Consider the following 71,922-nt stretch of genomic DNA (forward strand, 5'->3'; position numbering starts at 1 on the left):
AGGAGCAACATCATTCAACACCACATAAGCTAAATATCCCTAGCAACCTTTTGATAATAACTGTTTTGCTCTCACAGCGGAAATAACGCCATGCCTCACCCAACTCTGCTTACCCACAAAGTAACCATAGGTAATCCAGGACGATGGAAAGTAACTGTTTTCCCGTAGCAATCTATATTGGCACGATTATAATGCAACCAATATGTGCCCAAAATCACATCAAAATCAACAATATTTAACGGGATAAGGTTAGCTTGCATAACTATATCCTCCACCATCACTGGACATCTTGGATATATACAATCAACATAACATCTCTCCCCTCTAGGCATAGCAAACTCTAAATCAAACCCTAGAGATGTAGGATGAGATTGCGTCACTTGAGCAAATGTATGAGAAATGACAGAATGTGTAGCACCACAATCAATTAAAACTCTAGCAAAGTGACCAAGAATTTTTAACGTACCCATGATCAAGTCTAGATGATTCTACGCATCCTGCAAAGAGATATTGTTAACACGTCCCTGGGCTTGTTGTCGTCCCCCTTGACCTCTACTAGCTTGATCATTTCACCCCTGTACACCACTGCCCTAACTTGGCTGACCAGGTTGCCTCAAAGATCATGCATTACTGGAAACAATCTCTCATTAATGGGGTTGTCCTCCCTGATACCACTGACATCCACTAGCTGAAATGGGAGGATACGGCGTATAACCTCTAGAATATTTAAGATACCCAGTCTGATAATAAGGATCCTGGGAATACTGATACTGTCCTGAAGCATAAGGAACGGTGTCACCCTAATAATGGTAAGCACCACCACGACCCATCTGACCATAACTACCAGACCTTGTAACTTGCTGGATCGGCGCTGGTGGTGGCAAGGAAGGCTGCTGGGGCCTTTGTTGATTCTGAGGACAATTTATAGCTCTATGTCCCATCTGCTCACAAGTAAAACATCCACTGCTACCTCACCTACACTCTCCAAAATGTCTATTGTTACATCTGCGGCACAACGGAGCCCTTCTTTACTACCATATCTCTGTCTTTGGAATCTATGACCCCCATAAAATTTACCACTTCTTCCCTGACCAATGGCACTAAAACCCCCGCTGGAAGAACTGGAACTAGCTCCATTTCGCTTAAAGCTCTGAGTCTTTCGAGGTCCTTGAGATGATTGACCTTTACCTTTATCATCTTTCTTCTGATTGCCGTCATTTTCTTTTTCCTCACTCTCACTAGGCATATTTTCTTAATCCTCAATCCTCAACAAAATCTCATAGAACTCCTGGTAAGAAGCACAAGGAGTAGTGGTCACCATAGAACGCCACTTATTCTTAGTACCCAATCTGAAATGACGGAGTATCTCAACCGGATTAGCAGCAACATCCGGATGATAACGAGACAAGTCAGTGAATCTCCTATAATACTCATTCGCCGTCATCTTCCCCTGTCTCAATTGAGTAAATTCTTGCTTCTTGCGATCAATATACTCAGGGGGAATAAACCTTTTCTGAAACAACAGTTTAAACACTTCCCGGTCAATAATTTCCTCTGGGGTCAGATGATAAGCCTCATGTTCCCACCAAGATGCTGATTCTTGACCTAAGAACCATGTAGTCATCTTGGCCTACCTTTCAGAAAGAATATTCCTTTGGCTTTGCATCACTTAAAAAGTCTTTTCAAGATGCTCGAGCCACCGCTCTGCCCCTTCATGTTCTTCATGACCCTCAAACTTATCCAACTTTAAGTTATACATAGTCTCTAAGGGAGTCCTCTGAGGCGGGCGAAGCGAAGGCTGAATAGCATGAGCTATAGCTTCCCCCAACTTAGCTATATCAGGGAAACTAGGCTTAGCTGAACTACGTGGCTCTCTACGAGGCGGTATAGTTCTGATAGAAGACACCAAAATAATTAGAATATTCACCAAATATGCAGGACTACCAAACCTAGGCTCTAATACCAAACTAACACACCCCAACCGAAATCAAGGCGTGCTGGTCGTCAAGTGAAGGTGACGTAGCCATGTGCACGGTGTGGAAGCAATACTAATATAAGAAATGCGAATAATTAAAATCCAAACTAACTAAAGCACTAGATAAGTTAAGGTGCAAGATGAAATAAGTGTGAATTCATAATCAGAGCATAAGTAGCCTAAGTGCAGTCCAATAGGACGAATACTAATTATACAACACCAAAGGTAATTCTACAATGGTGATAATCTGTCAGAGCTGCCGTATATTCCTCGCAAGTCACCAAAAGCACTCCTAACTAGAACATAGAGGGCAAAACAAAAAGTGTGAGAGGGCAAAAACAAAGTTTTTCAAAACCATTTCATTTATCAAAGATTGTATAATTTATCAGAAAATAGAATGCATATATATACCACAACCATGCTCAGAATAGCAAAATTCACCATGTCGAATATCTCAACAATAAAATATGTAAGTCAGGTGATATAAATCAATGCAAATGATCTGTAAGCCGGAGTCACCTAACGCGACCTATACGGTTGAATCTAAAGCTCATCCATCTAGCTGGAGTCATCTAACGTGACCTGTACGGCTCAAATCCACATCTCAACAAATATACCTGCACATGAATCGAAACTACCTAAAGTGGTTTGTACGACAGGACTGGGTGTAAATAAATACGCTCAAGTGCTACAATCACGTGAAGACTGTGCGAATAATCGCGGGTCACCTACGAGTCGGAACCACCTATAGTGGTCTGTACGATAGGACTGTTCACCTAACTTGGATCCAAGGTAAGCGTATGGTGTGGGAGGTGAACATCACATGAAAGACTGTGCCTTAACTCTGGGCGGAGCATTAACACCAGGGTGCAGGTTTATGAGCTCTCAACACATCTCACATAATCATCAATTCACATAAAATCTACAACTCACCTGGTACTTAACTGAGCGTCCATCGTGTCAAATCACAATATGCACATATCATACAAATTTATAGTCTAAGCATAAATCAATAGGCATGGCATTTCAATTATAATTTCAGTTAAATCGATTTTCTGGGAAAAATCTCAACTATGTAGGTATATACGGAAAACCAAAAGCCCACTCACTAGTATGTGGAAGGGTCGTAGCCCCCAAGCCTCGATTGATTGCACTCGTCCTGAGGATAGGTCTCACCTATATGTGGAACAACTATATAAACGTTAATTTAAAGCACATAAACGAAACTAGCTAATAACTTCTTATACAATGCTCAAATGGGGTGTTTGAATATACCACTATGATCTACACAACCTCAGGAACATCTCTATAATTTTAGAAAAAAATTTCAATCACCCATGCGCCGGCCAAGGCACGGCTAGAAGCTTTCCCACTCGCGGCCATGTATGTGGCACACCTAATGGAAAAGTTAACGCCGTAAGGAATATTATGTTAAAACTAACTTGACGCCGTTAGCTGCCGTTAGGAATATTTCGTCAACTTTGACGGAATATTCTCTTTTCTTCTCCGGTGAACCACCGACCGCCGTTGCCGTCGTCGGAAACTGGAAAAATATTCAAAGCTTCATATCTCACTCGATTTTCAACCAACATTCATGAAATTTTCACCAAAATGAAGCTTAGAATGAGAAGAACACATTCTTACCAATTTCAAGCCCTAAAATCCCCGGAAACTCGCAGGAGAACCCTCGATAATCTGGCCAAAATTTCAAACTCGCCAACTCGACTTCCTGACGTCCAAAGCACCTAGTTTTTCTTCTTTGAGCTTCGTGAGAGTGTTCTAAAGCTTCCTATGAGCTTAGAATCTTCCAAAAACTTCACATTTACATGTGCATGAACAATACCTCAAATCGAAGGTTATGGTTCTTGGGTTTTCCGACGGCTTCACGTCCTAAAAATGGTCTAGATGAGATCGTATGGTTACAAAGAATACGAATATGACATCGAAAACCTCGATTCGTGAAGAAAAATGGCTGATTTAGGTGATGTATGTACGACTTGTAAGGAAATGCAGAAAAATCCAAGAGGGAGGAGAGAGAGTCGACGGGAGTGAAAGAGAGGGTGTGAGTGTGTGGTCCAAATTTGGGCATCCAATCACAACAACACAAAACGTCCAAGGGCAATGTCGTCTTTTCACACCTGCGATAAAAATAATTTGAGACGGGCTATCACATCCTATGTTATTAAATTGGGTGAAGTGCTGATTTAATCACTGAACTATCACCTCAGTGAAAATTAGGTCCCTGAATTATTTTTTCGGTAAAATAAGTCTCTACATCATTAAAAATTGCTAATTTCATCCCTATTATTATTTTCAAAGCTCTATTATCCAATTTTTCGTCAACTTAAGTCACTTGACACACTTTAGAGTATAATATTGTCATTTTTCGTGTATAAGCCTTTAACATTTCATATAAGTTACGAATCTAATGTCTAATTTACCCTCCAAACACTATTTTTTATGAAAAATTACCAATCTACCCTCCAATGTGTGTCACATGCATTTTCTAAAAGACGCTAGGCGCTAGTCGGGCGGTGGGCTAGGGCCTAACGCCTAGGCTGAGTCTAGGCAGACAAGGACGTTTAAGGTAATTTATTATATATAAAATAAATAAGTGCACACTTATAATTAGAAAATAATATATTTCGTATAAGAGTGAGGTTATATCATTATACTAAAAACCATATATAACTCATCTAAGAAATATAGAACTAAAAAGAATATATGTTACATATATTTAATTATAGTACGTACTAAATATTATGAGTTTTTGAATAATTTTTATTAACAGTTTTGTTTTATGTGGATTTTGTGGTATTAGGATTATAGGAATAATTTTATTTTTTTAATTTTTTCTTGTAATTATAAAATAATAGGATTCTAGGAATTAGGGAATGCCACATAAACACCAAACATGCTTATCGTTTGGTGTTTTTCCCCAAACACGCTTCACTTTACTAACTACCCAAACGACGTCGTCTCTTAGAAAAAAAAGGAAGGAGTTCAGAGGCTTCTTCTTCCTCGCGAAGGTCTGCAACTCAGCCCGTTGGCGGTGGTTTAGCTTTGATTTTTCTAGTGTTGCGAAATTTAAACTAACTGAAATTAGTCCAACTTAGTTCCAAATGTTATGCTTGCAAGCGTACCAATCATTCGATAGTATAGAAAGCAAGCACTTAATATCGTCCCACAAAAATTAATCTAATTCTAAACAACTAACTTAAATCCAATTACAACGTAGTGAAATTTAACAAAGATTAATAAATAATGATGGTTTTGAGAGTTGATACTAAAAGTAAAACAAAACAAATGAAAACAAGAACGTGTGATCACAATGTAAAAAGTGGTAGCCAAGAAAACAAGTTGTAATTCAATCAAGTAAAACACTAGAGCGTCTGGCTCAACATAACCAATCCTGCAAATTATTAACAAGTACTCAATCTCATTGATAGTCAAATTTTCCTAATTCATGTAATATCTATGGCATCTAGACTATTACGTATATTCCACTATGCAACCATCCATGGCATCTGGATTAGTTTAACATAGTGAAACTCATTACGATCAATGGAAATTTATATAAAGACTACACAAATCCTAGAGTATGGCATCTACTACTAGGTAATTTATGGTATCTATTTGCAAGAAGCTATCACTCAAGTTGAAAACATGGCATCTACACAACTTGCATCACATTTACTAAGTAAAAGTCAAGATGGTAGCTAATCACCAAGACTAAAACCAAGCATATAAGCACAGCAAACGATACTCAATGAAAATTGAAAACTTGAAAATAATTCAATTCAGAATTTAAGCATTCATAGTCATGGCTACATCGTAGCCCTAGCTAAGGAAAATTAGTTTAGAAACATAATTGAAAATATTATTGAATTCATAAAATTAAAAGAAAACTAAGTTTTTTATTTTTTATTTTTTTTATTTCCTATTGGAAACAATTGAAAATACTATAAGTGAATTCAAGGTTGATTATCTTTACTGCAGTTGAGGAAGATTAGACTTGTAGTTATTGGTGTTGGAAAACAATATTATACTAGTTTTACTTTTGCATACATTTTTTTTAGTTTTGCAGGAGGTGGAATGTAATATGGTGGTCTGGGGATTGGAGGAGGTGCAGCAGGTGCTTGAACTTCACCTACGTCTTTAATCTCTAACATTTTTGGCCTTCCAGGTTACTTCTTGTACAGAGGGGGCTAATTGCAGGCAAACCATTCTTCTTCCACTGATCCATGGATGGAATTGGATGAACAATTGGATCATATGATTTCAAGTAAGTCTCCTGCTTATAGCAATCATGGCATAGTAATACACATTTTCATCCATGTAAAAAATGCAGGAAATAATGTGGGCGCATAGGATTCAAGGTCCAACTTGATGTTTCCAATGCCTAGCTTCATTTTTCTAATAGTCATCCTTAGCATGACATACACCATAAATCCAAAATAAACTATGCTTTAAACCATGGAATAAATTCTGCTCCAATTTTTTGGAGGCCTTCTCTGAACCCATTCCCAAGCTTTTTTATTTTATTATTTCATCTTTTCCAAAATAAACTCTGCTTCAAACCATGAAATACTAGTGGATGTAGCTAAGGCTCACAGTGTATTCTTTAATGCAAGTCCCGAGTGTGTGATGCCTTAAAGTTGTTGTATAAATGTCTCCAACACATTCTATGCTCAGTTGTTGGAAAGACACTCTGAATGGCAGGAATTCGTCCTTTATGTGTGTCACTGAATGGCATGAAGGTTGATTAGTGTAGTCGCCAAAGAGAAATCTGATGGATGTGTTTGTTTTCCTATTGAGAAAGTTCAATTTTATTCTTCTTTGTGTTGTACGAAATGCTTATCTATGTTGTGTATGAGTTGTTGAAGAATTGAAATTTTCTACTCTAAAATTATGTACCTTAATGTTGCTTTTTGACTAGGTATTGCTATTGCATTGGTCTTACAATTCCTAAAGACTAGCTCATCTTTTGTGAAACTTGAACCTATAACAGTCCTCCTACCTCTGTCATTCTAGTATACAAACTCTTTCCATATGTTTTATTGATTATTCATCCTCAATTGAATATGTTTTCACTATCTTCCTACCTTTGTCATTGTAGTATACATACTCTCTCCATATGGTTTATTGATCATTCATCCTCGATTGAATATCTTTTCACTATCTTTCTTCCACTTATCCATCACTTGATGCATGAGATGTTTCAAAACCAAATTGGACAGCTATTTAACTAACTTTTCTTTTGTATGTCATGTACGACTTGTGCAAAAGAAGAATGGAGAGTTGAGAGCTCAGTAGGTTTGCAAAAGGAGAATGAAGATGTTATCCACAATTGAAGGTTTTTTAGCTGCAAGTCAGGGGTAGACAAAATGCACAAGGTAGACTTTTTGGTTAGCCCCGCAATATATCTAGAGGTGTCCAATTGCTGTTAAGTTGAGATGAGACACCATAAGGGTATTCGACTTGTTAGCGTCTGTGATGTTTATGTTATTTTTTAGACTTCACTTGGTGTATGTATTCAACTTATAAGATTAAATTCTTGATTAATGAAATTGTGATTAACTGAAGTATTACATTACATTTTGTTATGAATTCTAATTCCAAATTATGAACAAGGATTATGTGGTAGTTGGTTCATCACATACTAGAAGCAAATAGGTATTGGATTTTGACATATGTGATGCACGCTACACCACATATCAAAGGAATAAGTGACGATTTCAGCATCACTCACATATATGATATGTGACGAATTTATAGGTCACTGAATTTAGTGTTTTGTGATGCTTACTTCGTCACATATCTCTTTGAACCTGGTACTCTAATCAATTATAGGTGGCGAAGGCAACGTTACATATGCATAAAATATGTGACAAGTGTAAAATTTGTCACATATGCTTTCGATGACGCCTCATAGGTGACGCTGGTAGTGACGCTGGAAATTCGTCACATATTATCAAATGTAACACATTTTCACTTTATGTGACGAACTTTTGTCGTCACATAAGCCATGTTTTCTTGTAGTGAAAAGCTTGAGAACTTCATGAACAACTTCCTTCATAAGCGGGTTGAGTCTCCTTTAAGCCTCAATGGTAGGCTTGCTGTTTTCTTCAAGCAAAATTCTATGCATGCAAATTGTTGGGCTGATTCCCTTTATATCAGCTATAGTCCATCCCAGTGCCATTTTATACTCTCTGAGTACCCGAAGTAATTTTTCCTCTCCAATTTGACTTAAACTTATAGCAATTATGACAGGTAGGGTCTCGGCAACTCCTAAATAAGCATACTTCAGATTTTCTGGCAATTGCTTCAACTTTAACTTGGGTGCAACTTCAATAGATGGTTGAATTTTCTTTGGAGCTAGTCCCAAAGCCTCAAAAAACTGTCTCCAATGCTGATTGTGTGCAGGGGCAGAATTCAAAATCGCTAAAATAGCAACTACATCTTTATTCGTTCCACCACTCAATTCAAAATGTACCAAGCATACCTTCAAATGATTATCCGGATGTTGCTCTATATATTTCAGATTCACTAGCTCTTCCAATGCTTCGACTCGAAAGCATCTTTCAAAATCACTTGGATATTTCATAGCCTCAAAGACCTTGAACACCACTTCCTTGCCTTGAACTCTCAAAGTGAGAAGACCGTTTTGGACGTCGATAAGAGTTCCAGCGGTAGCCATAAATGGACGGCCCAAAATGATTGGAATTTTTCGATCTTCCTCCATGTCAAGTACTGGATATGTAACCGAACAATCAGTGAGTTGTAACGATACTGAAGTTGACTTCATTTCACCAAGACCAAGCTATTTAAAAATAGTAAATGGCATCAAATTAACACTGGCTCCTAAATCAAACAAAGCTTTTTCAAAAGGAAAATTTACCAATTGTACAAGGAATAGTAAAACTCCCTGGATCGTTTAACTTCAGGGGCAACTTTTGCTGCAAAACAGCACTACACTCTTTTGACAACATCACTTTTTCGTGTTCCACAAACCTTTTCTTCTTGGTGCATATGTCCTTCAAGAATTTTGCATAACTCAGAATTTGTTTCACTGCATCAAGTAAAGGAATGTTAATATGTACCTTTTTAAATAAATCTAAAATTTCATATAAGTTCTTGTCTTTCTAAGCCATTTGCGAACACTAAGGATATGGAACTAGTGGCGAATAAATCTTTTCTTGTGCTAGCTTCTCATTTGGCAATGTGAGTGAATCATTCTCAGGTTTTTCAGGCTTCTTTTCTTTCTTTGCACCCTCGGTTTCTACAGTCTTGCCACTTCTTAATATGATAGCCTTGATGTGCTCTTGGTTCTTCGAATTCACTTCCAGCTGGCTTGGAAATTTTTCGATCTTTCTTTCATTCAATGCACTAGCAATCTGACCAACTTGAACTTCTAGCTAGCCAATGGAAGCTTGCAGATTTTGGAGTGTTGTCTGCGTTGCTTGAATGAAGTTATTTGTGTTTATAGCAAGTTGAGTTATCAAGTCTTCCACTGGTGTCTTCTTTTCTTGTGGCTAGAAATTCATAGGAGGCGGCCTAGCTAGAGGATTCATAACATTCATTTTGTTATTCCATTGAAGATTTGGATGAAAACGCCAACCTGAATTGTAAGTGTTCGAATATGGGTTATTCCGCTGACAAGAAAAATTGTTCACTTTATTTGCTTGCTCTTGTATATACTCTGGAAATGAACCAATGTTAGGGCACTCAATACTTGCATGTATACCTGCACATATGTCACAAACCACATCAAAAGACTTCACAGATTTAATGGTCATCAAATTATCAAACTTTTTGTTTAAGTTAGAAATTTGTGTAGCCATGGTGTCAATGGATGGTCCTCTTTCCACTCCCCACTGTTGAGAATGAGTAGTTAATGTCTTGAAGAGTGCGGATGCCTCGGCAACTGTCTTTGTCATTAGAGCTCCTCCACTAGCGGCATTAATCATTCTCTTGTTTTCGGGAGTCAATCCTTGATAAAATGATTGTAGCTGCAACCATTTTAGTAAGCCATGATGAGGACACTTCATCAATAATTCTTGGAACCTCTCCCAACTGTCATAAAAAGCTTCATAATCAAATTGGGCAAAAGTCATGATTTCATTCCACAACTTAGAAGTCTTCGAAGGAGGAAAGAATCTTTGAAGGAATTGATTTGCCAACTCATCCCAAGTTGTTATAGAATTTAGCAAGCAGAGAGTTAAACCAAGACTCTCCCTTGTCCTTGAGTGAAAACGGAAACAACCGCAATCTGATAGCATCGTTAGTTGCCTCATAGATCTTTAAAGTTTCACATATCACCACAAAGTCACTAATATGTAAATTTGGATCTTCAGTAGTAATACCATAAAATGATGGCAACATCTGAATGAACGACGACTTCAACTTAAATTGATTAGCCGTAATTTCTAGGTGCACAATACAAGACAATGTGGCTCCAATAGTAGCAGCCGAATAATCCATAAGGGCACGATTTTCATTTGGGTCTTGAAGTGCCATTCTTTCAATTGGTTCTTGCTTCTTTTGCTTCCTTAATAGGTGTCGAAACATTCAATCAATTTCGGGCTTGTATGGCACAACCTCAAGACTTCGAGAACGACAACCATGCATGAACTTCACAAGAACACTCGAAAACGAAAGAAAACAAAAATTAAAATAAAACAAAAACACGTAGCAATCAACATAAGAAAGAGATAGAAATAAATTTCAATCCTAGGTTGCAGCGCCAAAAACTTGTTGTGAAATTTAAACTAACCGAAATTAGTCCAACTTAGTTCCAAATTCTATGCTCACGAGTTTACAAATCGTTCGATAGTTAGAAAGCAAGCACTTAATATCGTCCCACAAAAATTAATCTAATTCTAAACAACTAACTTAAATGCAATTGCAACGTAGTGAAATTTAACAAAGATTAATAAATAATGATGGTTTTGAGAGTTGATACTAAAAGTAAAACAAACAAATGAAAACAAGAACGTGTGATCACAATGTAAAAAGTGGCAGCCAAGAAAACAAGTTGTAATTCAATCGAGTAAAACACTAGAGCGTCCAACTCACCATAACCAATCCTAGTTATTTCCTGCAACGAATTATTAACAAGTACTCAATCTCATTGATAGTCAAATTTCCCTAATTCATGTAATATCTATGGCATCTAGACTATTACGTATATTCCACTATGCAACCATCCATGGCATCTGGATTAGTTTAACATAGTGAAACTCATTATGATCAATGGAAATTTATATAAAAACTACATAAATCCTAGAGTATGGCATCTGCTACTAGGTAATTTATGGTATCTATTTGCAAGAAGCTATCACTCAAGTTGAAAACATGGCATCTGCACAACTTGCATCACATTTACTAAGTAAAAGTCAAGATATTAGCTAATCACCAAGACTAAAACAAGCATATAAGCACAACAAACGATACTCAATGAAAATTGAAAACTTGAAAATAATTCAATTCAGAATTTAAGCATTCATAGTCATGGCTACATCGTAGCCCTAGCTGAGGAAAATTAGTTCCAAAACATAATAAAAAATATTATTGAACTCATAAAATTAAAAGAAAACTAAGGTTTGAAAAAATCTCTTTCTTTTCCGCTGCCTTCTTTCATCTGTCTCTGCTTCCAGAAAATTGATCAGTTCTCTTTTGTTTTGTTTTTGCTCTTCTGTTTTCATTTCCCTTTTTAGTAACCAACGATGGCTTAAAAGCCCATTTATTGAAAACATTAGAAGATAAGAAACGGAAGAAACTTTTTAACTCCTTGCCAGACACTTCGTGCGTTTAGACACCCTTATCAAAGCTTGAAAGAATGGAACGCCTAAATCACACTCATGTTGATCTACTTGCTGCAACGAGGCCTCCGTATTGTCCTTTTCTACCCTGCTAGATTCCAACTAGAAATTTCATCTCCAAAGTGATATATCAACCAAATTTGAAAGTACCCAAATATCCATTGCAATTGATGAAAATTAAGATAAAAAATGCCTAATTCATGCTTCCAATGTAAACCAACAAACTGGAGAGTGGAATAGAAATATGGATTTTCATCCCTCTTCAATTTTGATAAGCTGTGCGCCCGCTTGCTCCTAGAAATTGGAGGAGAGAAGCAATCCTTTCTTTTATGTCGATGCAAATATAAGGATAAGGGCATCCTTTGTTTTGTTGAAGCGGTCACGTGATGGTCATCCCTTTAGTGTGCAATAGGGAACCTGCATAAAAATTAATATAGGAAATGAGTTTACACGGGGACCCAACTGGGATCAAGTCAAAGTTGACAAACAAATGGTAAATACAAATAGTCGTCTACACACCATTTTCCCAAACATAATTACACACCACCAGACTAATATGAAAACCACAGAAAAATAGCATAATTTTCCATATCATTAATCTACTCTTAAAAACAACAAAACATGTCATTTCTTTCATTTAAGTCCAAAATTGCATCTAAGAAATTGTAGTTTTCGGAGTACAATAAGTGATAAAATATGCGCTCATCATCTACTTTTGGTTGATTTTGACTTTCATTAAGCTTGAAATCTGACCCTATCAGTCGATATCTAAACCACTGGTGTACATCATTTCGAGACTTACAGTAAGCAAAGCAAGCCGTTGCAGGTTGTTCGATGGCAAGTTGATGCTTCTGCTAAATGTCTACGCTGTTCACACTGCCCAAACTGCCGCCTAGAGCCACTTGAAGTCGCCTAAAGCGCCTAGCAACCGCCTAAATCCTCCTCAATTTTCTGAATGTTTTGGCCTAAATCGGATCGGAACAGCACCGCCGAGCGCCTAGGTCAGTTTTTGGAAAATTGATCACATGCAAGTGACGTGACTTAAATTGACGGAAAATTGAATATTGTAGCTTTGAATCTAATATTTGGGATGTAATTGGCAGATTTTTATGATTCAAGGACTGATTTTTCTGAAAAAAATAGTTTATAGACCTAATTTTCACTCAGATGATAATTCAGGGACTAAATTAGCACTTCACCATAATAAATAAGCTGGATATTGGGGTAGGACTTGCACACCTTCATCTTTTCCCTCATCACTATGTCTTGTCATTGTCTAAAATTTGTCGTTTCAATTTAAGTTTACAATGAATTCCAACTTTGGATCCTCTTCATATTCCAACTGGGCGTCTTCATCCAATTATGAATTGTGAGAAATGTTGTAGAAATGGCTTAGGTATTTATAGGAAAAAAATTAGAATTTTTTTTAAAATTTTGTCTTTAAAAAAAAAATCCAATGGCTAATGACGTCATGTTATCATTGATGTGCCGGCTGGGCCCAACTGAACGAGCTGGCTGGCTGGCTATGCTTGCCCAACCCGCTAGCCATATGGCTAGATTTTGGCAGGTGGGTCCCCAGGCTTTTTGGCCCAGAACTCCATTAGAGATGCATTTTGTGTCAAAAAAGGCTATCCTTTAGCTTATGGCCTTATGGCTGGCTCGGTTGGAGATGGTCTTAGTGCGCTAAGGTCATCTCCAACCGAAGGGGCTATGTTTAGCCCTTGTTCAGATTATAACCTTGCAAGAAATTATTTTTAAATAAACAGTGTGGGCCATATTTATGTACCATCTCCAACCGAATGGGGCTATTTTTTAGCCCCCTTAATAATTTATTATTTTAAGTTTGTTCTTTAATTTCGTTAGTTAATTGAATTAAATTACCATTTTAAAATAAAGTTTCTGGACATATTTTGAGAGCCACTTGAAGATGTGGCCATTTGAAAATTATTAAAAAAAAAATTAAAGGAAAGATTGTTGGAAGAGGTAAGAGAGAGATTTGTATGAAAAAAGTGTATAAGGTGAATAGAATGTGAAGAATTGAAATAAAATAAGGAAATGTGAAAATGATGTGAGAAATGATGTAGAAATGTCTTAGGTATTTATAGGAAAAAAATTAAAATTTTTAATTTTTTTTTTAATTTCATCTTAGAAAAAAAAATTCCAACTGGGCCCACTAAACGGGCTGGCCATAGGCTAGATTTTGGCCCGGTGGTTCCCAAATTTTTTTTGGCCCAACCCTCCATTGGAGATGGGTTTTGTGTCAAAAATGACCATGTTTTGGCCTATAGCCTTTTGGCTGGCCTGGTTGGATATGGCCTAAATAGTTAGTTGTTAGTGGGGAGAAGTATGTATGGATCGAACCCATACTAGGGAAGTACATAGACATAATTACTTTCCCACTGCTGTAAAGTGTCATCTGCTCTTCTCTATAATCTTTAGATCATATCCGAAAGTGAGTGACTGTTTATTATTTGGTTAGAAAACATTTATAAATGGCATGAGCCGGAAGATGAAAGTATCCCATAAGAAATATAAAGTGGGAAGAAATGTGATCATTTCTATTCATGTATCTATACCTAAAAATAAAGAGATCTACTTAAAACCTTTTTCAACTCTTGGGTTAAAATCTAAATTTTTTAAAAAATAGAAAATTTAGGTTTTAACCCAGAAACAAATTTTATCCTCCAACCCTTTTGGGTTAAATTTTTAGCCCAAGATTATGAAAGAATGAATTTAGATATTTTTTTTTTCTTAAAGTAACTTAAAAAAAAAAAAATATATATATATATATATATGTAGACTATCCCAATTTAATTTTATGAACATTTTATCCTAAAAATATTTAGATTCCAATAAATATTGAAAAATCACTAAACGACACTATGAAACTCATGAAACACTACAAAAGAATATGAAACACATAAAAGAATTTTTTTAATTACTTTAGCTGTTGGATTTAAATTTGAACTATTAAATCTTTCTTTTTTTTTTTTACCGTTGGATCTGATTATATTAAATTTTAACCGTTGAATTCAATGAATTTATAAATATAAAACTAAAATGATACACATATATGTGGGCCAACCCCATTAACCCAGGGGGAATTTTGGCCTAAATTTGCTCGAGAAATGAGTTTTGGGTTAAAACTCATATTTGTCTCAAGGATTGGAACTAGTTGGGGTAAGTTTATAAAGTAAAATTTGAGTTTTACTCCGAGGGTTGGAGTAGGTCTAATAGAGAAGGTTGTTTATTTCGTACTTGTTCGTGTATTTGTACACATAAAAAATATTTAAACAAGAATTAGTAGCTCATCTTTTGAATTTTCTATGAAAATACGTTAGCTAAATGTAATAGTTATAATAATAATCTAGACTTAACTTGTACATATTCGATTATGCAAGACGTTACTTCATTAGAAAACGCAAAGACTATTATTTTTCTCCTTTTTCCCGCTGAGATACGTAAGGTAGCATATACAAAACAAGACGCTACGTAATCAGAATACATCTTTGTTTGTCCCATTTACCAAGTCAGCCAAAAACCCTAACGCTTATAGGCCCACCAATACTTGTAGTGTTTTCCCTTTCTTTTTAGGTTTTTTGTCTTTAAAATTGGCATAATTCTTTCAGTTGATTTCTTTGAAATCAACATAAATGGTCACTAAAATTGTTCACCGTTAATCATTTTGATCATTCTATGAAAAATTTCCGTTCAAATTGAAGAGACCTTCAAGTGGAAGGGCTGATTTGACAATAATACCCTCAATTTAACAGAAATTTTTTACAGAATGACTAAAATTAGATGGACAATCCCAGAACCACTTTTATTGAATTTAAATCACAGAGAATAAAGTGAGGAGTTACGCTAATTTCAAAAACTATTTTAGTTAAAAAAATCTTCTTTTTGTTTATTGCTTTAAAGTTTGCTTCAATGAAATCATATTTGAAAGAAATTTTAGGGAAATACTATGCAAGGTCTTGAATGTCCTTAACAAAGAGTTTATAATCTCCGAGGACTTGGTAGTTTCACTTTAGTTACCTCTATACTGCACAATAGGAGATAAATAAATAAATAAATAAATAAATATATATATATTTATATATTTATCTCCTATATTACGTAATAAAAATACTAAATTGAAATACAAAATAAAAAAAATCTCGGATAACTATAAATTTTATACAAAAACATTTTAATGGAAAAAAATCTTCATTTGTCGACTTTTCATACTATATTGCTAGTTTTTTTAGATGAAAATAAAAGATTACAAGGAAAAGCTCCTAGGGCAATTAAGAGTAACAAAGTACTATATCGATAATGATCTTGCCTCTTTTGGTTGGAAACAATACCAAACGACAGTAACACCGGGAAAATGACCCTTAATAGCATTTATGAGGATTGTGACATTCCTTTATGGTATGTTTGAGTGTGGAACTTTAAAATTCCAAGACATTAAGGCAAAATTGAAAACGAAATGGATCACATAAAGTTAGATAAGTTGTTAAACTAACCATTGAGAGAGAGATAGAGTGGCTGGCTAAAGAGGAGAGAAAGAAAGAAGGGCGGGAGGAATTATGTATGTAATTTCTCATGCCTAGTGTCTTTATTTATACTAATTATGATGAGTTTTACTTGTCCTACAAGTAATACAAAATGTACAAGAAAAAATCTTTTTAATGCTATAGAATTCGATCTTTTTAATGCTGTTGAATTCATACTTCTAGCTTACACAATCACACAAGTTACCAACCACTATTTACAACAAAATAAGAGGAATTGAAAAATACATCCTATGATTATTACAAGGTTATGTAATAGCGATTTATAAATGACTCATTCCAAGTAGTCATTTGTAAATCTCTCTATCATGTTATTTGTACTTTTATCAACCTTTTTGTGATCAATTGTTCACCACCGAAAGAGTAATGCTATTTACACCAACATTTTAGACCAAATTTACAAATCATGTTATCAATACTTAAATGATAATCTAATTATCAGCAACTATACCATATTTTTATTACAAAATGCAGATACGAGAAAAATGGGAAAAAATAGCACTCGAAAAAGAAACAAAAATAAAAATGTTTTGAAATGGGAATTAGCAAAAGCTTATCTGCTATTTCTATTGGCTTTAAAGAAAGGGAACTTTAACAACAAAAAAAACTCTTGGTACTGTTTATTTTAACAAAAAATTACATTTTTACACTGAAAAATCAATCATAGTACTATTCACTTTACCTTTTATTTTGTTATTATCGTTAAAACTTAAAATTTTTCAAACCTATTCATTAAAGAAAAGAAAGAGGGCTTTAAATAGGAAATACCCGCTGAAACGAGCCAAAACCACCGTCATTTTTCAGTAGACCCATCAGATAGGAATAGTAGGGGGCCAATCCATATCCCTCTTTCTCTTTCCACCCCCGAAGAGAATCTAGGGTTTGTCTGCAACAGTGAATCTTTTCCTTTCCCGTCTGCTGGTATATCTGGTAAGGGAATCTCTAACGTTTCACTCAAAACTTTCCTGTCACAGAGAAAGTCCACCTAGGGTTTTCAAAACTCTCTCTCTCTCTCTCTCTTCCTACTGAAGTCTCCAATTCTCTGGTATTGTTTTCTGACCATTTTTCTGAATTTGAATGCTTGGATTCTACTGGGTTTTTTCTACTCTTCCGTTTCTCTGTGTTTGAATGGTTGCTGCTGTAAAGTTTGTGTTTTTATGGTTTTGGCTGGGTAATTTGCTGCTGGGACTTTGATCTTTGGATGATATTAATAGGAGTTTTGCTTTTGATCATGTATGTTTTGTTTTGGATTAGTATGATAAGTAATTGACTTTTGCTTTTGGTTGGATAGAAATTTGGGGGAAAATAAGAGAGTTTTGAGTTTTGTGATATAGGTTGTTTTGCGTTCTTCTGAAAACTTAGGAACTTCATTAGTTGGTTGAGTTCAAATCTTTGTTTTGAGGTTTCAAAATTGACTCTTTTTGCTTTTCGTAACTTTTCATTGGCAAAGGGTTGAACTTTCATGTTATCTACTGGTCTAAGCACTCACTTGCAATGAAGTTTCAGAATTATTATTGTTTAGCTGATAATTGGAAGTGAAAAATAAAAAATATAAAGGGTGTACTACTTTTGAGCATATAGTCTATTTGTCTAGCACAATTTGAGCAAAGGTGGATATAAAGACCAATGAGCCGTTGATACTATTGAGAATTTGTTAGCACCTCTGCTTCTGTAGGACAACATATTTTCTTGGGCATTTTAGTTCACGTATTCCAGAAATAGTTATTAGTTTATAAAAGAGTAATTTCCTTGCTGGCATGAAGTTATTAACTATTTAAGGAGGTAAATAATAAATATTAGTGATTTCTTTTTCACTAAACATATGCTGATCAAGGACTAGGGTCTCCTTGTCACATTTATAGTTCTTTCCATTGGGGATTTGTATCGTCTATTGCAATATTCCCCCATATTCTGACTTAAGTGCCATTATATCTTGGTTTTCCAGAGGAGAATGTGAGGTTGCTTATACTATCATATTACAGAGGGGCTTATATTTTCTGATAGCATGGCGACTGAAAGTCCAATAAGAATGTCAGAAACTAGTGGAAAATGGGCTCCTCGCAAGAAGACTGCAAAACTTGCACCTTCATCTGCTAATATGGCAGCAGAGGAGTTGAAATTGCTTCTTAGGGGCCATAAGTTTCAAAGCAGCGGACAAGATGTTTCCCCCAATCGAAGTGGGAGTGCACCCCCAAGTATGGAGGGTTCGTTTTTGGCCATCGATAACCTGTTATCCCAGCAGGAATCTAGCATGAATGGAAGCTTGGCGACTCTAGGTAGTGTTATTGAAAGGTGTGAGACTGAGGAACAATTACGGGCTGATCCAGCTTATTTGTCATATTACTGTGCCAATGTCAATTTGAATCCTAGACTTCCTCGTCCACTCATTTCATGGGAGAATCGACGTCTGGCACACAATATTGGTAGTTTCAGCCAGAGTCGGGGACATGTAGATGGGAGTGGCAATTTTCTGTTGCATATGTCTCAAGGATCACTTCCTACACACAAGGAAGAATCTGAGGATGATCAGTCTTCCCAACTCTTTTCTAATGATTGGGTAGATCAGACAAGTGAAGCTTGGTTGGGAGAGGGTGCTGCGTCCTTGGTAGGCCAACACCAAAATGTGGGTGATTTAATACAGGTTCATACTCGATACCTTGACATTTTACTCAACAAGGTGTATATATTCCTGTCTATGATACCTTTGGAATTTCATTCTTGTTTATTTGTCGTTGGGTTTTAATGTTTGAAATTTCTCTCTTAAAATAGCTTCTATTGGTCAAATGAAATTATTTTTTTTTACCGATATTTTGAATCCCACAAAAAATTACTGTTGGAAAAACTCAGGAGGAGTCGCCGATAAAGTAGTCACCAGTTGTTTTTAGCTTTTGCTTTCCTTACAATATCGTAGTTGTAAATGTAAATCATCTTTTTATTTCCAGGAAGATTTTGGTGGCTCTTCGCCACCTGTCCCTAATCACTCTCATACATTAGGCAAGGAAGTACCTGAGGAATTCAATGATCACAGTACTGATTCCAGTTCCATTCATGGTCCTGCTATTAATGTGACAACTACCATTAAGCCCAGTGTGGATGCAGAAACTGCTGATGCTCCAGCGCTTTCACTAAATGACGAATCCTTGCCCGCCTCTGAAATTTCCAGGAGCACAACTGTTAATGATGCAAGTGTTGCAGTCATTGAATCTGAAATGAAGGCTCTTAACATATCGGACTTGATAGAGAATCAAAAGAAACAAGAACAATGGGAGCGCAGTTGCCAGAATCATTTCTTGCAGCAGCATCAGCAACAAAACAATTTTTTTCAAGTTCAAAGTGGCAAGTCACAAATAACCTCTCAAGGAACTGACAGTACATATGTTAGCATGGATCAGTATCTTCATAATACATCCAAGTATGCAGCGGATGTACAACCAGTTCATCAGACATCTGGGTTCACACCTCCACTATATGCAACTGCAGCCTACATGAATTCAGCTAATCCATATTACTCAAATATTCAAGGACCAGGCTTTCTCCCTCCACCATATCTTAGTGGATATACTTTGAATCCCACTGCTTTTTCTCCATATATTGGTGGATACCATCCTCCGGGTGCTGTTCCTGTGGTTGTTGATGGAACTGTGGGTCCAAGCTTTAATGCTCGAACATCTGGGGTTGCAACTGGGGGCATCCTCTCACCTGGTGCTGATATGCAACATTCAAGCAAGTTCTATGGTCAACTTGGATATCCGCTGCAAACTTCTTTTTCTGAACCTATGTACATGCAATACCAACAGCAGCCTTTTGTGGACTTGTATGGTGTTCCAAGACAATTTGATCCATTGGCATCAAGAGGTGGTGTTGACTCAAAGAAAGTGTCCAGTCATGGTTCTTATTTGGATGAACAAAAAAGCCAACATCAGAGAATTGGAAACATGGGGAATTTGAACCCACAAAGAGGAGGGTCAATGACTCCTAACTATCTTGGAAGTGCACCAAATGTTGGTATTTTGATGCAGTATCCAACCCCTCCCCTTACTAGTCCAGTTTCTCCAGTACCCCTCATAGGTTCAGGTATAAATACTGGCTTGTATCCTGCATGGCCAAGGCACAGGGGTTTTGAGAGTTATGACGACCCCAAGATTTATAATTTCCTTGAAGAGTTGAAATCTGGCAAAGGCCGCAGATTTGAGCTATCTGATATCACAGGACATATTGTTGAATTCAGGTACTTTCTTTGTGCTCAGTTGGTTATTTCGTTATTAATTGTTAGCAATGAGTAAGTCATCATGAATTTTTCAACTCCAGTGCTGATCAACATGGGAGTCGATTTATTCAGCAGAAGTTGGAAAACTGTAGTGTTGAAGAGAAGGCTTCTGTATTCAAAGAAGTTCTCTCACATGCTTCTAAACTAATGACTGATGTTTTTGGTAACTATGTGATTCAGAAGGTATGTTTCTAAGTTTTTTCTTTTCTCTCTATATACATCCTTCTAAAGAAATGTCAGGGTTCATGCCATTTTATTAATTTCCACTTCCTTTGTTATTTCAGTTTTTTGAGTATGGAACCCATCAGCAGAGAAAGGAACTTGCCAATCAACTTTCAGGTCAAATTTTGCCTTTAAGTTTGCAGATGTATGGCTGTCGTGTAATCCAAAAGGTATGAAAGTGTGATAAGTTGTTGCTGAATTGTGTGCTAATCAACTTCATGTGGCACATTCATGTTTGATGATTTGCAATTTTATAATACAACTCATCTTTTCCTTTATTTATTTTAGTGGGTTCAGGCAGTCTAGAACAGTTTTAAAAGTGTCTAAATGGATTGAATTGACTGGTAGCTTATCTTGACTTGTCTGGAAGTTATGCTAAATTTTAGCTCCATATTGTTGAGTTGTTTCCCTTATTCATATAGACGTATTTGAAGGTGCTGAATAGGTTTTTGATATCAAGTGCTATTACCAGTGGTGATTAAAATTACAAAACTGGTTGCAGATATTTGGGGGTGTAATTGCTTATCTTTCTGATATTTTTAGTTTATGTTGTTTTTTTATCTTTTCCAACATCAAATATTTATTTATCAATATTGCTATTTTGCAACTGCAGTATTATGGCATTTGCCTTCATTGTATTGTATTGTGTTTTATAGGAACTTTTTATTGTAATTATTGGCGCATGAGAGAGTTGCTGCACTTTGTTCTTGTCTCTGACTTGTAATTCTTTCTCCTTGCATCTTTTTTAATTTTTCTGAGATGGGGTTGAGGACTGTAGATGCTTTTATTCTTTTTAGAATTGTTTACCCATTGACCAGCTGCTAACAATATATTCATAATGAAATGGTCTGTATCTTTTTCTTTTCTTTTTTTTTTTTTTTTCTCGTTTAAAAGCAATTGGTATTGGCCGAACAAAAATGTGTAATTGCAACTGGAAGCAGTGTGTAGTACATAATTGCCCCAGCGTAGTGTTCTTTGGTCCAATAATGTTATGCCTATGTCATTTATTGTTTATGGCCGGTGCAGGCACTTGAGGTTATTGAACTTGAACAGAAAGTGCAGCTTGTACATGAGCTGGATGGGCATGTTATGAGATGTGTTCGTGATCAAAATGGAAACCATGTCATACAAAAGTGCATTGAGAGCATTCCAACAGAAAAAATTAGGTTTATAATCTCTGCTTTCCGTGGTCAAGTTACAACACTTTCTATCCATCCTTATGGCTGTCGTGTTATACAGGTATCAATAAACTTATGGGGTTGGAACACTTTTCTTCCCTCTTTGCCACTCTTCCTTCGGTTATCATACAAAGAATTCACCTGTTTCCTTGTTTTTGGTTTGTTGTAGAGAGTTCTGGAACATTGTACAGATGAGCTGCAATGCCAGTTCATAGTTGATGAGATCTTGGAGTCTGTTGCTGGTCTTGCCCAGGACCAGTATGGCAACTATGTCACACAGGTTTGTATTGGACTCTGTAGTTTAAGTATTAATTACTATCTATTATGACAGTTGGTCTCACATTGAAGAACTAATATGCCTCGCTAAAGATTTAATTAATGCATAATGGAAAGTCAATCGATGTCTTAGTGGTTATACTTAGTACAGAGGTATCACGTATAGGGAGCACAGGAACATGTCTTTCATGATAATATTTGCCCTCCTATAGGAAGAGGATGGCCATAGGTTACTAGCACTTCAAGTTCTCTTCGGTGTTTGGCTCAAGCAGTAAACGGTGTGGCTAATTGATGACGGAAATTTCTTTGACAGAGGTGGAGAAACAGGCATCCAGTAGTGAGAATAACTCATATGGCATAATTTTTTTTAGAAGGGCATGACTCCAGAAGTTGACTAGCTAGTGTTTTGTAACAGAAGAGGGCTTGTAGTTCAGTGTGTCACTGTGTCTACACCAGAAATTGCCTTCCACACACATACTTACACTGTTTGACGCACACATGTTTCACGGTAGAATGACACGAGAAAGGTGTTTTAAAAACCCCCTCTCTGATGCCTATTTGGTTCTCCTACCCTCATGATTCTGTAGGTCTACAATGTACATGTTTAGCTTTTTTTCCTTCTTAATAGTTGAAAGCTGACATGTATATTCCGTGTTCTATATGTGCAACACTTTTTGCCAACTAAATTTCTGGATGTACTTTATGCTTCCTAGTTACAACTACATGTTTCATCGTCTGTATACTACATGTGATTGATCTGCATCATTTGTTTTGCTAATGAATTTTGATGCTTGACAGCATGTATTGGAGAGGGGAAAACCTAATGAAAGAAGGAAAATTATTAACAAGTTGTCGGGTCATTTCGTACCTCTGAGCCAGCACAAGTTTGCTTCAAATGTTGTTGAGAAATGTTTGGAATATGGTGGTGCTGCAGAACAAGAACTATTAATTAGGGAGATCGTTGGGCATAATGAAGGAAATGATAATTTGTTGGTATGGAGAATTCTTCATTGGCCCTCTAGTCCTAGTGGAAAAATACATTACTTGTGTTCTTTATGTTTATATGCACACACGTACACGAACACACACATATGCCAATTTTTATTTTACAAAGCAGTACAAGAGCATTTGAAGCTCGTATTTGTCTTGCTTAATCTCCGTTTTTTTTTTTTTTTTTTGTCTTAGGTAATGATGAAGGACCAATATGCAAATTATGTGGTGCAGAAGACCCTTGAAATCTGTAATGATAGTCAACGGGTGTTATTAATTAATCGTATAAGGGCTCATACAAACGCATTGAAGAAGTACACTTATGGGAAGCACATCGTATCACGGTTTGAGCAGCTATTTGGAGAAGGTGTACTCTTAAACTTTGTATCACTCTTGGTATACCGTATAATGTTTACTGCTTCATCGATTAAATGTGGAGTATGCATGCTGAACCTCATATTAACACGGAGAGGTGGAAATGACCAAAATGTGGTTGAAGTAGCCTCTACTTCATTTGAAATCTCGCTTTTATGTTCTAATTCGTTATAAAATGGAAAATTCGTTTGGCGCCCTTGGTCCATTGCAAATTGAGAAGGGTATTTTATGAAGTACTGGGTTTTTGAACTGTTTAATTGATCATGTGGTAAAGAAATGGATAATCGGAAGAGGAAATGACAGGGTAATACATTTTTAGTGCCTCCTAGTGGCATACAGTTTCGAACATTGCAAAGACAATCTCACAAGTATATTCGTCATTTGACCATACTCTTTGTTTTTCTTTGGCCTGCAGAAAATCTATCAGGTTCGTGATGGGAACGAAGGCAAAATATCGAAGAAAGTACCTTCAGTGAATCTGTGGTTTATCAATGCATACAGGGAATGTGTATCCCATGGAAATTGAAGAGAATAGCATGAGATTGGTTTACTGTGGCACCCTGTTCATGGGAGCTGTGGCTTGGCCGTGCAGCCAGGTTGTCATGTGGCTTCATGTGCAATTCGACCATCAGTAAGAGAGGGTTGATGTTTCGTTGGTAGGTAAGTCGGTCCGGTTGGTAGTTGCTAGTAAATATATGTTTTATGGTGAAGAAGTATATACTTACGTACTCATAGGACGATTTGATTGCCGTACAATTCAGTGATTGTAGTTATTGGTAGGAAAAACCTTGATGCTGTAAATCTATTTAGCACATTATTTGTTGCAAATGTGTTGGTTTTTGTGATAAATTGTAGGCGTGTGTGTGTGTTTTTTTTTTTTTTTTTTTTTTTACGACTGTAGAAAAATTGCAACACGGTCCCCTCTAAATAAACGTCTCGCTGGTTCAAACTACATGTTTAAGGCTCAATCTGCCGAGCCTTGTAGCATGAGTTTGTAAATAAGCAGGTATTAAAGTGGTAGGTTGTATGGAGATGTAACTCGAGGTAGGGGTGGGCATAAAAACCGCCAAACCGCAAAACCGCATCGAACCGTAAGAAAAAAAACCGAAAAAAACCGTGTTGACCGGAAAAGTCAACTTTGAGTGAAAAACCGAACCGAACCGTTCAAACCGGTTCCGGTTCCGGTTTCGAATGACCAAGAACCGGCCGAATCGAACCGAACCGTTTTATTAATAATAAATAAATAAATTATATATACACACACATGTCATGGTATAATAGGTTGAAAAATTGTGTACAGGAGCTGCTGCTTCTTGCTTGCTCTTTGAAGTCTGAAAACTTGCAATTTGTTTCATCATTTTTTTGTTTGTTGACTGATTGACCAGTGCATATGTATTGTAGTTGTCTCTTTTTGTTGACTTGGTACCACTACCAAAGACATTTGCATTAAAAAAGATGTGTTGTATGCAACTTTATGTAATCAGTTTTAGAAGATGTATTTGAATGCATAATGATTTGGTGTTCAAATAATTTATTATTAGGAACCGTAAACCGGCAAGAACCGAATCGGAACCGGTGTAGACCGAACCGTAAGGTTCTAGTCATAAATTTAAGTGGAACCGCACCGAATCGAACCGTTAATATATTTCGGTTCCGGTTCCAATTTAGGGGTGGAACCGCACCGAACCGCACCATGCCCACCCCTAACTCGAGGAGGAGAAATTCTTTATCACCTTATGCCGAGGTCACATTAAGCACGCCCCTAGTCTTTGGGTTAGTAGGGCGTATGCTCACCTCTCTCCCTCTTGAGCTAACTCGATGTCTGATGGCTTTCAAATGTGAGGTTTTAAGATGATATTCATGCCTAGTTGTGAAGGCTAATGTTAAGGAGATTAAATTTCTAAATTAAATTTTATTAGCCGAATGATGTAGATGTTGATGATTGGATTATTACGAAGTGTTGATTAACTTGCTTATTTTCTGTTGGTAACATCATTTGATTTGTCAATTTGGTTTAAAGTTTTGGTGTTCCTAGCGTTATCCAATTGTGAATATGTGACACCGCGGGTTTGAGGGGTCTATGCTTGCCATCCAAAGGCGAAAGTAATAATCTTATGCCACCTTGAAATGTGATACTAGATTTACTTAAGCCTTTAAGTAGGATGTAGTTAATCCAATCTTATGTTTGGACTCAAAATTAAAGGATTGATAAGAGAACTGACACACTCTGCCCGGGTGGCCTCCCAGCTAAGGGTGGAAATGTGCTGATCAACACTAAATTGACAATAAAACCCCATTGTAAAGGCGACAAAATACTATCAACCTAATAACGAAGTTATAACTAAGGAAATTGATAGTATTTCGTCACCTTTACGATGGGGTTTTATTGTCAATTTACCCTTAGTTGGAAGGTTATTTCGGTCATGGTGTGTCATTTTAAAGCTTATTAGATACTGGTCATGTGCATTTTTATGAGAAATAATCCTTAAAAAGAGGGATAGTTTTTCTTTCTAATATAATGATTATTTGCACTAATGGGCAGACAATTTGGGTTTAAGCCACACAAGGTGTCAGGGGTGGATCCATTCATGGATGCGGAAGAGTCCTCCAAGGACCGCTTAACAATTTGGGCAGGTGGTGGAAGAGAGATCACCATAGCTGTGCAGATGTTGTGCAACAGAAGTTTTGAACCAAGAAGAAATATTTAATTTCAAACGAAAAGGAACATAGGGAAGACCATTATGATTATGTTATTCTTAGACCTTGATTCCAACGAGAAGAAAGACTTTCTCTCTTCATTTTCCATGTAACCAACCTCTTTTTTTTTTTTTTTTTTTTTTTTTTTTTTTTCATTTTAATTGTTGGCCAATTATTTTGTCACTTGGCATTTTAATTAAAAAAGTATAGTGTATTACTTAACAAATACTATTTAGAATATATGTTTGACATTGTCATTTTTTTTTTCAAATTCACTATAAATTCATACGATCCCTGAAAAATATTTTGTAAAGTACTAAAAACATGTAATCACTTGAACCTTCATCTCATATCATCAAATCCACTAAAATACTAAAGCAAAAATTATGATATTTTTGTATGTTATTGTATATGTTAAATAATAAACCTATTTGAAATAATAAACCCAACTTCTTAATAGAAGTATAGTTTTTTTTTTTTTTTCAAGAGTAAATAGATACTTATTTATATAATATATAATGAATTTACTTAACTTAAACCCGCCTAGTTCACCTAGGCCTGGTCTATGCACATAGGTGCTAGATCCCAACTCACCATCCGACTAGCACTTAGCATACCATGGTTAGGATCACCAATATTAAAATTCTGCATTCGCCATTGCGAGATGCCATCAATAATTTGCGCTAAACTTGCCTTTCTCAGAAGTCAAACCTAAACCCGCCTAGAAAGTTTGGAGTATAGAATGAGATTTTTGGAGTGTCAATAACAATTCCCTTTTATTTTTGTTGTCAAATGATAGATTGCGTAACGAGTTGGGGAGAGAGACGTAAGAGCAGAGCAGCATGTGAGATTCTCATCCACCTTGTCGCTCAGTACGTAAACCGAAGATGGGCTTAACAGTTGGCACCATTAGAGACGTAAACCGAAGCCCATGGAGCCCAAAACTTGTAAAACCCACGAAGGAAAACCTGCGGGTGCTAGGGTTTAAGCTCTCCTCTCTCTCTCTCTCTCTCTCTCTCTCTCTCTCTCTTGGCTTTCATCTCTCCCCCTGTCGCTCCTGCATTTCGTTGGGTTCTCGCTTGACGCACAAGAGAAAAACAACCATGTCTCGGCCGGAGCTGCAAGCTCCACCTGAGATTTTCTACAATGAAGACGAAGCTCGCAAGTACACCCGCAATTCCCGAAGCATGGAAATTCAGTCGGAGCTCTCCCACCGAGCCCTCGAGCTTCTCGCTCTCCCCGACGATGGTCTCCCCAGGCTGCTCCTCGACATTGGTAATATTTCAAAACCCAACTCCCCCATCTTTCAATTCAATTTTTCGTAAAAAATCCCAAAGGGGTTTGATTTTATTCACCGAAATGGTGAAACAGCTGAGTGAGTGATTGAGGTTTTCACTGCAGGTTGTGGGTCGGGGCTCAGTGGAGACACATTGTCGGAGAGTGGGCATCAGTGGATTGGTTTGGATATTTCCCAGTCGATGCTTGGTAGGTGTTTTTATTTTTGGGGTTTTGTGTATCGTTTTCGATTTGGTTTTCAGCTTCTTGATTGCTTCCATGGTTTGTTCTAAATCGGAATTTCATTTCTTTGATGATTGGAGATGTGGCATTGGAGAATGAGGTTGAGGGTGACCTTCTGCTCGGGGACATGGGTCAGGTATCACTCTTAATGCCTCATGGTTCAGTTTTTTGGCACGTCCCTTGTTATTTTTCTATCTTATTTGCGATTCTTCATTGTCAGCCAAAAGACAAAGAAAGGAGAAAAAATATGTATACAAATATGATATTGTTCAACCTGAAATTGTTTTTATTATCAGCGTATCTAATCATTGGATTTTGTTTCAGGGCTTAGGACTTCGTTCAGGAGTTATTGATGGAGCGATAAGCATCTCAGCCGTTCAGGTTTACTTTTGTTTTCACTCACTAATACTTGCAATGATGGATAATGGACATAGCTGGATTTTTTTTTGCCTATCTTAGCTTGTGTCCCTTGTTTTGTCAGTTTTTTTGTTTTTTTGTTTTGTATTTATACCCCAATAGTGAAGAGCTCAAAATTCAATTATTTCCGCTCTATCTCATATCTTTTCTGAAATAATTACCATGTTGTAACTGATTTGTTCCTTTATTTTCATAACCCCTGAGATTACTTCACGTGTGCATTCCTTATGTTTTTTATACGGTTTACTAAATGAATCTTACTCCTGTTTTACTTTACTGTGTTTTAAATGCAGTGGTTGTGCAATGCTGATAAGTCCTTACATAATCCACGATTACGATTGAAGTATGTTGTGTTTCTTGGTGGTTTTTATTTTCTCATCATAATTTTGTCAGTATATGCTTGAAACGCAGTGATATATGTGCCATGATCTTCTTATTCGTGGTCTTTTTATGACATTAAGCATAGGATGAGCCTGCAATCCCTTTTTAATTGCAGTATGAATGTGTTGTCTTAAATCCTTTGCAGGGCTTTCTTTGGATCATTGTACAGATGCTTAGCAAGGGGTGCAAGAGCAGCGTTTCAACTTTATCCTGAAAACCTGGACCAGCGCGAGTTGATTTTGAGTTCTGCTATGCGTGCTGGATTTGCAGGGGGTGTTGTTGTTGATTATCCCAACAGGTATGCAAGAAACCAATTATGCAATCTTGTGTCATAGGCTGTTAGCTCTCTCTTTTATGGTACAATGCTTTATACATTTTCTTGTTTACGTGCATCATTTTATCTTTCAGTAAACCTTTTTTTCTCCCTTTCAATCTAACATTTTCTTCACATGAATGAGTGCGGAAAAAAATGGAATGTGTTGGTGTAACTTACCCAACATATCAAACTGTTGTGGTAGGGTCAGGGAAATAGAACGAAATATAGGGCAAAATGTCAGATTCCGACTTCACAGAGTTTTTAATATCCAAATTCTTCAAGTAGTATGTTCCTCTAACTTAAGGAATAATCTTGTTACAGTTCCAAGAAACGAAAAGAATACCTTGTCCTCACTTGTGGTCCACCATCTATTAGCACTTCTACTCCCAAGGGAAAAGGTGAAGATGGCGAGGGTTCCTCTAACGATGAGAGTAGTGAAGATGAAGAAAATCAGACAGTAAGTCTTCACGGATGCATTTACCATTACTATATTCTTGTTTTTCTTGATCAACTACCATTGCCTTTTTTGTTCAACCTTTCTACTATTCTATTTTGTTATATTTTTTCTAAAAAAAACGATATTATCCAAACTAAGGGGGTGGGGGAGTGTGCTAAGCCTCACAATGGGCCAGACATAATAATATGGTTCAAATTCGCTTTTGGCGAGAATCGAACCTAAGGTCTCTCACTTATAAGTGAGGGGAATACCACTAGACTGTAGTACTAAGTGGCTGATTTGTTATATTTTATTTGTGGGAAGCAGGTTTCAAACTCAGACAGGCACAGGCCGAGGAAAAAGCAGAAGACAAATAAGAAAGGCAAGGGAAGAGAATGGATACTAAAGAAGAAGGAACAAATGAGAAAAAAAGGAAATGTTGTTCCCCCAGACACAAAATACACAGCTCGGAAACGGAAGGCTCGATTTTGATCTTGCACGAGGCCTATATTATGTCATTTATGAGTGATGGCCTTAATGTTTTCTTTACACAGTTTATACAGGCGTCTACGAAGGCATTACATTCCCTTTAGTGCTCGAAAATACTGGCTTTTAAAGCAGTTTTTATACAGATCTCGCCGGGCAACGGATTGATATCTCATTCACTCTTGTAACCTTAACTAGTTTGAGAAAAGAGACTTTATTCTGTTCTAAGAGGTATTTGTTTATTTGTTTGTCCGCTGAACTTGTAAGGATTAGTCAATTTCTCCTCGTAATTTTAATTCTGGCCAATTTCCCTCCTCAAACTCTCAAGATTAGTCAATTTCCGCCTTGTTGGATTTTCAGACTTTTCATCCAATCTTCCGTTTAGTATGCCATCCACATGATCACCCTTCAAGGGCAAAAATGTTTCTTAATTAAAAACTGCTAATTTCATCCCTTCTCTTAGATTGAATGCTATTTCAAAATCAATCATTAGTCGATTGAAGTCATATATGACTCCAATGATAAACAAATTTAAGTCATATGACTTGTTGGGTACTTCAGGATCAAGAGTTGTGGTCTCATTTAGTCCATAGTATTCGTCAGTGACTTCACGACGTTTCGTGCCCCATCCTTCGCAGCATGTTTTCACATTCATGCAAACTTACGACCGCCACCAAACAATATGTAAGCCACGGCCAACGGGGAAAAAGTTTAGTGGATTGATTCGAAGAAAACCTGTCTTTAAGAACGACAGAACGTCCTCCGAGGAAGGTAAAAATAAATCGAAAAATGCAGAAACAAAGCCAAACAGAGGATACGACTTTCAACATAACCACAAACCATTTAAAGAGTGCATAACAAAAATTTCTTCAGCTCACATAATTTCTCATCCAAACAATTCACAAACATCCAACCCTACATGCAATTTAAAAAAGAAAAGAAAAGAGAAACTGGTAAAGATTACGAGATAATATATGACTCGGTAACAAGTGAGTTATGACTAGATTAATCAAAAAGAGAGAATCCCATGTCATCGTCGCTCTCCTCCTTCTCTTCCTTCTTCTCCTCAGCCGGGGGAGCCTCTGCAGCAGCCGCTGCACCACCTCCAGGAGCAGCAGCAGCAGCTCCACCTCCAATGAAGGCACCACCGCCACCGCCACCACCACCACCAATGATCACCTGAACCGAATAAGTTTAAACATAGGAATTCAGCACCCCAACGCTTGGTTTTCAACGTTTTCTCAACATAAGGTACCACGGAAAACAAATTATATCTTCCAAAGGGGTTTGACGTTGTAACTGACCTTACAGGAAAATAAAAAGGCTACAGATGCGTCGATGAACAATTGAGCAATAACACAATTCTGACTATCCATATTTTACATGTGAAACAAGTCCTACAAATCCGCATAGTAACAAATGCATCCCCAAACAATTTGAGCCAACACAATGCTGACTAATTTGAAACAAAAAACCAAACACTAGGGTTCTGGTTCTGGAGCCTATTTTCCACTAATAACCTGCATTTTCTTCAATCATTATTTTTTTATTTTTTCCAACATTCGATTGAAATTCAAGGAAAGCATAATAAAACCAATTAAAAGATAAAGATCAACAAACAATACATAACAAACCAAATCAAATCTCGGATTTCAATTTTCCATCTCAAATGGAAACCCTAAGAAAAAAAACAGACTGAAGAATCAAAGGCAAAGGAGCAATAAGGGACAGAGAGGGACCTGGAAAACGGCAGAGGTGGGAGTGACAGGTGAGTACGAGGTCTGGACACCGCCGGAGGACTCGGAAGATAGAGCGGACTGGACGAGCTTCCTCTGGAGCTCGAATGTGGAGGGAGCGGAGGCCTCAAGGTCTCCATTCTGCTGTTTGGCGGACCACTCTCCCCCGGAGGTCCTCAACACGAAGGTGAACACTCCCATGGCGAATCGAAAACCCTAACACCAATGCAGCTTTCTGTATACAAGAGTTTGGCGCTTTGAGACCGCACTTTATGCTGCGTTTTTCCTCTATATGTAGAATACGATGCCAAAACCCTAGCAGCCGCTTAATAATTTACAAAGACAAGTTTGCCCCTGTCATCTTCCACAATTCCATTTCTTTTTTTTTTTTTTTTTCCTTCTTTTCTTTAAGACAAAGGATATCGAAACTCAGGTTTCAAGTTTTGTATTAGGGCTCAAACATATTGAAAAACAGTATTGGCATCCCCGTCGATAAGACTCTTAACACAAAGTGTCGTAGATGTTAAGAGGGTTAGGGGTGGAATTATAGCAATCAAGGTTGTGATTGGACAAGAACTTATTAATGTGATTAGCGCATAAGAATTGCAAAATTATACTGGGAGAGAGCTTGGCTAACCAACATCAACTGTTGGGATGGACGTACATATCAAAAGAGATAAAAGGATGATCAAGACCTTGAAGTGTTCAAGAACTAGATGGTGGAATCTAAAAGAAGAAATAGCAAGTCACCTTCAAAGAGAAACTACTAGCTGAATGCGTTTGAGATATAGAGGAGAACGCATGTATTGAACAATCAAAGCATTCTTCAATGATCAAAATATTACCAGACAATTGAAAAACAAATTCCGAAGTTCTCAATTGCTCATTGTCAAACAATGATCCCTAGGACAACCTACTACACATATCAACCTGCCTTAAAGCTTTAAAACCCGAGTCAAGGAAAAAAAAAAGTTCAAACCTTCCGGAGCAATGGCCATGGTTTATAGCTTGGGTCTTGAAAACCAGCATAGTTATCTTTCTCCGAGCAAGAGTTACATACCAAATTTGAAGTCACCGATGTCTCGTCTCATGTTCTGCATTTCTAAAGTCTTCAGGAGAAAGAAAACATTTTCATTTTCGATGTCAACATTCTCTTCGCTGAAGCCAATCCCACAATTCTCTCGAGCTCAAATGCAATAAGCGAAAAATAAAAATACACACGCATATCAAGTTTTTCAGTATTCATTGGTCCGATAATCAAACAAACAAACAAAATACAGAATCTAATTCATATTCGCGACATCAGGCTGTGTAAAACGACAACAGGAGATTCACACAATTCTGATGTTAGGCAGTTTCTTTATTCAATTGATGAGAACCGTGCCAGTTTCTAATATAAAGGATCCTAAGTTGTTAAACATTCAAAACTTCTAGCAAAGTTAACAACTACCCTATCTCATCCTCGTAATCAAAGAACAATCTAGCACACTTATAAGAGAACAAAACATTACCCGAAGGAGATCAAATTGAGAAAAGAGCACTGTGCATGCCATGTCATTGGACCCATCAAGCATATTAGCAATCTGCAATTAAATAAAAAGAGCGTTTTGGTTTACAAAAAGAAGAATATGACTGTATCTCAAAATGAATTATATAAAGTATCAAAGACAAGACACTTCCATTATTATTATTTTTAAATTTGGTAGCTCTTCAATTGCTTCTTAAAGAGAATGACAATTTGTATCGAGCTCACCTCAGGGTAAAATTCCTTTCTCTCAGGCAGAGAATATATGATTAAATTCTGAACGCCACGGATCTACTCACCACAAAATAATCGTATGTCAACAAAGAGGCTCAAAATACTGATTTTAAACCTCCACAAAATAATTTCCAAATTAAGCAAACAATATCCAAAATGGAAAGGCACAAAATACATCAGCATTTGGACAAGAAAAGCATGCTCAAAGCAGTCTAAAGAACCTTATATCTGTGGTGAAAGTGTGATTTCTCAGTATAAAGCATTATCTTCCGCTTTCCTTCAAAGAACCGAACCCATGCACGAGAAATATCACTTTGTCCTGCATATCTGAGGAAAGACAAAATATCTGAGAATTTTCCACTCAGTAAATTTATGACCACACAAACATAACAACATAAATAGGACAGGTTCTTACTCATGAAGTAAACAGAAGGATGCACTCTGTGACTTCAAAAAATTCCGAACTCGAACATATTCAAAGTAAGAACTGATAAATATCATAATCCCGCCCTGAACAAAAGTTTCCAAGTAAAGATATCATGAAAAATTCCAAGGATCATTCAAGGACACTTTAAACAAAAATTTATTAATAATTGCAATTTTAAAAATATTAGGCTTCAAATAATTACCTCAACAGAATCTTTTATCTTTGGGAAGATCTGAAAACAGAAAAAACACTAAACATCTCAAAATGTGAGTAAAAAGATGAAAAAAAAAAAATCAAGCTAAACTAAAACGGTCAAGAACAGAGTGTGTATTTCAAATTCTTAAAACGCAGCAAGTTCAATGACATGAGTAGGGTTTGGGTTAAGATTGGAATATTTTTTCTTTCGAAAAAACTGAATTTATATCAGCAACTTTTCATATTCTCTTCCAACTTCAAGTGCAAGTTGTTTTAGCTAGTACAAACATTGCCCCAATCTTCCTAAAAGTTTTGGCACAAAAGTATTTGTTTCCATAGATTTGAAAACAAAAACTTCAGGAACTATAACTTCAAAATTAAAACTTATGTTTCAAAAAAAATATTAAGGGGTTGTTTGCCATCCTTCTTCGAACTTTTTGTTATCGATACTAATGGTGTTAACTAATTTAGCTACATTCATCATTTTTTAAAACAAAAAATTGGATCCAAGAAGGATACCAAACAGGCCCTAAAGAATTCTTCTTCAAGATGGCTCTATCAAATTAATAACAAAGTATCTAGCCACAATTTATAGAGACCTTCTTTAATAAGTTGAACTATAGCAATTCAGAAATCAAATTATAATTGTTTAATAACAACCAACTATAAAGTCTCTTGCAATTAAGGATACTCCTTGGAAACAGAACAAACCTTTGTAGTAAAATATTCAAAACGAGCATCCTCAAAATGTTCTATTGAGTCTGCATCAAACCGCTGATAAATCTGGAAGGTTGAAAAGTAAAAAAGTGAATTAGCTGATGAAGTTATTTCCAGATCTGAAACATAATTAAGGAATCAATCTAATTCCTTACACTTTAAGAAGAAACTGAGTACAGTGATACATATATTATTATTTTTTTCTAGGTAGCCACTTATTCATAATAAATATTCAAATCACACCAGGAAACAAAAAGAACAATTCAGAGTCTCAAAGTTGTGTGACCCATATTCCCGACAGGTTCTCAATCAATGAAGTCAAAACATAAATCAATAAAGACCATATCCACTGATTTCATGTTTTCATTTCAAATCCACCTTAACCGCACAAAAAGGCCAATTATCAGCAACAAGAATCAAGGAGCAGGACAGAAATTGATATATTATTTAGACAGTACATTTCGCATCCTAATTATCTGAAGAAAGGGAAATAAAGGATGACAAATGCCTCTAAGAAAATTAGAAGATAGACAATTAAGACCTCCAAACCAGACAAACTAAAAGGTTTAACAAGCAAATAAACTCAACTTGAAAGAGAACTGTTTTTAGTTTTGACGGTGTTGTCAAATGAGTCAAAGAATAACTAACACAAACATGGGAGATAAAATAATCAGAAAAAAACCCATTGGATATCAGTCACATGAGAGATAAAAGGTATACAATGAAGAGCAATTGAAGGATGACATTCCAAATAAATGTGTGGGATGCTCACAGGACCATATGCAGCTATTCTCCGTTTACATTGCTTTATAATCCAAGTACAATCCACTTTGATCCATACTTTTTCACTGTAACAGTTATATATTATTTTAATGTTTTAATGCAACATAAATTACTAGAAACATCAGCACATCTCAGTAGGAGAAAAATATCACAAAACCATCGACAAATCAACACAAAATAAAGCTTCATGAGGCATACCTGGCGGACTTGAAGAACCCCTTTAGGAAGAAGTCCTTTATGTTCATGTACCAGCTTCACCTATAGTTATCACAAACTCAGTATTTAAGAATTTTTGCATTTTGTGAACTATAAAATAAGCATTGCCAATCTGAATATTTGAAGGAAAACAGAAATTGAAGTTTTCCTTTTGCATTGTGTTGGCAAACAGCCATTTTATATTAATTTATAGTTTTTTCATTAATTTGATATTTTCTATTGATATCATTTAATCCATTCTACGATCAGTGGACAGTAGAGCCCAAAAGTATAGGTGAAGATATAAAGCTATAAAAGATATTTTATAGTCCAAAAATATGCGCAAACTGAACAAATAATCATGCTCTAAATGTTAATTTTTTATACATACCTTCCCATGGTAATTACTGCAGTGCTTGTTGAACAAATTGTTTATAGCTGTAGTGAAAAGCATCGGGTTAAAGGCTGATCAAGAACTGGAATGCATACCTTGTTGATTTTCTTATAATTTTGAATTTTCTCACGAGTGAACATCAATATAAATGAAAGCAAAAACAATTCACAGTTGCCATCAAAGAAAAGGAGAAATCTTACCCGGATTTGAATAATAACTCGAAAGTATTGTTTGCCTATAGAAAGGTGCATATCCATCTAGGTACCTGACCATGAAAAACATTGTTGAGTTGGTCTTCATGACATGATATAGATCAGTAGCTTCACAATCAAATTTCCAATCGGGATAAGTGTTCTACTTCTTGAGATGTTCATAACAATTTCGGTTGTATAGGAAGCACTTTGTTACTACTAGTGTGAGGGAGGAAATTATAAGGATAAATTGCCATGCCTGACACAAAACAATGTTAATACTTGAAAAGATGGACAACAAATCATACCACGGTCTTATCTGCATGACATCAGTTCCATGCTGCTTAGATGGTATGTGGTCCAATTGTTCAACAACAGACTTAAAAAAGTCGCAGTTCTAGATATTTTATCAGAAAAGAGAAGATATAAATTTTGCAAGCACCATATATTTCAAGTAGATAATTGATCACACTATTACCCGCATCGTTATAACATCTGCATGATCAATAACTAGAACCTGCCACATCAAAACATATATCTCCATCAATGGAAGGGAACCATTAAAGCATAGGAAAAAGCCCAATACTAAGCATACAAGTGTACTTCCAAACACTGACAGGTTGGTAAGATATATTACCTCTATGGAAGAAAGATAGTCATCTTTTTCTTTATTTAATTTAGCCTCATCAAATTTCTGTAAAAATAAAGGTCCAGACTCATTATAATAGATATAAAGGAAGTGTTAGCCAATCACAAACGTAAACAAATGACCAACCTCCAACCTTAGAATATATAAAGAATGTCCACACTCTTATATTTAGAAAAAAAGTATTTCATTTTAAGATGATTCTTGCAAAGGAGTTGGTGGCTTCAATAGGAAAGTTGGTTATACAATTACAAACTAGAGACAATTATATAATTATCTATTTTTTTTAGTTTCTTTCCCGGGAACCTTCAGTTTTCTAGTTGTTATTTAGAGGCGAGAAGGCCAAATGAGTCATTGTAACAAATTTTAACTACTTTGATATAAAAGAAAGCAACTTTTGAGAAAACCAGCATGCCCGCATATATTCAAATAATTATGAGAAATTAGATAACCAACTGTAATATAAACATCCAAGTAATACGTCTGTTCCAAGCATGCTAAGACTAAAAGAAGTCATAGCTAGTTCTTGTGTCCCTTAAATACAGAATTCAAAACCTTATGTACTTATTTTGCCTCTTAACAATTATTATCACTGTACTGCATCTATTTAAATCACTAAGTGCAATAATTTCCTCATCTAAATCTGCATTCATCTACAAACAGTAAGTTGACCAAAGGTGGTCATGTAAGCCTTTACACTAAGCATTGATAGGCACTTTTTCCTTACCAATTAACTACATTGAAAGTAACAAAGAAAAAAAAAACAAAAAGGCAATGCCTCAAAGAAATACAATGGAAGATGTAACAAATATGGACTTCTAAGATTATATTAATCATGGAAATTTTTTTCGGCCTCTGTGTATAGCAGTAGTTTCATAACAGGTCACCAGTGGAAAAAATCAGACTAGAAACTGAAAATAAAGTTGATCACTTACTTTCAACAAACCAACTGAAGAAGCAACTATAATATCTGTGGTATAGAAATCACTGTACAACTTTATGCTCCTCCAACAAAGCAAAGATTAAAAACTGAGTTGGAATCTCAATCTATATCGTCTCTGTTAAATGTCCACCAATAAATTTTTTAACTAGAAAAAAAAGCATAAAATTGTAAAACAAAAGTGAATATAACTTTTAGCACTCTTTGATCACATTACATTCAAAATAATAAGTTAGAACATCATAAGCGGATGACTTCATAAAATTCCGATATGATCCTTCATTACTCTAACAAACAATTCAGAATTAAAAACTGATTAAAAAGACCTTTGTTGCCATGAAAGGATCATATGTAGCTGGTGTTGACATGGGGCCAAAAGATCTAAAACCTCAAAATTCCAATTACAGTTTTGCAAGATACAATGAAGCCATCCACACCATTAATAGACAAATTGGTGCCAACTGTATCACAATAGCTCGGCACACACAGAAGAATGCTTCTAAATGAATCATTAAAATATTCAAGTTATGGGAAAAGCCATGTGCTTTGCTGGCCGCTAATGTCGCACTAACTTAAGAAGTACCCATACTATATTAGAGTCAGACACATATGACTTCTTGAATGGTTCATGTTGCATAACCAATGTTCAGTATTAAGTCTCCAAATTATAAATAGTTAGATTTTTTATATTGAATAAGGTCATTCCTTTCTTTTAATTCCTTTCTTTCATTGAAGCCTAGTGTTAAATTGAATTTTGATTGGTCCTTCCATTAGGTACATTATTTTGAAATATGTACATATGTGAGAAATTGTAGATCTTATAATAAAATACATCATGATGTAAATATACGTTATGTACAATATACCTGCAAACATAAATTACGTACAGCTTTGCGCTTGTATATATTTTAAGAACAATGTACCTAATCACCAATCACTAACTCTTCTAAAACCCACCTCCAGGACCAAACATCAACTGTTTGACGCTCACATTGTCTACCTACGTTAAGGCTGAAAACTTACATGTTCTACCAAAGATATACTATCTACTTAAATGGCCACAAGATACTTGTAAGTCAAATCTCACATATAATATGTTTTCTTTAACTTTTCATGTTGCCTAAAAGATTACATAACACCCTTAGTAAAGCAACAATAAGAGCAACTATTTACCAGATGGTCTAACCATATAAGTCTCAAATAGGTAATCATCATTATAAGTTTGAGTAACTTACTTAGTGAACTTGATGCCAACCATGAAGTCATCCTTGCTATTTCCTCCAAAAAGTCCTTGAAAATCACTAGGCTTTGAAGACTTATGAGGTTTTAGAATTTCCTGGCCAAGTGGTGTTATTTCTTTTTTATCCTCGTTGTCATCAGTTCCGAACTCTCTAGATCCATGTGCTCCACATTAACCTGAGAAAGAAAACATATGGTATTAAAGACAAGGTAAATCTGTCTACTATTCACGTCAATTTCGCAAACTCATTCACGGACTTGAATTTGAAACTGGTTCTCTGCCCACAAACTTTGGGAGTTTCCTATCAAATATTCGATAGCTACCTTGAGGAATCGAACCCCAGACCATGTGGGACCAAACCACCGGCTTGATGGTTCGACTAAACCCTCATTATAAAGTTTGGAATCTTCTTTAACAACTAAGATATGGTGTACAAAGATTACCAAGATGAATGCTTGATAATTGAGCTTTTTTTTTTTGAGAAGAAATGATAACAGTTTAATAAAATAAAAACAAGAATTACAAAATAGTGGATAAGAAATCCACCATGTAGCAAAGCTAGCTAAGACCTCTCAAACAGATCTGATCACAAGTAACATAACCTCAACCATAATCATATTACGGCTGCTAACATATCCCACACTATATGAGAAAGAGAATAATCCTTGAACTCATTCGAAACTGATGCCCAGAGGGCTGCCCAGTATTTTACTCTACCCCATAGTTCTGCTACCCCCACTCCATTATAATCCTCAAAAACTCTTTTGTTACGCTCCAACCAAATGTTCCAAAAAACTGCCAACACCAAACAGCCCCACAAAACTTTAGTTTTCCTCCCCTTTCCTAAAGCCTCAAAATTGGTGCTTAGAAGCTCGAAACAACACTTTGGAATGACCCTGAACCAATTTCCACCACAACTGTATTGAGTAAGAACAATGGAGAAAAATATGATTAACACTCCTCCTCAGATTTACACAAACTGCACCAATGGGGAGCAATACAAATAAAAGGCCTTCGCCTTTGAACTTGATCACAAGTGTTGACCTTCCCAATAGCCACTAATCACACAAGAACTTTGACCTTTGGAGGAGCTTTTGATTTCCAAATCTGAGAAAAGGGTGGAAAATGTTGCACAATTCCATTGTTGCTCAAGAAAGAGCTATAGGATTTTCAAGTGAACTAATGCAGTTCACGTAGAAGTTGCAGAGAATAGGAAGGGAATAACAATACGCAAGCAAAAAAACAGAAAAAAAAAAAAGAGAAGCTATAGGAAGCTAGTTCAATAGAGATAAAATTATATTCCAACTTGGTCTCCCCGCATCCAAATCACAACCTATTTATATAACAAAAAGAACTTAATTAGACTATTACATGAAATAAATAAGGAAGCTCAATAGGTAATGCCGTTCCCAACATTATTAATCTCCTTGGTCATGGAATCTGATGGGTTTAGTGATCATCCCCCTAGGACATTCCTTGAAAATAGAATATCGCACATCAGGCTTTAATTCTCTTAGCGACTCTTCAGATGGTCCCCCCATCAGTCCCTCCGGGTTGAAAATGACTTGTCATCGAGTCAAAGTTTTGCTCCGGGACGTCCTCAAAGTATGGTTGCAAGTCAGCCACATTGAATATTGTTAACACCACCATATCCGCAGGAAGTTCATCTGGTATCACAACAGAAAACTCTTGCAGCAAGGATTCGTTCGAGTACGGAAGAGAGACCCCAACATTCTCCTCTTTGATCCCCAAAGCACATACAGATGCGCCTTCTTCAATTTCTTACATGAATTCTGCCATGGCAAGGCAGATTGTCCCATCTTCTTTTCAGACTTTACTATATCTTGTTCTTTTGAAGGGCCCAAAATTACCTTCACTCCGTCTTTCACAAAGGTGTACGTGTTTTTGAACCCATCATGAAGAACTTTTCGGTCATATTGCCAAGGTCTTCCTAACAAAAGATGGCAAGCATCCAGCGGTACGACATTGCACCATACTTCATCATGATATGCTTTCGCAATAGAAAATGAGACTAGACTTCACTTATCAACATCCACCTCGTTTCCTTTTTGAAGCCATCCGAGCTTGTAAGGAATATGACACTTCTCTGTCTTTAGTTTAAGCTTGTCGACCATCTCTTGAGATACAACATTCTCACAACTCCCACCATCAATTATCATATTGCAGATCTTCCCATTGGTGGTGCACTTAGTGCGAAAAATGTTATGACATAACCAGTCATCGTCTTCGACACGTGCAGTAGTCATGCTTCGTTGTACAACCAAAGCTTCTCCATGGTCACTCCATGTGATGTCTTCATCATCTTCTTTACATTCATCATAGACAGGGGGTGTCTCATCCTCTTTGAAATCTCCCAAAAATAATTGCTCTTCAACAAGATTGACAAAACTTTGATTTGGACAATTTGCTTGCTTGTGTCCAAAACCAGAGCATTTGTAGCATTTCAAGGGTTGGTATTTTGGAGCAAACGGTCGACTCGAACTTGAACCCGCTTCAACTCTGCTGCTACTTTCCTTGACTGAAACTTTGGGATTGAAGCTTCCTTTTCCACCTGAGTCAAACGTCTTCTCCCTTGGACTTGGATTGCAATTGTTGACTCGAGTTGGTGCTTGAGTATTTTGTTGTTTCAATTGCTTTTCTACCTTGACTGCCAGTTTGTAGATATCGTCATACGACCAATATGGCTGCAACACAACTGCATCATGAATCTCCCTGCGCAGCCCACCAAGGTAATGCGCAATCGTCTGCTCCTCAGGCTCATCTATGCCGCAATGGACCATGAGCAAATCAAATTCCTCAGTATACTCATCTACTAACATGCTTCCTTGGCGAAAATTATACATCTTGAAATACCACTCCTGAAGATAATTATCGGGCAGGAATTTTTTTCTTTATTCTCTCTTGATCTTGTCCCATGAGGTGATTTTTGATTTTCCCATTCGTTCCCTTCGCACCATTAATTGTTCCCACCAAGCGGATGCATACTTGGTTAGTTTAATGGCAACAATCTTCACCTTTCAATGATCTGGAACTTCTTTGTAGTTGAAGAACCTCTCAACGGTATTCAGCCAATCAATGAACTCATCTGGCCTGATCCTCCCTTCGAATTCCTGGATGTCCACCTTCATATTGATATCGTTGAATCTGTCATTGAACTGACCACCGTGTCTACTTCTGCCATCTTCACCCGACTCTTCATCCGGAGCGCGAAAGTGAAAGGGATTGTCATCTTCATCAGAGGTTTGGCCATCGCCGTGGTGGTTCCGGGTTTCCAGCCGTTCCAAACGCTCTGGCAATTGCTGCAATTGCCTCCTTAATTCCTCATTCTTGGCATCGCGAGGATCATGGTGGTGATGACCACGACCACGCCCACCCCCACGTCGACCTCGAACCATCGAGTTTCAAAGTGACTGGCGGAAACGAGATCCCAAGGACTCTTGGCTCTGATGCCAATTGATGCAGTTCACATAGAAGCTGCAGAGAATAGGAAGGGAATAACAATACGCAAGCAAAAAAAAAAAAAAAAAAGAGAAGCTATAGGAAGCTAACTCAATAGACATAAAATTATATTCCAACTTGGTCTCCCTGCATCCAAATCACAACCTACTTATATAACAAAAGGAACTTAATTAGACTAGTACATGAAATAAAAGGAAGCTCAATAGGTAATGCCGTTCCCAACGTTATTAATCTCCTTGGTCATGGAATCTGATTTAGTGATCATCCCCCCAGGACATTCCTTGAAAATAGAATATCGCACATCGGACTTTAATTCTCATAGCGACTCTTCAGATGGTCCCCCATCATGAACAATCCTGATAAGTCTAGTTTCCACCTTCTGTTATCCGCTCTTGATTGAATCAAACGAACATTTTCCACCTTCTGTGATAACCTAGCCGCCTCTTCTATCTCCAATCATTCAAATTTCTTCTAAAATCAAAATTCCAGCTCAAAGAATGAAGAGAAAAATCCACAAAACTTGAAATGCTCTGGTTGTGCATTCTCGATAACAAGAATAATCTAGGATATTGCTCTTTCAATGGTCCACCTTCCAACCAATCATCCTCCCAAAACCTCACTCTCTCCCGGTTGCCCACCTCAAACTTGCAGCACTCGAGGAACGATTGAAGACCAGACGAAATATCTTTCCAAGGGCTATGACTTGAAACACACAGCGAAGGATTTGCATCCCACCCATTATCCTGCAACCCGTACTTGCTTCTTATCACCTTGTGCCAGAGAGAATTTGATTCCTTTGGGAATCTCCACAACCACTTAGCCAGTAACGCTTCATTCCATTTCCTCAAATTCCCCACACCTAAACCCCCTTCCTCCTTACTTTTAATAACTACCTCCCATTTCACCAAGTGGTTTTTCTTTCCTTCCTCTACCCCTTCCCAAGGAAACCCTTTCAGTAGTTTTTCCAGCCGTCCAATCACCCCGCAAGGAATTTTGAACAAAGACATGTAATAAATTGGCAAACTTCCCAAAACAGATTGAATCAAAGTTAATCTACCACCTCTAGATAAGAAAGCCTTATTCCAACTTTGAAGTCTTTTTTCCATCTTTTCTACAACTGGATCCCAAAATGTTACAATATAGCTTCCACTAAGAACAATCTCAACAATCCTAAACATATCAACATCTAAGGAATTAAAGTGTGCCCTTGGAAGTCATGTGTCATCAGATAATAACAGACTAATAATCGTATCCTTCGCATTCTTCTACACAATCAAGGATCTGTTTAAATGTGTGTGGGTAGAGGAACTGCATATTAGATATGTTGGACAACACACATTCATGTAGAATGAAACATTGGCTCCGTGTATGCTCAAGGGGACAACCCCCCCCAACACACGGTGAAAGGCACTCAAAATACTCAAAGCTATACTAACGGGACTCATACATTACTAAATTCTGAGGTTCTATGTCCATAGGGTAACTGATCCACGTAGTTTTCTAGTGATTGCATGTTGTATAACTCCTAAATCAAAGCTATCAGAGACGCCATAAATTAAATAAATAAATGAATAAAATTGAATATTTCTATAAGAAAATTTGAACAAGGGTAGGAAGAGAAGCAATGTGCAGGGAGCAAGGTAAAAATAGTCCATGAAACGGTGGGCACAATTCTCGTCAAAACATACTAAAGGATTAAATCTGACCTACCTCACAAAGTACCCTCGAGAGTGTGGAGAATCATCGACAGTGCATAGCTTGTACAAGAAAAGAAGAAAAATGAAAAGAAATACCTTGTGAGCTGAAGGAGTAAGTTGTGTTAGCCTCTTAACAACTCGCAGTGCAATGCTTGCCATTGGCAATAGGATCAAAACCTGGTAAAGAAATAAAGAAAATCCTCTTCACTATGAATGCAAATTACAATATCTCATTTGAAGATTTATGTTCTTTTCTCCACACTAGAGATATGAATTTTGTTTCAAGAGATAACTTTACAAGCAACATAATGATGATAAGATCTACAAGTATAGCAATGTAATAAAAGGCGGGGGTGTGGCCAAGGCGTCCAATGGATAGCCTAGCCTAGGCATGAGGCGAAGCCTCACGAAACCTAAAATTTTAATATATATATTATAAAATATAATACTTTGTAAAAACAAATATAATTATAACTACATCAAAGATAATATCGTCTTCTTTATTACTAAGTCTTGTTGTACTTGGAAACTATCTCATATAGTCTTAAACTGTTGTTATATTTTATTGTAAACCATTATAGAAAACTTCAAGGAAAATTAGGATGAGTGGTCACAATTATAGGAAAATTGCAAGCGAAATAAAGCCTGAATGTTGCAGTTATAAGTAATTTAAAAAGAAATAAAGGCTGAGTGGAGTAGTTATAGGGTATTTAAAATGATATAAAGCAATAATTATGGGAATTTAAAGGAAAATAAAGGGTTGAGTAGAGTGTTTATAGGGTAATTAAAATGAAATAAATGAGGAAAATAAAGGGTTAGTGGAGTATTTATAGGGTATTTAAAATGAAATAAAGGTTGATTGGAGTAATTATTATGGAAATTTATGGGATTTGGAGAGAGAAAGTCTCTCCTGCTTCATTGAAACTAGAACGGCATAAACATTTCAGAAAACCTGGATTTTGAAGAAAAAAACGCCCAGATGAACGCCTTGAGGGGTGCCTCCGTCCACTCTCACGAAATTGAGGCAGCAACCCTCACGCCCAGCCTCGAAGGCTAGGCGCGCCCGAGGCTAGTTTTTTAAAACATTGAAGTATAGCCATACAACGTCCACAAAATCAAATTGCAACAACTACAATAAACAGATAGTAGTTCACAGTCCCCGAACCAAGTGTGCCTAAATTTAAAATACAGTGCCCAGATAGGACCACAAACAAGATATACTACACTGCTTGTACAAAAAAAAGGATATGCACTATTATATGAATGACGTTATAAAAACGACATACACTGTAATAAGGAATCCAAATCCAGAATATTTATAACAAGAACATCACACTTGAATACCTTAGGACGCGTAAATCCATGGTCAAGGAAACCATCATCAGTAGGAATTTCATTATTAGCAGTTTCTCGAAGCTTGGAAACTTTTGCATCATTCTTCGTTACAAGATCTCTAGTTTTGAAGACATGATTCAGCTGCATAATAATTAATTATTATAAGATGACAAAATTCTAAAATAGAACATAAAGATATTGATATTTTTCAAGGAATAGGGACAAGCACATACACACTGCATAACGTATGCATCCATGACATTTGAGTCTTCTGTAGACCCTCTGTGATAAAAGGGTTTTTTGTTGCAATGCAATATATCCCAATAGCTGTTGACCGAGGAACATGTAGATATCAACATAAACACAAAATATCCAAAATGAGTCAACCCATACTACAATTGCAAACTTAAGAAACTCATGATTACAAAAGTTTAGGATAAAGAGAAAAAAAAGTAAATAAAGAAAAAAAGAAGACAAAATCTGGATACAGTATATATAAAAAAAGAAGATAATCTGGATAAGCTACAAACCAGCGAACCTAACAGATGTCACTTTGCTAAAATCTATACGTTTTCCCCTTTGTTTTGATATCGGGATAAGGGAAAAAGATAAAAGACAAACCATAGGTAAGGTTACAAAAAATGACAAAACAATACAAATTGTAAGAAGCTTTCTCCTCATACCACTCAAGAAATGAATGTCTATGTATAGAATTACACTTTCATACAAAAAAGAATCACCAAGTATTTAGAAATAAGATATATTTAATGCTAGTATATCATACCCACTTCTTCCCGTATATCCCTTACTGTACATATGACATTTTTTTATGGTCGGGATCAGGATCAATAAAGCCTCATGGAAGCTGAAGTTCCACTAATGATGAATAAGAATGAATCATAACTTGCACTTTCAACTCAAAAGACAAGCCTAACCCTATAAGGTAAGAACAGTCTATTTCAATTTAACCTTAGTACAGATTACTTTTCTTGCTCACAAGCTCCAAAAAAAAAAAATGTCAGATAAAATCATGTCAAGTTTATAAGGATATATTTAGCATTAAAATTCCACAGTTGCATAATTATCGAGTTGTGTTTTTGGAACAAAGTTGGAAGATTGAACCACACCAGCTCCAAAAAAAAAAAAAAAAAAAAAAAAAAATCACATCAACTATTTAAGATAATGGGAATTGACTGGGAACATGTAGAACTTAATGATCAAGCCATTACACTGTCAAATTGGGGACTCACACAGGGAGAAGAATAATCTTTCTCTAGATGAATCAAAATCATTGCCTCCAGATATGCTAAACATCTAACCAATGCTTATACAACTTTTGCTTCAGACCATAACAAGAATTGGGGTCGTCATCCTGAAAAAATAATACTCAAAAACAAAAAATTAAGGGACATATCATGAATATAATTGTGCAAACTGCAGAACAAGAACAAATTTAATTAAAACAGCTCAAGGACTATAATGTATACAAACTATCCTTAGCATGCAAAGGTACAACATGGGTCATGTATTTAAAAAAATTACAAAACATTAAAATTTATTGACAAGGAAAAAGTAAAACCCTGAAGGTGAAACACAAGGGATCCATCTCTGCCTTAATAACACTTCAGAAAGTATGAGAGGACCATGAGAATGAATTCATAACTACCCCACACTTTAGATGAATTAAAATAAAGAGAATACCCCAAAAACTCTGTCATTTAAGAACAAAAACACACCACAATCTGCTACTTTCCCACTGAAAGTTGATGAGAGTTTTTTTTTTTTAAGAGAAAGGAGTGGTGAGAAGATGAGGATCATAAAATTCGTTAGTACATTCTGCAAAACCTAAAAACAATACGAAAAAGGGTCGGCCAAAGGGAACTTGCTAATAAGAGTAGTGCATTCTTAGGTTTAAGGTTGTGGAGATTTGGATCAAATGTGTTTGTCAGTAAGAGTCAGTATGATTTGTTCTAAAGAGGTGGTTCTTCCAAAGTGTGAAGAGAGCAACTCGGATCATTACTAAAGGGAATGAAAAGTAAGTACTAATTCAATGATTAATAGAAATTTAGTCTTTTCTTTTTTAAAAGAGCAACTCCCACTATCAAAAAAAAAAAAAAGGAATGTAGTGCAAAACCAATGCAACAGAGATCAATTCAAGAGAGATCAATGGACAAAACCAATGCAACAGAGATCAATTCAAGAGCTTTTACACAGATCAATTCAACAGAGATCAATTCAAGAGCTTTTACACAGACATAAAACGAATGTAGTGCAAGTCATAAATGGGTAACATACTTTTGTAAAACACTCTCCTGTTCCTGCCCAGTTCCCCTTTGTCATCCCAACAGCAGGCACCTCCCACTCGTATGTCCACTTCTTTTTTGACAGATTTTCAACTTCAGCTTTTGTTAATTTGTGCCCCAAGTGTATATCAAAGGAACTGCACAATACAAAATATAATAGGGGAATGAAGTGTACATAATCATACAATCTGATTTAAAAAAGATGCCAAAATGGGAAGACATAAAAACATAAAAGCTAGTGGTGATTAACATCAAGCTTAACACGGCATACAGAAATAATGTTAATGTATAATAAAAATGCAAAAGCCAAATGAACAAGATATTTCATGTAAATGCACCTCAAGCACATTGATGGTTCAACGGCAGATTGAGAACCAGTTCCCAGGTCCTGTTCTGCATCCGAATCATGAGTCCCTTGGTCATCCGAGTCAGAGGGCTCCTGGTCATCCTCATTTTCAGAATCTTCACTATGCTCCTCAATTCCCGCCATTTCAGGGTCTTCATCATCAACTCCTATGCAAGTATAGAGCATGAATTAAAAAATATAAAGTGCAGAAAGATCAATTTGACTCTGCTTATGAAGAATTAAGACTACATCTTAATCCAATATCACATAGGAGATAAAAACAAAAGTAAGCATTCATGTCACTACAGTAGTGTATGCCTTCCATAACAATATTGATATATGACCATACGAACCTCAACCCAGGAGGCCAGTATCGTTACGATGGAAAATGCACAAGTATTGTCTGGAAAACAATTAGGAGGGCAGCGACAACAAAATTGTTTTCTAATATTTGAATATAAAACATAAATGCTCTACCTTCTTCATCATCATCCGCATCCTCTGAGTCATGCTAATTCAGTTCATGGGCAGGGAACCAAACAAAAACTTACCTAGGTTTTTGCCTGATTGTTTTCCCATGTTGAGAAGAAAAAGAACACTGGAAATTTCGCGCCAGAAGCAAATGCACAGACTTCGTTTCGGTTAAAGCTACCGGAGGAGGATGAGAGCTTGTTGGAGTTGAAGCCTGAGGTCGTTTGATTTATAGTCAAACAGAATGCCAAAGCATGAGGCAGAACATAGCAAACAAATTTTAATTCTATAAAAACGAAAAAGAAATCAAGTTTTTTCCTATCAGCTACAACTTTGCACCATCAGTCTCTGATCAAATTAAGTTTTGACAAATTTATAGAATTCTTGTTCCATGACCAAATTCAAATCAGAAAAGGGAAAATTCGGAGTTTGGGAGCTTACGGTGTGCCTCGCGGTGGTTGAAACTATGCTCGCGATGGTGAAGGCGGGCTCGTGCAACCGCGTTGGGAGGAGACCTGCGGGCTTAACGTGAAAGTGAGGGGAAATCGAGGTTTTTGGGGTTTAAGGATTTTTAGGGTTTAGGGTTTAAGATGAGCAGAGGTGTGAAATTAGTTATTGGGTTGTTAATGGATCCCATTAAGACCCATTTAGTTTGATTTCAGATTAAATGGGTCTTAGCGTGTACCCATTAACAGTCTGATTTGTCACCTTTAAAGGTTTGTACATACATTTGTATTTCACGTTTACAGTTTGTACATGCATGTGCGCTTGATGTTTAAATTTCTTATATATTATGATTAGTGATGTTGACCTATCAGAATTGCTCACTGTTTTTACAAGAGTTGGGCACGCAATTTAAGGCAGTATATGTCGATGACATGAAGGTATTTGGAACTGCTAAAGAGCTCAACAAAATTACTGAATACCTGAAAAGCTAATTTGCAATGGAAGGCCTTGGAAACACAAAATAGTGTCTTAACTTGCAGATCGAGCACTGTGCTAGTGGGATTTTGGTCCATCAATTAGTTTACACTGAAAAAGTCTCAAAGCGCTTTGGCATGGATAAAGCTTATCCACTCAGCACGTCAATGGTCATTCAGTCTCTTGACATTAAGAAATATCTATTTCGTCCAAAAGAAGATGATGTAATAGGCATCCAAGGAGGAGTGTTGTAATTATAGATGTCATGTGAGTCTTCGCTATTTATTGAAGATTGTTGTAATTATGAATGTCATGTGAGTCTTCGCCTATTTATTAAAGATTGTTGCATAGGGTAAATAGTTCTCACCATTTAGCTACAGAATTTTCGCTCATGTCTATGCAAGGTTGTATATGTTTAGTCGGTGAACTTTCCGATATAAATGTCAACTTTGAGACCCCAAACGCCGATTGAGAACTTAGCTTCGGTTCCCTCTTGTGAACAACAAAAGCGCAAACAATAATGAAAGAAATTATGAGTCTCCTTCACCTTTTTTTTCTTTTTTATTCATCTCCTATATCGAAAACAAATAAAGATAACAAGACAGTGTGATACGTTCCACTTCAACCTGTAGCAAAGGTTTTCCTCTCTTTCGTATCCATCTCCCATATCAAAAACAAATAAAGATACAATGTGATACTCTGATCTCGTTTCACTTTAACCTCTAGCAAAGGTTCCCCCCTCTGTTTCGCCTATTTATAACAACTTCAACTGTTAAAATATCCGGTCCAAATTTTTGTAATAAAATAACCGGTCCACCATTGACACTGGACTAATTTCCATGCAATGCAACATTAAGGACGAGTCGGGTCTTAACAGCTTGCAATAATTATACGACTTGAAACAATTTCTTCTTTCGACTCTTGGTACAATCATACAAGTCAATATTTTGGAAAGATGATTCAACACAACGGAACGAGGAAGTGGTGCGCGTGATGCTGCTTATGATTCGGCCGGGGGGAGCAACTTTAGAGAAAATACTACATCTGCTACTGAAGCACTTGCTTTACGTGAGACGTTTGCAAAAGTTAAAGGTTTTAAAAATTTCAATGTCGAAGGTGACTCCAAGTTCATTATTGATTCTGTTTTCAACAAGTGCAGAACACCTTAGCGATTGAAGACTATTCTCGAGAATATTAGATTACTTGCAAAATCCTTTTCTTCTATATTTTGGACTCATATTTTTTAAAGAGGCGAATTTTCCAGCTAATGTCATTACTAGCAGAGCACACTTAATTCATGATACTTAAATATGGGAAAGGTCCTTACCCGCTATTGCTAGAAGTGCTTTACTCTGATTGTACTGAAAATAATTGTACTTGAGGTTTCTCTCTTTGAATAAATTTCTTTTCAATCAATAAAAAATTCTTACAAATCACAAACTTCAAATCTACAGAGAAAGAAACGAAATAAATTCTGCAGAATACTAAGCTGGGGATGGTAGAGATCATTGGTTTCAATGACAACCGGCGTTCCTTTGTCATGGCAGTAGTTGCTGCCACTTGAATGCCGCGCCTTTGTCGTGGCAGTAGTTGCTCACTTGTGCCGCGGCATTCGTTTGTCAGTTTGAGGGTTACATAAGTCTCATTGATTGTTTTGAGCATGAGTTGATCTGAGACTTTACGAACAGAACATTACTTATTTCACTTATTTAATTTCTTAAAGGTGATTACAGAGAGGTAAAACAAAAAGCTGAATGCCGAAATTGTTCAAACAGATGCTTTTGAGAATTTTCGGGATCCAAATATTTATAAACGCTACTAAACTTTCAACCCCGAATGAATAGCAACTACACCTCCAACAAGGTTCTCATATTCAACCTGCTGGAATCCTGCATCCGCAATCATCGAAGCAAACTTCTCCTGCGTACATAAGATGAATTGCAAGGGAATATAAGAAAATTTACAAGAAAGAACTACGCGCAGGACAAATCAAAATGCTGATAATACTAAAATAGAGTATTCAAGTATGGAATCTGAAAACAAAACCTGCGGGGGGAAACGACGAATACTCTCCACCAAGTACTGGTAAGATTTTCTATCCCCTGCGACGAGCTCTCCCAGGGCTGGAATGACTGAGAATGAGTAAAAATCATAGCTGCACAAGGAAATGAGGAAACCTTAATTACATGACTAAAAGAAATACACATGAAAGAAAGCAATCCATCCAATGGCAACATAGTAAAACATTTATAAGTAATCTAGTGTGTGGGTGACACAGTCACGTTGCTTTGTGCTAAAATTCAAATGTGGCGCTGTGTGATTGCCCCACATGCACCGTTGCCCGCCATAACAATCTTTGCCAATGACTCAAATCTCTATAGTAAAAGATTTTCCTCTAAGCTGGAGTGCACAGTAACACTTGTGTGCATGTCATTTGATACTACACGCTCATGCCAGTGTGCACCTAGAAGCGGTATGGTGCTTATGACAGCAGAAAAATCCAATTAAAGTCAAATTCAATGGAGCATTTGTCTTTCGTTGTTTTTTTCCTGGGATAAGGAACTTCAACATAACATTTGGAGCAAGCAGCAGGATTAACGTTAAACTTTCGTAACAAAAGGACAAGATACAAAAATAAATTTTAAAAAATTGTACAACAAATATCTATGCCGCAGACCATGAATCTATAATATTGCACGTACAAACATGATGATGTCCGTGATAACTCAAAAGAGTTTCCCTCGTAGGTTAGAAATTGCAAATTTAACCAACTAAAAGTGTCAAATACTTACAATTCTTTGAAAACAGGAATGTCTACATGGCTCAGTTCAAGGCACAGGAACCTTCCTCCACGCTTTAGCACTCTATAAACAAAATCATAAAGAGCAAACATGACGAGTGTAACAATTTGACAAACTACTTTAATGCCTCTTCCCGCAAAAATACACAACAGCCTATTAATAATCAAAATGACCAGCATAACTTAACATTGGCACAAAAGCTTATATCATGAATGCAGATAAGTTTTTAGATGGATTGAGCTGTAGAAATGCCCTTGAAGAACATTGTTTCACACGTTTTCCTACATGTATTAGTGGCATCAGTAGAAGTCACTTATATAGTGTCATTTTGGTCAAGTTATATACTGACAGTTTCATCTTACTGTTAATCCCCTAAGTCAGATATCACCTTTTTAGGTTCAAAGTTGGTTCTTTAGAATTGCATGTGCACATAAATAGCATTATCTGTCACGAGCTTCGGCCCCACACTAATAAAAAATTATTCAGGTTTTCATCTGGTTCATTCTACCTACTGCAGCTCTGGATATTGGTTCATCGTGTGTGTAGTTTTAGCGCATCCACATAATTGTTTAGAAGGGAACACATCCATATACAAAAGGTAATGGAAACAATTCACATATTTCTATTATTCTTTATGGAAAAGCAGGGAATAGAGTCGGAAAAATGTTTGCAAGTGTGCCTTGTTGCCTATAACATCCAACAGAGACAGTAAGGAGGAAATTGGTTATGTCTCACAATCCTCTCCTCCGCCTTAAAAGCTTCCGCATGAGACTGACTAATTTGAGAAAACCAAAATAGACAATTTAACTACTCAAGCTGTATTCTAGCGCTATCAACGCAAAAACAAAAATGAAAAATACTACAGGTGAAGTGCTTAAAACTAATTGAAATAAGTTACTTATTCAACAGTTGACACACGGAGTGATAGCCATTGAATTCTTCATATTTATAGCCTATTTGGAGAGATCATTTACCAATTTTCCATCATGATAATTTTCCCTGCATTATTATTAACTGTTAGTATTTGTTAATCAGTACAGAGGTTTGACCACCTTACCGATAGGCTTCAGACAGCACTTTCTCTATGTGTGTAACATTCCTAATTCCAAATGCAATTGTGTAACCATCCATTGTATTATCTCCAAAAGACAAGGCTTCTGCATCTCCCTCCACCCATAGAAGGGATTTGTCTTCTCCAATACCTGTAAATTTCAATACACGATTGTATATTTATAAACAAAAGTAGAATTTGTTTGTCCAATAACTAAGGAGAATGCCTAATGCAACCTAAGTCAAAGTCACAGCATTATCTGACCTCTCTCCAACGCCCGCTTTTTACCAACATTCAACATGTTAGGGTTTATGTCACATACATAAATCTTAGTTTCTTCCTGTAAATCATCTTCAAGAACATCTTGCATAGCTCTACGTCTGATGCTGTTTACTGAGTCTAGTATTCTGAAGGCAACATCACCTGACAACATAAAATTACCAGTAAGATTGACATACACAATTAGAAGAATTGATTTCTGTATGGTTTCAGACAAGGAAACAAACTGTCCTATGAAATTATGTTATTTTATTTTATTTTTCCATCTGGCAGATTCACTCCAACATGAGCAGGTAACATACCTGCAAGATCACCTTCCACTCCATAATATATGATGGGAATCATGGGATGGTGTCATTTGCACCCAACGGCAATTTTAGTCCATTTTCGCCTTTGGAAATTTTGCCTAACTTCTTATTCTCAAATTACAAAAATAATTCTTGTGCATAATGATTCTCCTTTTTATTTTGTTGGCTAACTTCTTGCTAGCCACTCCATATGGGGATTTCAGGTCTCTTCCTAACCCAAACTGGATCTCATACTTTATGATAGGCATGTACCTTTCTATTAAAATGCCCAATGCTGAGTCCAGGTAACCAACAGTATACAAAAGTTGATGGTATAAAAATTCAAACTGGGTTACCTACTTGGACCTCCTCCTTTCGCAAGGAGATAAGTGCACATATCAGCCTAAATCGGGGTTTCTCTAAAACAATTTGGCAACAACTTACACTTGAAATGATTTGAATCCAGATAAGATGGGTAATATTGATACCACTTGTTACTTCTTAAAAAAATACCACTTATTATTATCTCATGTGACAATAAATCTACGAGGTATATACATGTGTCCTAAAGTCTTATGGTCCACATATTTGACAAATTTACTGCAGTAAATGCATGTCACGAGCTTTACCTGTCCCACCAGCCACATCAAGATGCTTCATTCCAGGGAAAGGATTCAGTTTGGAAACTAATCTGAAAAGAGATCGGGCATTATATAGAGCAGTGAAAAAAGTCAAGGTGCTAACAATACGCTCGTCTATAAAAGAAAATAAACAGAGGGAAAAAAATAACGCATTAAAGTAAACCTTCAATAGGTTTACCTATCCTTCCATAATCTGTGTAATCCTGCACTCATCACATCATTCATTAGATCATAGTTTGAGGCAACATTGCTGAAGACATTACCAACCATTCGACTTTTTTCCTCTTCCCTTACTTCTTTAAATCCTGCACAAGAAACACTTAACGACTATAATTTATCAGCCAAATGAACCAAGCTAATGATTTGTATAAAACTATCCGTGATACACCAAAATATTCGACGTTTCTAACGGGTTCAGCATTCATATTCTGTACACATCACACTAACCACAACGTCCTATTTAACAATAAAATTAATACACATTGAAATCTACATGTTCATGCACACACAAAGTGAGAGTAAGCGGAAAGAAGGACTAACCAAAGCTTGTAGCATGTGAATGCAATAGAGCAGCAGGAGAAAACCTGTGTAATAGTTTACTCCCTAACTTCCTCGTCACTGTTCTCAAGGCCATAACTGTATCTCTGTAAATAAATATTTGTAAATAACGATCATACAATGTCAAAATTGAATACTTGCAAGTATTTTTATAAAGAAGAAAGTGAGCACAAAATATTCAAACAGAAATCAAAATTGGGCATGAATTGTTGTGAAGGTGCATATATGAATCTCATGGATCATTGTCAAACGCATCATCCATTAACACACTCATATTATCATCCTCATGTAAATCCATGTAAAAACGAAGCTAAAACGATATCAAAACTTATTCATAGATAATGAAAATGTGTAATCATGTCCAAAAAATTCATTTTCGTTATCGTTATATTAAAGCAACTAATGATACAATATAAGTAGCAAATATACTAACGAAGCTTAAAAATTGGGTAAGCACTAACAAGGACAGGACTACATAAAATAAAATAAAAACAAAGTGTGGTTTTACACGACTTCATTTTTCCGTTCATTCCTAATGTAGTTTGTAAAATCTTTGGCACACAAACCACTGAACGAATCAAGCGAACAATAACCTAACTTGGCGATGATGCAAAGAATATGAAAAGACTAATACAGTAGAAGACATTGTATCATGAAAAATCAAACTAAAGACTGAAAATTATCATAAGCATTAACAAACAATTGTTTTCGTTCGTTTTCTCAGGAATCAAACAGAAAAGATAAAAACTTTTATGATAATCCTCAAAGATACAAAATATTCCCAATTGGAAAAAGGGAAAAAAGAGCACAAAAACAGGCAAAGGACAATATAAAAAATCAAAAGACTGAATCAATATCTGATTAATCTGGGTATTTGCTTTCTTTCAAAAATTAGAAAACTGAATTTTTGAGAGAAAGAGAGAGAACTGATCAACTGAGAAACAGAGAAAGCGAGCAAGCAAGCAGAGGTCGTGGGCAACACAAAAGTCAGTTTTGATTTGGGTATTTGAAGCGGTTTTGTTTTCCTTTTGTTAAATTTCGCATCGCAGATTTTGAACAACTTTTGGTATCGGAAAACGCTACAGTAATTAACATCTGCCCGTCTAGCTCAGTTGGTAGAGCGCAAGGCTCTTAACCTTGTGGTCATGGGTTCGAGCACCATGGCAGGCGTTTTTGATCTTTTTTTTTTTTTCAAACAAAACTTTTTCTAGTTTTATTTTTAGCCATGCTTTCCAGAACTGATTTTAATCTTACTTTATCCTATGTAAGTAAAAAATCGTCATTTTACCCCTGAAACAAGCAATTCCTAGTCCGGATAGGTGAAATGCACACTTCCTCCTATAAAATTTCACATTGCTAACAGTTAATTAATAATCTTAGGGGTGTTCAATTCATGGTGTCTAGCTGAATCAATGTATTAAAAGGCGGAGGCGTAGGCGAGGCGTTCCATGGATAGCCCCGCCTAGGTGTGAGGCGAAGCCTAACGGGATCTAAATAACTTAATACATATTGCATATATAATTATATATATAGTATAATACTTTGTAAAACAAATATAATTATAAATAAGCCAAAGATAATATCTTCTTCTTCATTACTAAGTGTAGTTGTACTTGGAAATTATGTCATATAGTCTTAAAATGTTGTAATTATTTATTTTATTGTACGCAATTATAGTGAACTTCAAGAGAAATAAGGTTGAGTGGCCACAATTATAGGGAGTTTGAAATGAAATAAAGACAAAATGTCGCAATTATACGCAATTCAAAAGGAAATAAAGGCTAAGTGGAGCTATTATAGGGAATTTAAGATGAAATAAAGATTGAGTGGAGCAATTATCATAGGGAATTTAAAGGAAATAATGGCTGAGTGGAGTAGTTACAGGAAATTTCAAGAGAAATAAATCTTGGCTAATTAAAATGGTAGGTGGCAGAATCTGAATGGGCAATAATTAACAAAAAAAAAAAAAAAAAGAGTTAGAGTTAGACTTTGCGACTAGGATTTGGAGAGAGAAACTTTCTCCTTCTTCTTCCCTGAAACTAGAACGGCACATAGAGGAATGGCAGAAACAGAGGAACGGCAGAAATAGACCTGGATTTGGAAGGAAAAAACGCCCAACTGAACGCCTGGGCGCGCCTCAGCCGCCTAGGCGCGTCCCAACGCCGCCTTACGCCTACCTCCACAAAACAAAGGTGAAAACCCAGCAGCCCCGCCTCCAAGGGCACCTAGGCGCGGCCAGAGGCTAGTTTTTTAAAACACTCTGAACCGAACCTATCTAAATCAGGACAGTTTTGTAGTGCTGTATCATAATTCATGTTCAAATAGTCAAGACCTCTGGTCCTTGGCACTGACCCATGTCGTGCCGTACCAATGCTTAAACAGTCCTGTTTTCTTGAGTCTTGTCTTTTTGTTTAGAACTACTTACATTACGTTATTCTTTTCTATAATTGAGAGCTAAACTTGTCTTCTTTAAAGAAATGAAAGGGGGAGAAAAAAGGATAGAGATACATCAAATTCACATGAGTGTCATCCGTCCTCCTTTCTAAAATTTTAATTTACATGCATTTCAGATTTTATCAATAGAATCAATCAGCTAAGTAGGCGCATCTTACAAACCACATTTCATCTGCATCAAACTGACATTGTTGTTTTATTGACGATACTATTTCTTTCTCACAAAGAACATAAACAGAACAGATAAATTCAGTACATTTTCAATTTTTCTTAATCGAAACAATACGGGGCTGAAGATCAATACCTCAGCAAGCAGCAACAACTCAGCAGCAGCAGAAACTTCAAAACCCCTAAATTGAAACAGAAATTAGTACATTTCCTTCTCAGAACAACCCTCTAAAACAGAAATAATAACCCCTAAATTGGATTCAGAATAACCCTCAATTTTCAAACCCTAGATTCGGTTTTAAAACCTCACATTCAACATCTATAACGCACATGCAAACACAAAGTGAAGTTTAAAACTCCAATTTAGAAAAAAAATTAAAAATCCTGAATTCGAGTCATAAAACCCTAACTTCAGGAAACCCTCAATTCAAAATTCCAAACAATAACATAGATATTAGAAAGATACACAGAATAATTACCTTTGATTCAGCTTCCAACTCTCTTATATAGCCTTCAGAGTTCCGGGTTTGGGTTTTTAATTTCGAATTTTGGGATTTTTAGCCAGGGAAAGAGGGAATTGTTGGCCAGCGAAAGAGGGATTCTGGTTCAGTGAAGGATTTAGGCGTCGCAGTGGTTCAGGAGCTCGAGGAGAAGGATCGGGGAGGCCGTCGACGGCGAGAGTCGAGAGAGCGCAGGAAGTAACAGAGCGAGGTGTTAAAAACTGATGAGAGATCCTACGGCTAAGATTTAATCTGACTAAATAGATATATAAAAGTAAAACTACAAAGTAAATGGAATTGGATCCTGATCCTAGGGAGAGGATCATTCTGACCAAGGATCTTGGACCGTTGGATGAAAGACCCTCTTCTGAGGATCTTTCTGACCAAGGATCTTGGATCGTTGGATGAAAGATCCTCTCCTGAGTCCAAAGAGAGGATCTTTCTGACCAAGGATCTTGGACCGTTGGATGAAAGATCATCTCCTGAGTCTAAGGAAAGGATCCTCTTGACCAAGGATCGTTGGATTTTCATCCAACGGTTATAATTATTATAACTTTAAGGGGACCCCTCTATTTGTAGTTTCATCCAACGGTTCAAGATCCTTGGTAAGGAGGATCCTCTCCTTGGGCTCAGGAGAGGATCCAATTCCAAAGTAAATATATTTTGCCACTTCAACTATTGGTCACCTAATAAACTCATACATCAGTTTTTGTAGATTGCAATGTTATACAAAAATTTACGAATTCGTTACAAGTCATATCTCTGTTAGTCAATCCGTCAAATTTTACTACTAAGGAAGTGGCAAATATTGACCCATATTTTCTAACATGACAATCAATTGTACCATGTAGATACAAAGTATATTATAAAATAAACATCAAAATAAAATAAATGTAAAAAAAATAAAAAATAAAAAATATGAAAAAATGAATTATCGTCCCATTAGTTGACAATGCACTTAGGAGTGAGTTCAACAAACTGAAAACCGTAAAAGAAACCTTTGAAGTTGAAGAAATCGAACCAAACAAAAAAAAAACTAACTAAATTATAAAATTCGAACCAACCAAAATATTTTGGTGAAATTTCATTGGTTTAAGAACGTGAAATCAAATTATTTTAAAACAATGTCGTTTTACAAGTTTTCTTGTAAGATTACTAACACAAGGCTCATGCATAAGCCCAAGATAATAAACCTTTTCATTTAATTTTTATAAAAGCCCAAATCTAAATACTAACACACCTATCTTTTATTAGGGATGCAACTTGGGTTGGGCCAACCCGAACCCGTCCATGTTCAACCTGACTTTAAACCCGAACAAGCAGGTTTTTTTAAGTTATAATCACCCGAAGCCAATCTGATTTCAACCCATTCATTGATTGGGTTGGGTTGAGTTGATCATTTGTCCAACCCGATTAGGTTGAGCTATGCAACATGCTTCTCAATGACCTTTGCACCTTTGTGGAGGATTCACTAGTGACTTTTAATGGATTATGATAGAAAAGTGCATGGAGTTGCAGAAAGCAATTGTTTTTCTGGCAGGCACACTTTGATTTTTCTACAAGAGCTTCAAAGGACAAGACTTGAGTTGGGTACTAGCTTTGTTTTTCTGTAGGAGCTTCAAAAGACAAAACTTGAGTTGGGTACTAGCTTTGGACAATGAAGTGTTCCCCTTTTTTTTTTCTTTTTTTTTTCTTTTGGTACTAGCTTTGGTATTTCTTGTATTTTAATTCAAACTTTGCATGAACCCGATTAAAACTTGAAAAAGTTAGGCAACCTGAAACCAACCCAAGTAAACTCGAATCCGAATGAACTCGATTAAAACCCAACTTGAACCCGAACCCGAATTGTAAAAGTTGGGTTAGGGTTGGGTTGACCTTCTAACCCGCCCAACCCAGCCGAGTTGCACCCCTATCCTCTATAGCTCATCCATTCTCTCATTCCTCTAAACCTTGGTGCATTATGTTTCTCTCCATTTTTAGAGAGGCTAACTTTGTGGCTGATGCGTTTGCACGTCTGGGTCTTTCTATTTCTGGTAGTCATATTTGGGAGTATTGTATCCCAAGCTTTGCTTCTTCTATGCTTATCTTTGATTTTACTGGAAATAGTTGTATTCGTGGTTTCTCTCTTTAATAATTTTTTCTTGCATAAAAAAATCTTTATCTCTATCTGTATTTCCTATTTTCTCTCTCATCTCCTTCTCATCAATTTGCTGCCTCCACCAACCCAGCCCACCACTCTCCTTCTCTTCTCTTGCTCTAATTCTAAGGTCTGAATCAAAACAAAAATCCCTAATTAAAACATATGTAATATGATAAATTTCCGTTGAAAATTTAGGAGCAAGACACCTCAAAATCCGAGTTTGGTGCAACGCCAGTACTTGCATTTTCCATTGTACCTAATTGTGCTTTCGGCCTTCATACGAATATAGTGAGGGATAAGCCTGAACTGCCCATCATTTTAGCTATTTCTTGATCATAAAACTCTTGTCTGACAGTTTGTTCGAGCTTGAAGTTGGAGATTCACCACGAAGTTACGACCTTGGCTTTTTTTTTTCTTCTTCTTTTCAATAGCAAAAGCCACAAAGTTGCAATCAACTTCTTTTTTTTTTTTTTTTTTTTTTTTTTTTTTTTTTTTTGTATTTTGTAATTGTGTATTTGTTCGTTTGTGTATATTAATAATCATCTTCAGATTCTGTTAAAAAAAAAAAAAAAAAAAAACTGCACGGACCGAAACAAGATAAAAAAATTGAACCGAAACAAAATTAAACAGTAATTTCGGTTTGAATTTATTTTTGGCAAAAAATCGAAGTGTATGAAACCGAACCCACCCTAAGTGTATTAACATTCAAATTTATAAAAAATAAACAAAATCTGAAAAACTAAATGAAAAATTGAAAAAATATGGTGAAGGTGTTATAGTTTATGATTTGTGTGTGGTTTTAGAGGTATCAGAGCACAAAATAATCAAGCAGAAAATCAATGAGATGATGATCGCTGCTCAAAGAGCATGAAGAAATGGAGATGTGAGAAACTCGGAGAAGTTACTCCTTGGATTAGATTCAGCTATAATTGAATTGATGCTTATAGAAAGAAAATGAAATGGAGGGTGAGATATAGTTGTTGAAAGTGCACTGTCACATCCCGGCCGGGGCGGGACTACTTCCCGAGCCCGACTCCACTACCATAGCATGATATTGTCCGCTTTGGGCTTACCATTCCCTCACGGTTTTGTTTTTGGGAACTCACGAGCAACTTCCCAGTGGGTCACCCATCATGGGATTGCTCTAGCCCCCTTCTCGCTTAACTTCGGAGTTCCTACAGAACCCGAAGCCAGTGAGCTCCCAAAAGGCCTCATGCTAGGTAGGGATGAGAATATACATTTAATGATCACTCCCCTGGGCGATGTGGGATGTCACATGCACTCACTCATCCACCTCACACACTCTCACGTGCACAACACATGCTCACCTATAAGTGAGTTGTTATGACATGTGGCACACATCTAGCCTATTAGCTTTGTTTTAATCTTAGCCTTAAATTACAAACTAAGAACAAACACTTGAATTCGAAAGGAAATGAGAAACTTGGATCAAAGGCAGCTGCATATGCTTAAACATCAACACTCCCTCCTAAGCTAGCAGTTGATTTGACTCCCAACATCTTTCTAAAGTAGTTGAATTTCTCCTTTGGTAATATGCCTTGGTTAGAATATCAGTCATTTGTTCTTCGAATTTGTAATAAACAAGTTCAATATCATTCTCTTGAATTGCTTTTCTAATGAAGTGAAATTTTTTGTTGATATGTCTTGTTTTCTAGTGAAACACTGGATTCTTGGCCATATCTATTACTGAAGTGTTATCACACATTAGCAATGTAGGTTCAACTTGTTCTTCCCCAAAGTCTTATAAAACAAACCTTAACCACTTGACTTAAGATGTAGCTTCTGTTGCACTCACATACTTAGCCTCTACAGTGGATAATGCCACTGTGTTTTGCTTGATTGAGGCCTAAGAAAATAAACTTGAGCCAAGATTAAAGGCTGACCTTGATGTACTCCTGATGGCATCCTCTTTGCTAGCTCAATCACTATCACAATAACCAATAAAGAAGCACTGATATTCTCTTTACATATTCAATGCCAAAATCCAGAGTATCTTGAATGTATCTCAACACTCTTTTTGCTGTTCCCATATGCTTTTTAGTTGGATCATGCATGAATCTTGCCAAGAGACTAGAACCAAACATAATGTTTGGTCTAGTGGCAGTGAGATACAGCAAACTTCCAACCAATTTCTTGTATTTAGACTCATCAGCAGCCTCACTTCCATCATTCTTGCTTAGTCTTTCCTTTGTTGCAAGTGGTGTTCCCACAAACTTACAATCCTTTAGACCAAAATTTTCCAACTACTTCATTGCATATTGATAGGAGCATATTTAGGCGACTTACTTTGCTTATTCTCGTGCATTTACGTTGTGTTTCTTTAGTTATTTTAGTCCTTTATGCTTCTTTTGTGTGTTTTCAGGATAATAAGACGTGTTTGACGAAAGGATGCATTGTGGAGTGTTTTGGAGCACTATTGGGCTAAGGATGGATAGCTTATACTTGGAGCCCAAGTGTTGGATGAAATTGAAGGCCTTGTATGCACTTGAAGACACAAAACAATGGCCCTAACCCAATCACATAACACCTTGCCATGGGCTTAACACAAACACCATTCCTTGCCATGCAAGGAGGAGCAATTTGGGTCCATTTCATGTACTTAAACTCTAGCCCAATCCACAATCACTTCAAAGCCATGCAAAACCTTTCAACAGCCTTTAATCATCCCCCTTTAAGTTATGATTTTATTTCCTAACCCTACATGCATTATTTATTAGCATCTTCACATGCATTCACACACACTTTACACATTCAAACACTAGCCAAAACCGTGAGCTCCCATTCCCTTATGCCATTTTCAGATTTCCACCCACTAACCTAGTCATCAACACATGCATTCCCTTCACATTCACCCACATGCACTCCCACTCTTTAATCATATGCACTCCCATCATAAATCCATCCCATTTTCAGCCATTACACTTCATCATTGCAGCCACATTTCCAACCCACATGCACATTCAATCATTCACACTTGCACCCTTTATTCTTCATCATTTCAGCCATGTATAAGTAGTCTTGCATTTGCAGAAAATCCACTTCCTTTACACATGCATTCATCATCATCACTCTAGTTTTAATTCACATGCAAAACCATCAACACATGCACCCATCACCAAAACACTTATCCTTGCCGTGAGTTCCCTTGAAATTCCAGCTTTCCCATTCATCATTTCACCAACAATTCAGCCACATTCCACATGCATAACCAACCTAGTGTCACTCCCATTCATTCCCTTTAATCATTCAGCCACCATCATACATTTATTCTCTTCCCAAACACATACACAACCTGCCATCATTCCAGAAAACACACTCAATGCCGTGGGCTTTCAATGCAATTCCAGCATCTTCACATGCAATTCTAGCTTTCACATGCTTTCCTAGCTGTTTGTTCATCATTAATTAGCCACTTGCATGCTTAAACAAACAGCCATTTACACCTTCATTCTCCTATAAAAGCCCTTGCATTCACTCCCCATATCATCTCATTTCATACACAACACACCACAAACACATCCCTTTCTCTCTTAGCCGTGAGTCTCCCTTAGAATCCAAAAACCATCTTTCCATTTCCATCACTCCTCACTCCATTCCACACTTCCATTCCCCCAAACCAACTATCCTTAGACCTTATGCTACAATAAAGAGGAAGAGAAGAGGGCCTAAACGTTCATACAATTCAAGTTTGAGTTGTTGGAATGTTTAGGTGTTTCTTTGATTTCAAAGTTTAAATTCAATTCTCTTTGTTTTGTACGTATGAGGAATGGAAGAGAAGAGTGCCTAAACGTTCATACAATTCAAGTTTGAGTTGTTGGAATGTTTAGGTGTTTCTTTGATTTCAAAGTTATGAGGAACTAATCCCCCTTTAGCTAGGGGGTGATTCGAAATAAATGTTTATGCTTGCATTTTGATTTGATTACTTCTAATTGCGTTTCATAAGTTGTGAATTCAATTTGTTTAACCGTTTGATTGATAACTTATTTATGTATGTTTATTGAGAGTGCACGCTTAATTTTCATGCATGAATATGACGCTAGAATATAAGTGAGTTTCACCTAATCGTTATGAACTTATATTCACAAGTAGTGGAGGTTGCTTATAAACAATCGCGTTAAATGAATTCTTGGCATAAGTTTCATGCGTATTCCATAGTAACGAATGTCTCGTCAACACTTATAGTTTTCATAATGCTTAATGATCTTTGATTGTATCTTTATTGTGCTGTTCACGTAAAGGACTTTTGGAGAATGTAGTGAATTGCGTTGCGCTAACCCATCCAATTCATTAACTTAAGGAAAACTTGACGGTTAATTTAAGCGGACCTAATTGACCCGGGGTGATGAGTTTCATAATTTATTGAAATGCAATTGGAAATCTTTTTATTATGCAAGTGTAACATGTGTGGAGATGAACCCCTTGGCTAGCATCCATTCATTCCATTTCATCAATTTCATATTTACATTCTGTCTAGTTTATTAACTTGTTTCGTTATTTCAATTTTCGTCAAACCTTAATCCCCCTTTTTGCTTTAATGTTCAATTTAGTTAGAAATCATTTTAGTTTGTGTTTTTAAAAGCATTTTGAGTCTTTGGTTTGTCTTAGTGTCTTAACGTTTAGTTTTGCATTCTTTAAGTCTAGTATAGTGTTTTATATTGTGTTTTTACGTTTTTGAGTCAGTTTCCAAGTGATTAACAATCCCTCCTAATCCCCGGTCCAGAACGATCCCTACTTGCACCTATACTACAATTGATAAAAAGAGGGTTTAATTTGTGCGCGTATAAATCTCGCATCACATATTTCTTCTAATGACTGACGATGCTCTTCTTTGTTTGTACGACTCCGATACCAACGAAATGGTGAAGCAATCCCCAAGTCTGTCATCTCATAGTGTCGCATCATGTCATTTTTGAACTCCTCAAGAATTGTGACACTACTTCCAGTTTACACAATGTCATCAACATATAGAGAAACAATGAGAATCCCTGAGTTTTCAACTTTGGTATATAAGGTGACTTCATTGGAACTTTTTTGAAAACCAACCTTAGTGAAATAAGAGTTAATTTCATCATACCAAGCTCTCAGAGCTTGCTTAAGGCCATATAATGCCTTGTTTAACTTGTACACCTTATCCTCTTTGCCTTGTATGACAAAACCTTGAGGTTGATCAACATAAACCTCATTCTTGAGTACACCATTGAGAAAAGCAGACTTTACATCCAATTGAAATAGATGCCATTCCCTTTTGAGTTGCAAGAGCTATCAAGGTTCTTATGGAATCAAGCCTAGCAACTGGTGCAAAGGTCTCATTGAAGCCAATTTTTGGCTTCTGTTAATAACCTTTCGCAACTAGTCTAGCTTTGTTCTTTTGTACTGCTCCATCAGGATTCAGTTTAGCCTTGTATATCCATTTCACACCTATCACAGGTTTACTAGATGGTCTATCTACCAGCATCCATGTATTGTTCTTTTCAATCATGTCTAGTTCAGTCTGTATAGCTTTCTTCCAAGATACATCCATAGTTGATTCTTCATAATTCTCAAGTTCCACAATGCAAACATTACACTGAGCTAGCACTTCATCCAATGCTCTCCACTTCTTTGGAGTAAAATCATAGCTCTGTGACAGGCTCAAGTCTACCTGTGAACTTGGACCATCAATGTTTGAATTCAAATCTTCCTGTGTAGTTTTCAGAAGTGATCTTAGGGAGTACAATCTTTTCTTGATCCCCTGAACCTTGAGTTGGTTTAACTTCTACAATACAAAACTTGCATTCCAATCCCAGCTAGCATTTTCATCAAATACTACATCTCTGGACAAGATAATTCATTTAATGATATGATCAAATACTCTATATCCTTTTTCACTAGTACCATACCCCACAAAGATACATTTGTAACTGTTACACTCAAGAAGTGGACGAAGATGATGGGTGGGACTAAGATAGAGCGAAGATGACATATTGACTTGGTAGGATGACAATGGACTCGAATTTAGCAAGCGTACCAACTGTTCTTGGTTGATGCGCCTGGCGAATCAGTTTGAATTAACTTCAATCCTTATATAACAATAAACACAATTCAATTAATTGTTGGAATGTCGTTGATGAAATTGTCGAGGAGACGGACATGCAGATGGGGTTGGAGTCAAGGAGGTTGTTGTGGCGAAAGAAACTTCCCAAACCAAGAATTGACGAATTTTATTTTATTTTTATTTGAATTTATTTTATAATTTATTTTTTTATCTGCGAAGCATTATAGATTGTCATGTCAGCAAAATATGGTATTGCATTTGCCAAGTTATCACTTAACAACCAATTTGATGGATTGACTAATAGAGGTCTAACATTGCAACGAATTCATAAGTTAATGTATGACATTGCAATGTTAAAAAGATAAGGTATGAGTAGTGGCAGATTCAAGATTTCAACTTTAAGGGTCTAGTGGTAAATACAAGTTTTAGATAGAAATAGAGTGGGAAGCGAACAAAAAAAAAATCATTTATCCATTGCATTTCGCTGAACACTTAATGAGCTTATTGTCGTCAGCCAAACCATGTTGCGCATATGCCTACAGATATCAGCATATGTCGAAGGAATATGATGAGTGATATAAAGAGGATTTGTCAAGTGTTGTCGATGCAACCTGTTGAGATATACTTAGCATGCATTATATCAAACATTTAGCAAGCACAAAAGGGAGCTGCACCAAATGTTTGGACAGTCATCGGAAAACCTGCACATGTATATTTTTTGGACTCTGTGGTCCTGAGATTTGATCTCTATTTTCAGCTCCTGAGTATGAGTTTGTTTTGTGATCCAAAATTAAAGTGATAAAATGTAATTCACACAAGCTTGTATTTAATAATCATTAGGTAGAATATAAAAAAAAAAAATTAATAAAATACACACATAAATATTAGGTTTTAGTTTTTTTTTTTTTTTTTTTTCTCTAGATGGCGGTTAGGGTTTTGGCGATTATTACTTTATCTTTTTCCATACACAAATTGACAAGTGTGTCTTTCACTTTTCCTCATGAGCAAATTAAGTACGATATATAGTCAAAATCACAATAAACAAAATGGTGTTTCCGGTTATCAGATTTTTGCACATATTGCGCATTATCTTCACAAAAATATATACTGGTTGTGGTTGTGGTGTAAGGATTTGTTCAATCAGAATTTCTAGTCAAAGAGTAGTTAGCTCCAGGTTGTGTATAATCTTGCCCTTGGGACACAAAGCAGAGATTCTAACATGAAATCAATACATGGAAGATGGAACTCGTAGCTAGGCAAAAATCTCCAAGATTCTCCTCAAATACAGCAGGGATTGAGTTGGTTGACTCACAACCTATTCATTTGTTAGCTATTTTACAGGCCTTGGTTTCACTACCAGTTTGTAGTTTCATTGCTATTTTTATAATTATGGGTTTGAATTTGAAATTTTAAAAACAAATATAGCCTTTAAGTTTGTATTTTGAGATTTTTAGTTTTTACAGAAACAAGATGATTCCATTAAACAAACTCAGTTACATGATTCGTGAAAGATGACAGCTTGAATAAGGTCAAGTGTAACCTATTTACACTAGCGAAAGTGCGAACTTAGAAAGTTTATGGTGCTCCATTATAATTTATAGGAACAAATTGAAAACTATTATCGTGCATTTGGATTGCCAATTATTTATCATCATCCACCAGCAATCTAGAGCTTGAGCAATCCCTAATTTTGTCGTTCAACGTTGCAAGTGATAAAAGTGAACCACTCCCGAAAACCACCCGTCTCCATCAAAATCCTTCCAAATTTTCGACGGGTCTGCGGCTGCGATTCCGTAAAGGTAGAGCCTTGGCACAAGTTGCTGACAAGGGACGGACAATGATTTCTCGAACACCGTGTTGTAGAGATAGTAGCCCAGGAGATCAGAATCCGTTGGAATTTATATTGTTGTGAATTTTAGTGTGAATCCCTGGTATTCTTTGGCAGCTGAATAGTAGCATATAATGGTCAGGTCAAGCAGCACAAAAAATTAATCAGAATCCCCGTTAGAAACATGGGAAGGGGGTAACGGCTGTAGGATATTTATCAACAATTAATAACAAATTTATATATATGCTAATAAATAATAAATGCGAATAGATAGATTAACAGAATATGCATTTCCAAAATCAGTTTAAGTTTGAAGCTGTGTGGCTTCATCACCCTGAATTTATAAGTATTGTCAAGGAAAGCTAGAGCTGTAATTTCACTGGTAACCCAAATGATTGGTTTAGAATGTGTGCTAACACTTTCAAGCATAGGATTAAGATTTGGAGTAAAAGGAACTTTGGAAATATTCTTAACCAAATTAAAATCTCTCAGGAGGAACTTAAGAATGTCCAAGATCTTTGCATGAACCATCCGGACAACATAAGCTACATTGATAAAGAACAACAGCTAAAGGAGAACTTACTAAAACTTTATAGTGAGGAAGAACTTCTGTGGGCTCAAAGAGCTAAGGAAAACATGCTCAAACTTGGGGATTAAAACACAAAATTTTTTCATACTAAGGCTACCATAAGAAAGAAAAGAAATGAAATTTGTAAAATTAAAGATGACCAGGGTATTTGGTGGGAAAAGAGGTAAAGGAATGGAGGAGGTTTTCATTCAAAAATTTAAGTAGAGATTCTCGGCTGGAAACCAAATAAATGAGAGTAACTCAAATGATTTTCTCAATGTTATCCAACCAGTAGTTACAAATGACCAGATTATGGCCCTAATGTTACATGTGACAGAGCATGAAATTCTTGACGCAGTTAATAATATTGGTGGCCTTAAAGCCCCCGGACCTGATGGTCTTCATGCTATTTTCTTCCAAAAATGTTGGAGTACAGTAAAAAATTCTGTTATAAGTTTGGTTAAAGATTTCTTTGTTAATGGTTCTAGCCTAAGGCTAATTAACCATACTAACATTGCACTTATTCCCAAGATTGACCACCCAGAGTTAGTGGATAATTTTCGTCCAATTAGCCTTTGTAATGTGATTTACAAAATAATCACAAAAATTATAGTCAATAGATTGAAACCTATTCTTAATCAACTCATTTCTCATAATCAAGGTGCTTTTGCACCTGGTAGGTCAATTCATGACAATATCCTTATTGCTCATGAACTCTAGTTTCAAGAACAAAAAAGGTATATTGGGTCAAATGGCTGTTAAGCTTGATCTTGAGAAGGGTTATGGATTTTTAGATTGAAAATTCATACAAATGACTCTTATTAAATTTGGTTTCAGCCAAGACTAGATCAGTAGAATTATGGATTGCATCTCGTCTTGTTCTTTCTCTATTTTAATTGACGGAATGCCTAATGGCTATTTTTATCCAACTAGAGGAATTAGGCAAGGTGACCCGCTCTCACCATATATTTTTATCATCTGCATGGAGCCCCTAATAAGGCATTTTAATAACTTTGCTAAGACTTCAAATAATCATATTAGTATTCTTTCATCCCCCTTGGGTTATAGAGTTGCTAACTTAATGTTTGTGGATGATTGCCTTATTTTTAGCAGAGCCTCCCCGATTGCAGTGTGAAAGATTGCGTCCCTCGCTCTTTTTGAGGAGGTCTCAGGTCAAAAAATTGATTTTTCATAAATCCTCACTTTACTTCTCAAACAACACCCTTGTAAACTTAAGAAATAATATTGTTAACATTCTGCAAATTCAACATAAAACTACAATTAGTAAATATCTATGTATTCATAATATTATATGTTGGAAGGACCCAGTAAATGCAAAAGAACTTATACTTAGAATTCAGAATAAACTTGCAGGCTGGAAAGCCAACTCCTTATCTAGGGCTGGAAGACTTACTCTTATTAAGTTTAGTCTAGCCAGCATGCCCAATCATATAATGGCTTGTTTTAAATGCCCCACAAAAATTACTTAGACAACTGATAGGGAGAGTAGAAAATTCCTCTGGAATAAAAATTCTAATTTCTCTCTTGTAGCATGGGATGATGTTCGTACCCTTTTGGCGGAAGGTTGCCTTGGTATAAAAAAAAGTTGAAAAGTTCAATCTTGCTTTCTTAGCTAAGCTTGTGTGGAAAATTATTAATGATAATGAAAGCTGGTGGGCAAAGATTATTAAAGCAAAATATTTAAGACATGATTCTATTTGGAATGTGAAGTGTAGGCAAAATCACCCAGCAGCTTGGAAAGGTATTCTAGCAGCAAGACATATTGTTAAAATGGGAATGAGATGGACTGTGAGAAATGGTCAAAACATAGCGTTTTGGTCCCATAACTGGGTTCTTCCCTTCCTATTATCCAATATCATTGCCACTCAAAATCAACATCTTATTGACTGGAACCTTAATGTTAATGATGTAATGATAGATAAAAACTGGAATATTGACCTCTGTTGATGCACAAAATCAGTGAAGACTTTGGAACAACGTAAAGTGTCAATTTTGTGACCCTTACTCGATTGCTTCGGTCACTATTGAGGATAAATATGTAAAGAGATAGAGATAGGGAAGTAAACACAAAATGTACGTGGTTCACCTTAAGTTTGGCTCCATTAATAGTGAAGGGTTTACACAAATACATAGGTTCAAGCATAATCATCATTAATGAGTTCTAATGACTAGTTTAAGTACAATCATGACATTCGGGATTCATTGTAGGAGAATGATCTCCTTTTATAGTTGAGGAGAGTCTCCAGCTTCTATCCGTAGTTGATATGGGACTTTATGAGCTTTAGTCTGACATTGACATGTGTCGCACTGTGATTGGCCTCCTGGTTGGAGGAAAACTCTTGTGCTTTGGCAGGGGTGCCTTAACATAAACCCCTCAATAGATCCTTGAAGGTATGACGTTGATCGGTGCTTGGTAGTTTTAGGATTGGTCAAGTATGGTACAAATAGTGCTTCCTTCAGTTCCCGAGTAAGGAAAACTTCTCGGTTGGGGACTTGAAAAATCCAAGTCATTGAGTAATCATGAAACTTCTGAGTACCGAAATGTAGTAGCATATAGTAGGAGTCCCCCAAGTTTCCAAACGAAGAGGATAGCCGAAGGAGGTGGCTTGATATTCTTGAGTGATTAGAAAAAGACTTCAAAAATTCGCTCCTATTTTTTTTTTAGTTTTTTTTGTTTGAATGTAGCCCAAGTATATGTATTTTTTCTTAAGCCCAATCTTGCTTTTTTTTTGGTGAGAAAAAAAAAGTGGTTGAAACCTTTTCCTTTGTGTACATAGCTTGAATAGTTGAAACTTTTTCCTTTGGACACATAGCTTGAGTTGTTGAAGCTTTGTAGGTGAAATTTTTTTCTTGAAACTTTGTAGGTGAAGCTTGTTCC

General features: G+C 36.4%; 4 protein-coding genes, 2 non-coding genes and 1 pseudogene across 8 annotated transcripts; 4 read left to right on the plus strand and 3 right to left on the minus strand.

Annotated features, from left to right (window-relative positions):
• The first annotated feature begins 10,003 nt into the window (after positions 1 to 10,003).
• On the plus strand, positions 10,004 to 10,110 carry LOC137738532 (small nucleolar RNA R71). The gene has a single exon (XR_011068975.1). It is a non-coding gene; the product is annotated as a small nucleolar RNA R71 (small nucleolar RNA).
• A 7,047-nt stretch (positions 10,111 to 17,157) lies between these two features.
• LOC137736829 (pumilio homolog 6, chloroplastic-like) lies at positions 17,158 to 24,489 on the plus strand. Of its 3 annotated transcripts, none has more exons than XM_068476110.1 (10): positions 17,158 to 17,403; positions 18,304 to 18,999; positions 19,301 to 20,586; positions 20,667 to 20,808; positions 20,910 to 21,017; positions 21,874 to 22,086; positions 22,195 to 22,305; positions 23,100 to 23,294; positions 23,487 to 23,658; positions 24,082 to 24,489. In XM_068476110.1, exons 2-10 carry the CDS (start codon positions 18,364 to 18,366, stop codon positions 24,099 to 24,101), a joined length of 2,883 nt encoding a protein of 960 aa, XP_068332211.1. In that variant the 5' UTR covers positions 17,158 to 17,403; positions 18,304 to 18,363; the 3' UTR covers positions 24,102 to 24,489. The 3 variants fall into 3 exon arrangements, with proteins under 3 accessions (XP_068332211.1, XP_068332212.1, XP_068332213.1); XM_068476111.1 differs by having other exon boundaries at positions 17,158 to 17,288; XM_068476112.1 differs by having other exon boundaries at positions 17,171 to 17,288; positions 18,341 to 18,999.
• A 2,866-nt stretch (positions 24,490 to 27,355) lies between these two features.
• LOC137737972 (18S rRNA (guanine-N(7))-methyltransferase RID2-like) lies at positions 27,356 to 30,169 on the plus strand. The gene is made up of 8 exons (XM_068477566.1): positions 27,356 to 27,638; positions 27,765 to 27,848; positions 27,962 to 28,017; positions 28,206 to 28,262; positions 28,592 to 28,641; positions 28,825 to 28,977; positions 29,317 to 29,452; positions 29,759 to 30,169. Exons 1-8 carry the CDS (start codon positions 27,467 to 27,469, stop codon positions 29,921 to 29,923), a joined length of 873 nt encoding a protein of 290 aa, XP_068333667.1. The 5' UTR covers positions 27,356 to 27,466; the 3' UTR covers positions 29,924 to 30,169.
• A 542-nt stretch (positions 30,170 to 30,711) lies between these two features.
• Positions 30,712 to 31,934, minus strand: LOC137737601 (large ribosomal subunit protein P3y). The gene is made up of 2 exons (XM_068477136.1): positions 31,657 to 31,934; positions 30,712 to 31,096 (listed from the first exon to the last, which is right to left on the minus strand). The coding sequence occupies exons 1-2, from the start codon at positions 31,852 to 31,854 to the stop codon at positions 30,923 to 30,925; spliced, it is 372 nt and encodes a 123-aa protein (XP_068333237.1). The 5' UTR covers positions 31,855 to 31,934; the 3' UTR covers positions 30,712 to 30,922.
• A 2,382-nt stretch (positions 31,935 to 34,316) lies between these two features.
• Positions 34,317 to 50,086, minus strand: LOC137736037 (protein NUCLEOLAR FACTOR 1-like; annotated as a pseudogene).
• A 965-nt stretch (positions 50,087 to 51,051) lies between these two features.
• Positions 51,052 to 58,672, minus strand: LOC137737353 (2-methoxy-6-polyprenyl-1,4-benzoquinol methylase, mitochondrial). Its single transcript, XM_068476804.1, has 10 exons — positions 58,412 to 58,672; positions 58,069 to 58,114; positions 55,293 to 55,396; positions 54,931 to 55,057; positions 54,741 to 54,802; positions 53,810 to 53,968; positions 53,552 to 53,696; positions 52,486 to 52,557; positions 51,740 to 51,848; positions 51,052 to 51,613 (listed from the first exon to the last, which is right to left on the minus strand). The coding sequence occupies exons 3-10, from the start codon at positions 55,384 to 55,386 to the stop codon at positions 51,512 to 51,514; spliced, it is 870 nt and encodes a 289-aa protein (XP_068332905.1). The 5' UTR covers positions 55,387 to 55,396; positions 58,069 to 58,114; positions 58,412 to 58,672; the 3' UTR covers positions 51,052 to 51,511.
• TRNAK-CUU (transfer RNA lysine (anticodon CUU)) lies at positions 56,408 to 56,480 on the plus strand. The gene has a single exon. It is a non-coding gene; the product is annotated as a tRNA-Lys (tRNA).
• Positions 58,673 to 71,922: the final 13,250 nt, after the last annotated feature.

Source organism: Pyrus communis, chromosome 6 (genome assembly GCF_963583255.1).
Source record: "Pyrus communis chromosome 6, drPyrComm1.1, whole genome shotgun sequence".
NCBI classification, from domain to species: domain Eukaryota; kingdom Viridiplantae; phylum Streptophyta; class Magnoliopsida; order Rosales; family Rosaceae; genus Pyrus; species Pyrus communis.

What these genes read in the sequence shown, in the direction of transcription:
- LOC137737972 (XM_068477566.1), top strand. Translation starts at nt 27,467, where the DNA reads ATGTCTCGGCCGGAGCTGCAAGCTCCACCTGAGATTTTCTACAATGAA. An exon ending in CAGGCTGCTCCTCGACATTG is followed by an intron (nt 27,639 to 27,764) that starts GTAATATTTCAA and finishes TTTTCACTGCAG; the next exon opens with GTTGTGGGTCGGGGCTCAGT. An exon ending in AATCCACGATTACGATTGAA is followed by an intron (nt 28,642 to 28,824) that starts GTATGTTGTGTT and finishes AATCCTTTGCAG; the next exon opens with GGCTTTCTTTGGATCATTGT.
- LOC137736829 (XM_068476110.1), top strand. Translation starts at nt 18,364, where the DNA reads ATGGCGACTGAAAGTCCAATAAGAATGTCAGAAACTAGTGGAAAATGG. An exon ending in ATGGCTGTCGTGTTATACAG is followed by an intron (nt 22,087 to 22,194) that starts GTATCAATAAAC and finishes GGTTTGTTGTAG; the next exon opens with AGAGTTCTGGAACATTGTAC. An exon ending in AAGGAAATGATAATTTGTTG is followed by an intron (nt 23,295 to 23,486) that starts GTATGGAGAATT and finishes TTTTTGTCTTAG; the next exon opens with GTAATGATGAAGGACCAATA.
- LOC137737353 (XM_068476804.1), bottom strand. Translation starts at nt 55,386, where the DNA reads ATGGCCTTGAGAACAGTGACGAGGAAGTTAGGGAGTAAACTATTACAC. An exon ending in AAAGCGGGCGTTGGAGAGAG is followed by an intron (nt 53,697 to 53,809) that starts GTCAGATAATGC and finishes TGAAATTTACAG; the next exon opens with GTATTGGAGAAGACAAATCC. An exon ending in ATTCCTGTTTTCAAAGAATT is followed by an intron (nt 51,849 to 52,485) that starts GTAAGTATTTGA and finishes TTCCTTGTGCAG; the next exon opens with CTATGATTTTTACTCATTCT.
- LOC137737601 (XM_068477136.1), bottom strand. Translation starts at nt 31,854, where the DNA reads ATGGGAGTGTTCACCTTCGTGTTGAGGACCTCCGGGGGAGAGTGGTCC. An exon ending in CCACCTCTGCCGTTTTCCAG is followed by an intron (nt 31,097 to 31,656) that starts GTCCCTCTCTGT and finishes TATTCGGTTCAG; the next exon opens with GTGATCATTGGTGGTGGTGG.